The 57871-nt window shown below is 42.9% G+C and overlaps 3 protein-coding genes across 4 annotated transcripts; 2 read left to right on the top strand and 1 right to left on the bottom strand.

The window, feature by feature from the left end:
• Window positions 1-1162: 1162 nt before the first annotated feature.
• hcn5 (hyperpolarization activated cyclic nucleotide-gated potassium channel 5) lies at window positions 1163-9209 on the bottom strand. Its single transcript, XM_056288882.1, has 10 exons — window positions 9025-9209; window positions 7954-8140; window positions 7190-7294; window positions 6661-6798; window positions 5551-5712; window positions 5239-5332; window positions 4975-5102; window positions 3543-3689; window positions 2138-2375; window positions 1163-1335 (listed from the first exon to the last, which is right to left on the bottom strand). The coding sequence occupies exons 1-10, from the start codon at window positions 9207-9209 to the stop codon at window positions 1163-1165; spliced, it is 1557 nt and encodes a 518-aa protein (XP_056144857.1).
• A 33323-nt stretch (window positions 9210-42532) lies between these two features.
• LOC130121190 (cytochrome c oxidase copper chaperone) lies at window positions 42533-44592 on the top strand. Its single transcript, XM_056290059.1, has 4 exons — window positions 42533-42622; window positions 43096-43220; window positions 43343-43464; window positions 44469-44592. Exons 2-3 carry the CDS (start codon window positions 43102-43104, stop codon window positions 43425-43427), a joined length of 204 nt encoding a protein of 67 aa, XP_056146034.1. The 5' UTR covers window positions 42533-42622; window positions 43096-43101; the 3' UTR covers window positions 43428-43464; window positions 44469-44592.
• A 1751-nt stretch (window positions 44593-46343) lies between these two features.
• On the top strand, window positions 46344-53907 carry popdc2 (popeye domain containing 2). Of its 2 annotated transcripts, none has more exons than XR_008811018.1 (4): window positions 46344-46978; window positions 48358-48466; window positions 49414-50015; window positions 53429-53907. XR_008811018.1 is itself a non-coding variant. In XM_056289783.1 (4 exons), the coding sequence occupies exons 1-4, from the start codon at window positions 46482-46484 to the stop codon at window positions 53509-53511; spliced, it is 1149 nt and encodes a 382-aa protein (XP_056145758.1). In that variant the 5' UTR covers window positions 46344-46481; the 3' UTR covers window positions 53512-53907. The 2 variants fall into 2 exon arrangements, 1 of the variants encoding a protein (XP_056145758.1); XM_056289783.1 differs by having other exon boundaries at window positions 49414-49873.
• Window positions 53908-57871: the final 3964 nt, after the last annotated feature.

Below are 57871 nucleotides of genomic sequence, written 5' to 3'. Positions count from 1 at the left end.
GAGAGAGAGAGAGAGAGAGAGAGAGAGAGAGAGAGAGAGAGAGACAGACAAGACAGAGATAGAAAGAGAGAGGGAGGAGAGAGAAGGTGGAGGATGCTGCGACTGTTAACTCGGCTTCTCTGTCCTCAGTCACAGATGGATGTATCCATTCAACTCCCCTATTGTGCCAGAGTTTATAATTCACTGAAACTAGAACATGTCTGTGTTATTTCTATTGCTTCACAGTGGCCTTAACAAATGACCTTGTCTTAAGTAATATCACATCAAAATAAATGTCATTATCGAAAAAGACATTACACATGTTTGAGTGTTTTGCCTGCTTTATGGGCTTAATGAAACAACACATTTTGACATCAGATCTCTCCAAACGGCTATCCGATTAAGATGAGAAAGAATCAAGTTACATAGAATAATTTATGCTTGGTAGCATAACATTTTCGACAGCCTTTGCTCAACAGAAATGACAGCGGTTTTTTCCAAAGACAACAGAAAGGTTGCTAGATGCTTTTCTTCAATGCAGCACATCTCGAGAACTTTGTTGTGTCGGCTCTGTCATAGACCGTTGGCAGTTCGAATGGGAATTCCCAGTTGGGAAGGCCAAGGTAGGAACGCTGAATAGCCAGATGTAACCAGTTAAAACATGGCGTCCTGTTACCATAGAGACAAAGCACAAATGCTGGATTTTGCTCAAAACCTTTACTTCGGTCGAGTGACCCGGAATGATCAACTTGAACACCTTGGAGGAAGCTGCGAGGGAATTATTGACTTGTCGGTACTGTTAAGATGTTAGTTTTGCTAATATCAGCGGCAACAAGATGAAGAAATGACACAATAATGCCTGATCAGTCAATAGCGTTAATTATTATAACTGTCCATTTCATGCATATGCTGTATATAAATGTCCAATCAGTTCCCAGATATTGCCAAATGGTTTCTACACAAGTCAGTGTATACAAGTCAGTTTGTGTTGTAGTGCAAAAGTACTATGTAAAGTGTCCTGGAAATGTCCCTTTAGTATCCATGGCCTCCCTGTAACAGCGCTGTCCGTCTCATCCAGGTACAACAGAAAATCTCTAAGGTAATGCCCACAGTCTCATACGAAGTCACCACTGTCCATCTCCTACTGTACAACAGACGACTTTCTGCAATCACAGCAGTGTTTTTACACAACGTTATCATCAGAGTTGAGCTGAACCATCTTTTCTAAGTCCTTCCTGACATCTGGGAAGTCCCCCAGGGCCTTGTGAAAGCTGTCCCAGGAAAGAGAAAAGCACTGGCAGTCGGTCAGCGCCCGCGCCGTGGCCAGATGTTTCCCCTTGGTCAGCATGCATGTTTCTGGAGGGGAAACCAATTAAAACGGACAGCAGGAACCACAAGAGCGCAATTAATGAAGCTGTAAAGCGGAATGAAGGGGATGAAAACCAACAATTAATCCTAAATTAAATACTGTGGAGTTGCTTTGGAGCTGGATCTAGAAGCCTGCTTGGCATCAACCAATGCTACGCAGGCTGCCAAATTGATTTGAGCACAACTCAGAAATGATAATGATAGGAAAGACAGACTTTAGTGAAGTAATGTTCCTTATTTGGTATATATGGTATGGGAACGATTTGTAAATGCCTCTGCCGCTCCTGTGCATACACTTGAAAAAGCAGTGTGTGTGCGTGTGTGTGTGTGTGTGTTAAAGGAGCTGACGAAAACAGAAAATGCCTTAGTGGTGAAACCAAAAATAGTGAATAATGAATTCCTGTTAAACTCAAAATCACACCAGCTGACCAGCCAGAGAGCAACGGTTGGATTAATTGCATGGATACATAAAATCATAAATTTGTTGATTTATCAAAAAACAATTTCTCCCCAACAATTACTACAACATCAATGCCTAAACCTCAGGTTCAACTATGATTTTTATCTGGTGGTCTGGAAGGTGCTGACTCAGGAGCACCGGTAACCCTGTTTCATTTCAAATGGATCTCTGGGATTTGGATTGCCCAAACACCAATGTAACTACCTGTATCACCATCAGTATCAGTACATTATACAAAAACAATCATCTTTAGGATTGTCGCTTTAAAAATAGCAAGGGCCCCTTATAAATGTAACAATCACGGTGGGGGTGGGGGTGGGGCAAACCTACCTCCAAAGTAGTCTCCATCACACAGCTCCCTCTCGAAGGAGTCAGTCTCCACCATGACCTGGCCGTGGTCGATGAGGAACATGCGGTCTCCAGGCGCATGCTGGCGGACGATGATGTCTCCTTCCTGGTAGACCTCATACTCCAGTTTTAGCAGGACAGCATTGATGAAGTTGATGTCTCTGTCTTGGAACATGGGCACCCTTTTCAGCAACCGGCTGCACATCGCTGTCAGGATTTGCTGAAAAGCAGCAGGCATGCATGCACACACACACAAACACAAGAACTTATAGTTTTAGTTAAGTAAAATTAGTTTAGTTTAGTGTACGGTGTGGTGTAGGGCAGAGTTTAGGTTAGTTTAATTTAGTATCGTTTTATTCCCTTTACTCTAGTTTTGCTGCCTTGTGATAAACTCTTCAATAAAGAAACAATGCAAAATCCAGGATAAATGAAATATTTTCACAGAGAGGACAAAGAAGAATCTGATTGCAAGATAAAAACCTCACTGAGATGTTGATATATAACCTTTCAATCAAACAAACAAAAAATGACTAAAGACCAAATAAAACTGATACAAGCTACTGACGTTGATGGCAAGAATGAAATCAAGCATCAGAATGTGATAGGATAAAACAACGAATCTCAAGACAGAAGAAAAATACGCTTCTTGTCAAAAAACAAAAAGAAGAAAGCATTGGCCCAAATGAAATTAAATCTTTAGGTGACTACATGGACGGTGGTTTTAAAACCATGCTATATGGGTCTCCGGGTAGCATGGCGGTCTAATCCATTGCCTACCAAAATGGGGGATTGCCGCTTCGAATCCCCGTGTTACCTCTGGCTTGGTCGGGCGCCCTACAGACACAAGTGGCCGTGTTTGCGGGTGGGAAGCTGGATGTGGGTATGTGTCCTGGTCGCTGCACTAGCACCTCCTCTGGTCGATCGGGGCGCCTGTTCAGGGGGGGGGGGACTGGGGGGAATAGCATGAACCTCCCACGTGCTATGTCCCCCCAGTGAAACTCCTCACTGTCGGGTGAAAAGAAGTGGCTGGCGACTCCACATGTATCGGAGGAAGCATGTGGTAGTCTGCAGCCCTCCCCGGATTGGCAGAGGGGGTGGAGCAGCGACCGGGACAGCTCGGAAGAGTGGGGTAATTGGCCAAGTACAACTGGGGAGAAAAAGGGGGAGAAAACCCCCCCCACACACAAAAAAAGAAAAACATGCTATACAATTTATATTGTTTTGAAATACTTCGAAGCAGTTTGCACAGTGATTTCAAACAGCTGAGTCATTTTTCTGGGATTCAGTCTCACGATCTCATAAGGCCGCCCAGAATTATTTGCAGAACAACCAAGTGTAGATACGAGATGGATACACGAGACAGAGGTAGGACCTAGATACCATGTACCTCTTTCAGCGCCGAAGAGACTGTGTCCATGACGTCCCTCTCATCAAACCATTTGCCGCCGTAGCGAGCCTGGTAGTAGTTGTTGATACGAAGCTGGAGCTCAGGTGGAAGTTTCATAAATGCCATGTAGTGCTCCAAGCGGCTCATCTGTGGAGAACAACAGGGCTGGTCAAGCTAGAGCCACACAGCTTTTATGGAATTGTGTAACAAATTATGTGTTGGTCGCATTGGCATATGTTGCTGACATAATGGCATTTTTGGTTTTGAAATATGTCTTCAATGTGGATGGACCAAGAGGAAATGAAGCCTCTGTTGATATTGTCCTCTACCCATTGAGCCACACAGGAAAAGGGAACATCTATCACTGTTATGCTGACTCTGTATTCTATCATAAAACACCATTTCAGTTTCCACAATTAACAACCACAGAATAATGACATCAATACTATTAAAACATTTAATTTCATTTAAAACATCTGTGAATAAAATGGTCAGGATTGTTGACATAAAATGCAAAAAGTGAAGTAAAGTGATTTGTTTCTCTCAAGTCATCAAGACTAAAATGTATGTTTAGTAAGTGTGATCATTGTTTCTATGCATCAGAAAAGCTTAGTGGGAGGGAGGTCAGTTTGTTTTGGCTTTGTTAGCAGTCTTACCCTTCACCCCAAATAGGGGAAGAAAGTTTTTTTTTTTACCCTATTGGGAAATGAATTTTATAATATCTTATGAAACATCTAGCAAAACGATCAGGATCATTAATATAGCAAAATCATGCATCCCTATACTTTACCCATTGAGCTACAGAGGGAACCAAACGGCTTTTCAGAGGATCAATTTCACAATTAGCATACCAGATCTTAATCTATTCACATTCATGGTCTAACCCAGGGACCTTAAGACTGAAAACATACCACTGTATGACATCATAATTAATGTTGCTCCAGGACCATCATTGCAACAGACCAGTCACGTGGTTGTGATGTCATGCCTTTGCGACTCGGGGGGGAAAAGACTGGAAAAATACCAAAGCCAATATACCAAGTCTATGAACCAAGTCCAGTTGCACTCGATTCAATTCCTTTGGATACCAAAACTAACCTCAATATAACCTCAACCCAACCCTAACCTTAACCTAACACTTACCTTACCCTAACCTTAACCTAACTGATAGCTAACCCACAACCTCATCCCACAACTATCTTTTTATGAGTCGCAAAGGCACGACAGCACAACAATGTGATTGGTCATCTGCGATGATGGTCCTGGAGCAACATCAGATACACCGCTTAGCACAACAGAGAACATTATGTCAAATTTCCACTCATTAGTTATTTATTTGTTTCCTAATTGGTGTTAACTGAATTGCCAACTGCCAACCCATGAAATATTAACTACTCCTGAGGGATAGCTAAGAAGTGTCTCTCATGAGGACCTTGCTCTTGTACTCCTTGGCCGTGGGTTCCGTGCTGGCTATCATGGTTGTAGCGTTGGCAACCAGGACGGTGTACATCAGACAGCCGGACACCATGCTCACCATAACGATCCACATCTCAACATAATCTAGAGACCAAGCAGAAAGGGTCGTATGGTGTTGGAGCAAACTTGCTTGACAGCTATGAGAGTGCATGACATGTGCCTTTGCTTGGTTGGTGTTACTGAATAGGTTTACCACGAAAAAAAAATGGATGATGCTTACTTGTTGGAGCATCCATGGAGCCGTAGGACAGCGCAATCATCTGGGAAAGGGCTCGGAAAACTCCCCAGGAGTACTTCACGCTCACTGTGGCATTCTGGGAGATATTAGATGCCTTGTTCAACGTCACCTTTTTTTAGACTGTCAGTTGTGTTTTTTTCCTCAATTGTAACGGGCAATTTGCAGCACTACAGCTTCACGGCAATTCATTGACAATAACTTCATAACCTACTTAAGTGTTCCACCAATATCAAACCAAATGTTCATACATACTCAGGATTTGAATTCATTGAAGGATTATGATTTTTGTTTTACCATCAGGTTTTCTTTCCTGACCCAGCAGTCAGATGGAAACTCCTCCAGCATGGGGACAAAGTACTGGATGCAGCCATTCCAGTGACATAAGAGGAAAATCATCATAAATAGAGAGAGGATTCGGAAGAACAAGCGGACTACCTCCAAGTTTGCATTTGACACCTGAGGGGGAATGGAAAATGCATACTATAAAATGACAACATGATATGACTTGAAACAAAGACAAGTCAACTCTGATTCAAAGATATCTTCATGCACATAACATCTATTCAATCCCTTGGCAGGAATCTGTTTTGTCTAACAAAACGGCTCCGGAGTTTTTAACAGTTCACTAGCTGTTTTGACTGTTTGACCAGCCAATTTGATTCCAGTAACAGGAAACGTAAAACAATGGCAGGTAATCTGGCAAAATGAGGGATAGAAAAATGTATCAACCGTTGCAAAAGATTAACCAGCATTTGGCTGGTGGCTTGTTGCAAATTTGAAAGGTAGAGACTCATACTACCGACCCATATTAGTATGTCTGAAGGGTACAGACCAATACCAGTAAATCTGAAAGGTACCGACCCATACTAGTATGTCTGAAAGGTACCATCCCATACTAGTATGTCTGAAAGGTACAGACCCATAATAGTACATCTGGAAAGGTACAGACCCATACTAGTATGTCTGAAAGGTACAGACCCATAATAGTACATTTGGAAAGGTACAGACCCATACTAGTAGGCCTGAAAGGTACAGACCCATTCTAGTATGGGTCTGAAATGTACAGACCAATACTAGTACATCTGAAAGGTAGGTAGAGACCCATGATAGTATGTGTGAAAGGTACAGACCCATACTAGTAAGTCTGAAAGTTACAGACCTGTACTAGTACATCAGAAAGGTACAGCCCCATACAGTAGGTATAGTAGGTTTGAGAGGTACAGAGGTAAGGCACAGGTTCACACTATCATTGACTTTGTAAGTGATCATCGGCCTGATGCCTTAAGGGCCAATTTCAGATGGTCATTTGAGCCATGTCTGGTGAGGTAAATGCAGGACGAAGAGAGGGAGGCTGAATTTCAAAGGCAAGGGCTGACAGGAGTGTGACCCATATGTGAAACTTACTTTCTCCACTTCATTGAAGAACCTGACCAGCCTGGACACCCGCACCAGCCTAATGAGGCTCAGGATCCTGACAAACATGAGTATTCTCATCATCCTGTTGGTCTTCGAGGGGCTGTCGTCATTGTGGTATTGCAAGTCCTTTGAGGGTGAAAAGCATGCAAATGAAAAAAAAAAGCATTCAATGAACAGTTCACATTCATTAAAGATTTTACAGGCTGGCTTAAAACTATTTATTTTTCATTATTATATTTACTCTTTGCAGTTTTATTCATCTGTATCCCTTTTTTATATCTTAATTTCTATCTTAAAAGGTTTGAGTAGTTCATCCTGTATTATTTGAAAGACACTTTGTTAGGCTACCCCCTCTTGAAATACTGCTACATTTTTCTATTATTATAACTACTACTACTACAACAACAGATCCTATTAAATCGAAAATTTATTCAGATTTATTCCATAGGCTATTGCCTAAATGATACTGGAGCCTATAATTGGCTTATTTATGCCTTAATAATGTGTTTATTATTACCGCAAAAAACAGTATGTAGCCAATGGGGAAAGCTGCTATTACATCTGGTATGAACCATGACCTCAGGTAGCTCACACGAATCTGTTTGACATCCAGAATGGCTACCTGGGAAAAAAGTACAGGACAGCATATGAATCAAGATGCTCTGCACAATGTTTTACCGACAAGCATTGAATCATTTAATACTTCAGCTAAACCACAACACTTTGGGAGTCACATCAAGATCGTTAACATCAGCAAGGATCAGAATTGGACTCACAGGCCTGTCATTAGTTTGACAGCATTGTTGAATGGCTGGTCAAATACAGACATTAATATTTCAAACTGCCTATTTCTGTGCTGGAATTGACTGGAAATAAATATGACAAAAACCAGAAGCTTGTGAGGACCTCAGTTAACACCAGATAGGGAATAAAACACTGCATATGGAGACAAAGCCATCCTGTTTATTACTGGCACGAGAAAACCCTCGCAAAGCAGGAAACATTGAAAACAAATAGGCTATAATCTATCTAATGCTTAATTGGAATTTTTTCCCCCTATTTCTGAGTATTTGTAATCTACCCAAAACATCATAATCCCTGTTACAAAATCAAATAACAGGTTCCAACTTTGCCCGTGGCTGCTGATGTGGAGTTAATCTAGCTGGCCCTTCGTATATTGAGTGGATTACAGATGGCGCAGAGATGGATTGTGTGCGTTTGTCTGTGTGGGGATTATAATCTTCCAGATTGTGTCTGAAAATAGAGCACAGCCGCTCTCACCTCGCTGTCCTCTGGTATGATGCCCATCCGAAAATTCAAGGCCACATCTATCAGGAACAGCGTGTCCGAAAACACGTTGAAGCCTTCCCATCCAAGCCCGTTGTCTCCGTCCAAAAATGCTATCTCCATTGGAATCCCGATCAGGTTCAGAAATGTTATGGCCATCATGCACATTATATAGTAACTCCTAAGGGGGGTTGTTACACGACACAAAACAAAGCGTTGAAGACATACTGAAATATTCATGATATACATAGCAAGTGTGGTGGTTTGCATGAGTCTGACATGCCAAAAACTCCTTGAATAGCTTGATGTTTTATGTTTGTACCCCAGCAAGTCACATTACTTGCATATGCATACAAGGTTTGGTTCTCAGAGTTTTGATATAGACGGTTATGCCACAGTGTGATGCATCCAGTAAGTCTACACTAAAGTACACACAAGTACATGCAAGAACACTAAATGCTCTGATCGTAGTCCTATACTTGCACATCTTCAAGACCAGGGTCTTGATCAAATGCCAGTCTCAGATATCTCTACGCTATGATCTCACTTACATCTCTGCTTTCAACTCATTTACCCAACCTACAAGAAAATACTTTTAATAATTCAAGATTGATGGGTTCAACTGTCTGTGAATAAACCCTTAAAAGAAATCTCTCAGGGAAGCTTTTATATTCTATTCCACTGTTTCCCAGCTTTACTGTCAGTGTCCTCAAGCTGCTTAGGTCAAGTTGAGAGTGGCTTAAAATCTGCATCACCATCTGAATCTGCTTGTAAAACTCATTTTCACAGACTTGGTTTTATTTAGTGATGTTTCATGGGATTGTCTCAAAATACCCTACATTTTTTCCCCTGCTTTGTCTCTACGATATGTTTCTTGCTTTGTTTACATTGCTATTTTATTTTCATTGTTTGATTAATTTCTTAATTTTGTAATTCTTTGTAAAATAACTTTTTTTAAATTCATAACCCCTTGGCAAATTCTTTATTCTTTTCAGTGACACCAAAACCTTATTGGTTGGCCCTGCATGGCCCTAAATCCATCAACCTATCAAACGCATCAAATACCTTATGAGGCTGAAGGGGTGAATTACCAAGACGCCGCTCTGCAGCTGCCGCATGCATTCTTTCTCCACGGCCACTTCGCTGCCGTACACGTAGAGGGACTGCCTGTTCAGCTGGGGGAGAAGGAGGGCTCTCCATCCACAGGTGGCTGTGGTGCATCCCCCAACGGGATCTTTGAGTTTCTCCATGCCCGCTACTCGGTCGGTCTACATCTGCTCAGCCGAATGCACAGGCCATCCTGCCCCGGCTCTGCTGCTGCTGCTGCTGCAGCTCTGGATGAGTGGTGTCTGACTTTGCACCGTGCCGCTGCCAGCCCTGACCTCCCCTCTTGGTCACAAGGTAATTTTCCATCCCGGCTCCAAACGCCAGAGCTTATGGAAGCCGTGTAATAAGGGAGGCAAGTGGATACACATCTTTTTGGCTCCCTCCCTCCCTCCCTCTCTCACTTCTCTCTCCTCTCTCTTGCTCTGTCTCGCTCCCTCTCACGCACCCCCACCCACCCCTCCACCCCCTCCCTTTTCTTTTTCTCCCAGCTCATCAACTATTCAATATCCCTGTCTGCCTCGCATGAATTAAGCCGTGTCAAAGGTGTAGGGCCAACTCACGTTGATATGGAGCAGAATTGGGGTGTGTGTGTGTGTGTGTGTGTGTGTGTGTGTGTGTGTAGAGAAAGGTGGGGGTGGGGTGGGGGCTGATTATCTCAATTATTGTCATCTGAACTAGACATCTGGCAGGGTACACGTGGACAGGTTCAGTCAGGGCCATCCATACCGGGGTTTGTAATTAAACCCTGATCTGTGTGAACCTGATACTGTATATAGATATATGCTCAACACTCTGGAAACCCTCCTCAGGGTTATTCCCCAATAAAACACGCGAGAGTGTGTGAGCACTAACATCTCTAAGGGAAAAAACAGCAAAACAAAACAACTTTTGTGCAGACATCCAGTGTGTTGGCTGCCGATGATCCACTAGGATGGTCGGGCATTTAAATTGGGATGAAAAAACACGTTCTATGGCGCTGAAAGGGAAGAGATTCCTTATCTTGAAATACCAATAGGAACTAGAGGGAAAGGGCCGCCGAGTGGCCGAGACTTGGATGCATTCAATGCGCCGTCTCACTTCACAGGTTCAAATACAGTTCATGAACTTTGTTGTTTTGCTCTCGCCTCTCGTCGCCATCTGTCCAGGTCGGCAAAATCTGGCCTTTTGGTGCACTGGTCACAGTGGCTTACAAAAACCAGCTATTTTATAACATATTGTAACGTGCATGGATAAGTAGACACGTTGGTCCTTGACTAACGGGTCGGACCCTTTAGTCGACTGGTTAACGCTGTCGCTTGCGGAGTGGGAAATACGGGTTTGCGTCCCGGCTGTGGTGAAGGTTCCCAGGCTGCCCCCCTAATTCGCTACAATATTTATAAATATTAGATTTAAAAATTTAAAACAAATAAATCAAAAAAATTAATACATTAAATAAGTTAAAAAATAAATGCATAAGAATTTATAAAGTATTTATAAAATACCAGCTGTTTTGCAGTATTTCACCAGGCAAATTGATTTTTCGAATGATTGCGTGTTTTTTTTTTTTGAACACTTGATGGCATTTGGCTGGTGATATTACCCACGGCTGCACTTTTTGGTGAACACAATGAGGAAGATAATACCTTTGAAGATTGAGAGAAGGGAAAAGAAAACTGAGTTCTTTACAACTTACAAAAAAAATAACACTTCCATTTCCATGTTGTGCATATAGTGGCCAGCCTCACAGCACCACTTACAATACATACAATAATATAACAAACTGTAAATCTTACAACACTAACAATGCAAACAATAGAGAAAGAAGTACAATGTTCAGCGCATGTGTCTCAGCAACATCTGTTTATAATGTACCTGGAAAAGTACACCCACTAAGGCCTCACAAATCGCCATCCTGCATTTTCATCAATAATCCTGTTTGTTATAAAAATAGATGGAAATAAAGATAAACTATAACAAAGGCTTTGCAACACTGTCACGGTCCTCCTGTCTATTAAGTAGGTTTTTTTTAAATTGATTTTTTTCCCCCCAGTTGTATCGAGCCAATTACCCCACTCTTCTGAGCTGTCCCGGTCGCTGCCCCACCCCCTGTGCTGATCCGGGGAGGGCTGCAGACTACCACATGCCTCCTTCGATACATGTGGAGTCACCAGCCGCTTCTTTTCACCTGACAGTGAGGAGTTTCGCCAGGGGGACGTAGCGCGTGGGAGGCTCACGCTATTCCCCCCAGTTCCCCCTACCCCCTGAACAGGTGCCATGACTGACCAGAGGCAGCGCTAGTGCAGCGACCAGGACGCATACCCACATCTGGCTTCCCACCCGCAGACATGGCCAATTGTGTCTGTAGGGATGCCCGACCAAGCCAGAGGTAACACAGGGATTCAAACCAGTGATCCCCATGTTGGTAGGCAACGGAATAGACCGCCACGTCACCCAGGCGCTATTAAGTAGTTTATTAATTTATTGGTCTCCTTGTATGTTTGTTGTTGTTGTTGTTGTTTTTTTAACCATTTAAGCTGATAACAAACTAGACAAACCCATTCTTCATGTGTAGATTTTATTGAGAGCAGAAACACAATGATGCAAAAAGCTGAAACCAGTAAGTTATGAATTTATGAACATGCTATTCAGGGAAATAAATGAAATTCCTGGTGAAATGCATTGGACATGGCGAAAAAGGCTGAAAGAGTAGAAAAATGGAATAGACTTCAAAAATTCCAAAGCATCCCTTTATTCCGAGTAAATTTTTGTCTGGGACTGAATAAGCCTGTTTGCTCTACCAGCCGTCACGACACCAAACCTGCGACCATTTGGATATCCTGTCCGCTTCTCTGCAGGACGGGTTGGATGAAGAGCTTACATGTCAGTTCCTCTCGATGCCTGCCGGTGGTCCTCACAGCATTTTCCCTCACATCTGGGAAGTCCTTCAGGATCAGCTGGATGTTTTCTGTAGAAAGCGAGAACAGCTGGCAGACACTCGGGGCTCGTGTCATGGCCATACACCGAGCCTTGTTCAGAGGGCTGATCTCTGCAGGGAACAACAAGAGACAGGAAGACACATTTTAGGTATTCTGAAACTCTCTTCAGTGTCCCTGTTTGTACATTTGGCCTTGCCAGGTTTTTTTTTTTTTTTGAAAATTCATGTGGATTGTCTTCTAATCCTAGAGAAAGCACAGAGATTGCTTTTCAAATGCAGGTGCATATCTATTGAAGCAAGAGATTTCGCAGAGCGCAGGGGGGAAAAATAACATGCTTACTTGCTTATTTATCTAGCACACAGCTGCCGTGAAATAAGTGAGTCAGCTATTCTGCATGTGTGCTGAGTCAGCATAGGTCAGCTTGTGCGTGCGCACGCATGCACGCGCACACACACACACACACGGCAAGACCAACCAACTTTTTGCATCTCGAATCCTTCCCACTTATGTGACTGCTCTACTTGCCAACAAGATTTTTTTTAAAACGACTTCAACTATAAGAACAACAATAATAACAGCAAAGTCTAAGCTATATATTTAGGGCAGTTAAAAGCACATTTTAGGACTGGTATTTGCCAGTAGTGTGGAGAGAATCACAGTCAGAATAATATATTTGGCTGTTAGCTAGGGGACATTTCTCACACTGCACAAAATAGGCTTCTTTATTTATTCTAACAGCAATATTTACATAATAAACAAGCACATGGAAATTCTTGCATTTTAAGGAAAAACGATTTGTTTTACAATGCCCTTATTCCAATTTTCAAAGTTTAACCATGTGTGTCACATGGAGATACAAAATGACACGATAGCTGATATGTTAGTACTTTATGTAAAGCTCCTGATGAATTAACTGCCTAAGTAAATAAGTAAATAATGTATTCGTCATTTACTGCTACTACTGCTTTTACTACTACTACTACTACTACTACTGCTGCTGCTGCTGCTGCTACTACTACTACTACTACTACTACTGCTTCTACTACTACTACTACTATTACTGCTGCTACTACTACTACTACTGCTGCTGCTGCTGCTGCTGCTACTACTACTACTACTGCTACTACAACTACTACCACCACCACCACCACTACTACTACTACTAATGCTACTACTACAACTGCTTATAGTACTACTACTGCTTTTACTACTACTACTACTACTACTACTGCTGCTACTACTACTACTCCTACCACCACTACTACCAACACCACTACTACTACTGCTACTATCACTACTACTACTACTGCCATGTTACTAAGCTTGTCCAATCCTGTTTTCTTCAGCTAAGAAATATTGCAAAAATCAGAAATACTTTGTCTTTTAAAGATACTGAACTATTACTTCATACTTTCATTTTCTCCCGTCTAGATTACTGTAACTCCCTCTACTCTTGCCTCAACCAAGCTACTTTAAATGATCTACAGTTGGTTCAGAATGCAGCTGATAGACTACTAACTGGGACTAGCTGTAGGTCCCATATTACCCCTATTCTTGCATCCCCCCATTAGTTTCCTGTAAAATTCAGAATAATCTATGAATTCTTATTGATAACATTTAAAGCACTGCATGATCTTGCCCCCAGTTACATTTCTGATCTTCTTATTCCTCATTCCACTCCCCGACCACTCCAATCCTCAAGTCAAGTCAAGTCAAGTCAAGTCAAGTCAAGTCAAGTCAAGTCAAGTCAATTTTATTTGTATAGCCTAATATCACAAATTACAAATTTGCCTCAGTGGGCTTTACAGCAACACAACTTCCTGCCCTGAGACCTGCTCATCAGATAAGGAATAACGCCCTATAAAATAAAAAAGAACAACCTTTAACAGGGAGAAAAAATAGGAAGAAACCTCAGGGAGAGAAACAGAGGAGGGATCTCTCTCCCAAGATGGACAATGTGCAATGGATGTTGTGTTTACACAATTTACAGAATACAACACGGAAAGAGGATAACTCCAACTGCAAAACAAAAGGTGACCACGTCTTTGCAGTTTTAGCCCCAAGGCTCTAGAATATTCTTCCCCAATCCATTAGATTTGCTGAATCATTGGACTGTTTTAAGCGGCTTCTAAAAACCCATCTTTTCAGGCAAGCCCTTTTATAGATCCCCATCACTGCCTTCTGTTTTGGTTCGTTTTTAGCTTGACATGTTACTCCCTATGCCATGTTTTATATTCACTCAATTTATGTATTTACTTGTATTTTTCTGACTGCGTATAAATCACTTTGTAACTATGTGTTTTTAAAAGTGCTATATAAATAAAATTTTCCTTGCTTGCTACTACTACTACTACTACTACTAATAATAATAATAATAACAATAACAATAGTGATAATAATAGATATAAAGTTTGGAACATTTTTATTCTTTCCTTTTGAATATATGGGTGTATATGTGATGTATTTTATTGTGGTTTTACAGCAGCTAAGAGGGTTTTTACTCTGCTTTGCTTGTGCAGATAAAAACCTCTATGCAATTTTAAAATGTTGTAGCAGAGCATCTAATGGCCCCTCATTACATTCGGTACAGTGGAGTTAGTTAGGTCTTTGTAAAGTGAGGTGATGTTGGTTAGACAGCCCCACCTCCAAAGTAGTCTCTGTCACACAGTTCTGTCTGGAAGTTCTGGCCTCCACCATGACCTGGCCATAGTCAATGAAAAACATCCAGTGCGGTCTACTGGCGTATTCTGGCCAACGATGACCTCTCCCTTTTGGTAGACCTCGTACTTCAGCCTAAGAAGGATGATCACAGAAAGGTGAATCAGTTCATCTGGACACAACGCTTAGTGGGAGAAACTTTTCCTCACTCATCCAAGTGACTTCGTCAGTCTCAGCTGATTGCAGGTATCCCCACCCTTATAAACAGCACAGTTGCTGTTTATAATGACTGAAACCGACGATTGATTTCATATGCAAATAGGCATTACAATTGTTGTGTATGAAACACTAATACTGTTCTAAAACTGTTTAAGTAGATAACTGGAAAGTGCACACGGCAGACTTATGACAGTAACGTAGTATATTTATTATTACGCTGTAACAACCTAGCTATCCCGAGTAGAGCGGAGTACCAAGAGAGCGCCCTGGTGGCGATTCTGCCTTATATACTCTTCAGGAACAACCAATAGCTGACCTCCACCTCATTCAGCACCAATCACATTGGTCTGTGCACATTCAAAACCAACCAACCCACACTGGTTAATATTCTGTGTTGGGAACACCACAGCTCCTCCCCTGTAAATTCAAACTTCTTTTTTTTTTTTTAGGATTCTAACATATCCTTTTTGCTCTTAAGCTCATAACCATGTACAGTATTTCTTCAACAGTAACCATACATTACATTACAGATTTCGTTTCTTTTTTTTTTTAACAACCAATCTGCATGTCAGTCACAAGTTCAGTCTATCAGGAGGACGTCTGTCTCTCACAGGACGAGTGTTCCTTTCCACAACTGGCGGTGGTGGTTCTACAGGTCGTTCTTCCACAACCTGTGGTTCAGGATGTTCTGACACATCAGTGTCTGCATTGAAATCATCAATCTTCCAAGAAGCTCTATCACAAGAGTCCACTTGAGTCTGATTTGGATTTCCCTTGACACCCAACATCTGGTTCACATGTCTTTTCACACAATTTCCATTTACTTCAACACTGTATGTGACAGGACCCAACACTTCACTTATAACTCCATTCAACCATTTCTCCCCTCCCCTGTAATTTTTTACCAACACGTGTTGACCGACCTTAAAAGACCTAACACGGGGAAGATTTGGTTCAGATTCGGTCTGCATTCTCTGAGAGAACTTTGGTTTGATAAGACACAACCTGGTTCGCACCTGTCTTCTCAGAAATAGCTCAGCTGGGGTCTTTCCTGTCTTAGTATGGGGTGTGTTTCTGTACCCAATCAGAAAATTTGCTACACAGTGCTCAAACGTCATACCACCAATGGCTCTATTCTTTGCAAGGGATTTCTTAAGATTTTGGACCAATCTTTCAGCTAAACCATTACTTGCAGGATGGTATGCAGGTGACTTGATGTGTTTTACTCCATTTTTAGTCAAAAATGACTCAAACTCTTGCGATACGAACTGAGGTCCATTATCAGTTACAACCTCTTTAGGCAACCCATAAGCTGCAAATAAATTTCTCATTGCTTCAATTGTCTTACATGAAGTAGTAGTGGTCATGGGAACTATCTCTGGCCATCTAGCATAGGCATCCATCACTACTAAAAACATCTGCTTGTGGTCCTCAGCAAAATCAAGATGTACTCTTTCCCATGGACTCGAAGACCATTTCCATGTATGTATCGGTGCGGTAGCAGGCATACTACGCTGCTGCTGACAAATAGTACACTGATTCACTTCACGTTCAATACTGTCATCTAATGTAGGCCACCAGAATAAACTTCTGGTGAGGGGCTTCATTTTAACTATTCCCCAGTGGTGCTCATGTAATTCCGACAATAGCCTGTCTCTTAGTTTATCAGGCACTACCACACGGTAACTCCATAATAAACAATCATCCTCAATGCTAAGCTCTAATTTTCTCTGAAAATAAGGCTTCAGTGACTCATCCTGTACATGTTTAGGCCATCCAGTTAACACCAACTGTTTAACCACTCTTAACACAGGATCTCTGTCTGTTTCTTTGGCTATTTCTCTAGCAGTAAGAGGTAAGTCTTCCAGGTAAGACACTCTGTAAATTGGGTTTGACACCACATCTACATCAGGCTTTACAGGTAATCTTGATAAAGCATCAGCATTGCTATGCTGCTCTGACTTCTTGTACTGGATTCCGTATGTATACGCTGCCAAAATTAGAGCCCACCTTTGTAATCTAGCGGTGGCCAGTGTTGGCATACCTGTTTTAGGCCCCAGAATTTTCAACAGTGGCTTGTGGTCTGTCAATAACAAGAATTTCCTTCCATAAAGATACTCATGGAATTTCATAACTCCAAAAACAAGACCCAGTGCCTCTTTTTCCAGTTGAGAGTAATTCTGTTCTGTTTTAGTTAACATTCTGGATGCAAATGCGATAGGTCTCTCACTTCCATCTTTCATTTTGTGGCTGATTACAGCACCAACTCCATAAGGAGAAGCATCACATGCTAGTATGATATGTAACTCTGCATCAAAATATACTAACAATTTATCTGACTGAAGAGACTTCTTTGCACTATCAAATGCACTTTGACATTTCTCTGACCATTCCCAGGTTGCATCTTTATGCAGCAATGCTGTCATTGGATGAATCAGAGTAGATAGATTAGGGATAAACTTCCCATAGTAGTTTAACAGAGCTAAGAATGACCTGAGTTCAGTTACATTTTTCGGAACTGGAGCCCTCTGAATAGCATCTGTCTTTTCCTTCATTGGCTGTATGCCCATGGCATCAATGACATGCCCTAAGTATGAAACGCTGTTCTGCATGAATGCACACTTCTCTCTTTTAACCCTGAGATTGTAAGTTTCAAGTCTACTAAGCACCTCTTCCAAGTTAGTCAGGTGCCTTTCTGTATCTTTTCCAGTAATTAAGATGTCATCTAAATAACAGATGACCCCTTCCATGCCCTGAAGAACCTGATCCATAATCTTTTGAAAAATAGCAGGGGCGCTAGCAACACCGTAGGGTAACCTATTGTAGTGATACAACCCTCTGTGTGTGTTGATAGTTAGGTAATGTCTTGAATTGTCCTCTAACAGAACTTGCTGATAAGCCTGCGACAAGTCTAATTTGGTAAACTGCTGACCTCCTGCTAGTTTAGCAAATAAATCTTGGGTTTTGGGTAGTGGATACTGTTCCACATTCAACCATGGATTGATGGTGACCTTGTAGTCTCCACATATTCTCACACTGTCATCCTTTTTAGGCACACAAACTATTGGAGCTGCCCACTCACTGTACTTAATGGGTGAGATGACACCTTCAGCTTCCAATTTTGCCAGTTCTCTCTCTACGGCTTCTCTTAATGCATAAGGCACGTTTCTAGGCTTACAGAACTTGGGCACTGCATCTGGAACTACATGTAGTCTGGCTTCAATACCTTTTAACTTGCCTAGCTCAGGTTTGAACACTGATGCATGTCTGGCACACACATCATCCACTGTATCATGAGCCACTCTGTTGACTCTTGACCAGTCTAGCTTTAATTGACTTATCCAGTCTCTGCCCATTAATGCAGGACCTCTTCCTTTCACGACTAGTAGTTCTAGCTTTTCTGAGCGTTCTTTGCATTTCACCTTTGCTGCGAATTTTCCTATCAACGGCAATGATTCCTCACTGTAGGTTTTCAGCACACAATTTGCAGGACTAAGTTTCACATCTTTAAACCTGCGTTTAAGTAGAGTTTCAGATATCACTGACACGGCTGCGCCAGTGTCTACCTCCATTTTAACCCTTGTACCATTTACACTGACATACACATAGTAGGGTTTCACAATGTCACCTTTACCCGTGTTCATTGCAAAAAGTTCGGCCCCTCCACTGTCCAATGTCTGACCAGTGTCAATGTTCTGCACAGCATCCACCATGCACCTTGTCGGCACACAGCAGTCGTCTCTGGCACTGCAGAGCTGAGGCTGGATAGGATCTCCATCTGCCCGAAGACTGTGAGTGTTGCTCTGGTCCACGTGCTTGAGAACGTGGCAACATTCCAAATGCCTGGTCTCTTTCGATGCCTTGCCATAGCTTCCTTCTTTAGGTGAACGGCATGCTTTTGCGATATGTCCCTTTTTCTTGCACTGGTGACACTCTGCGTCCTTGAACCTGCATTCATCCGGTCTGTGGCCTTTCCCATTGCAGCGATAGCAGAGCTTTCCATTAGCTGTAGACTTTATCGTAGCCTCTCTGTGCTTTAGGTTAGCCTTATTTTCTACCACATTAGCTTTATAGCCTTTCTGTGCAAACTGTTGCGCACTGTTGCCTTTTGTTACCTCAAAAGAAAGCGCCATTTCAACTGCGAGCTGTAACGTTAAGTCTTTTGTGTGAGCAGCATTGAGTAACCGATCTCTTAGCTCACTGCTCTTAACTCCACAGACAAACCTATCACGCAGTGCTTCATCTAAAAATGTTCCAAATTTGCATGTGGCTGCTAACTTTCTCAAACTTGCAATGTACTCACTTATTGTTTCGTTTTCCTTTTGCTTTCTTCCGTTAAACTTGCATCTCTCGGCAATAAAGTTGGTTTTCAGGATGTAGTGCTTTTCTAGCATTCCAACCAGTACTTCATATGTTTTACCCGATGACTTATCTGGTGCACACAAATCCATCAGCAAGCTATGCGCCCGTTTTCCTATCACCGTAAGAAATACTGCTTTGGTTTTCTCATCTCGAGTGTCCAATGCATTTGCTGCGAAGTACTGCTCTAACCGCTGGCGATAACTATCAAAACTTTCCTCACTTTCCTCGAAGTGGAAATCTTCTGGCTTACCGAATGCCATCTTCTGTTCGACGGTCCTTTCACTCACCGAACGTCTCTCTCTGGTTGTTCGTCGTTTACTTCTGCCTCGCTGGAGCTGCTTGACATGCTAACTCTGTGACTTCCAACTTAAACATCCCATCCTCGTCGCCAAACTGTGGTGTATGAAACACTAATACTGTTCAAAAACTGTTTAAGTAGATAACTGGAAAGTGCACACGGCAGACTTATGACAGTAATGTAGTATATTTATTATTACGCTGTAACAACCTAGCTATCCCGAGTAGAGCGGAGTACCAAGAGAGCGCCCTGGTGGCGATTCTGCCTTATATACTCTTCAGGAACAACCAATAGCTGACCTCCACCTCATTCAGCACCAATCACATTGGTCTGTGCACATTCAAAACCAACCAACCCACACTGGTTAATATTCTGTGTTGGGAACACCACAACAATTAACTAAAGTTTCATTGGCTATGTGTACTACTCACAGAGGATTGGGGAATGGTTGCAATCACAGCATTGTAAGATGGCGACAGATATACTCTTAGGCCCCCCTCAGTTCAGGGATGGTCGTTCCCTCTTCACAAAGCTGGCCTCTTTGACTCCCCATTCAAACCAGCGTTCCTCACTATCAAGGATGTGCACATCCTCGTCCTTGAAAAAGTAGCCACTGGCCTGTAGATGGGTGCAGACTGCGGGGTCCTGGCCTGATGTGTTAGCTCTTCTGTGTTGTGCCATCCTCTTGGCCAGCATCTATTTGGTTCCCCCAATATACAATTCATGGCAATCCTACTGACACTTAACAGCGTACACTATATTGCTCTGTTTGTGCCGGAGGACCCAATCCTTAGGGTGGACCAATTTCTGGCACAGCGTGTTTTGTGGTTTGAAAGCAACTGAGATGTGGTGTTTGGAAAATATACACCTTAACTTTTCCGACATTCCCACCACCACTGGTTTACGCTTAGGCAGCTGTTGTCCTTCTCCTCTCTTCGATCGGCTGGTGCACTGTTTGGGTATCTTCCTGGCTTTGACAAACGTCCAGTTAGGATAACCACTGTTAACAAGGGCCTGTTTAATGTGGGCTTTCTCCCCTTCCCTGGCCACTGTGTTGGCGGGGATGTTGTCAGCTTGGTGGTACAGCATCCTGATGACTATTTTGTGCTCCAGTTGATGATTAACGTTGTGTCCAGATGAACTGATTCACTGTTCTGTGATTTCCTTACCTGGATTATTTAGCATGCATAAAGACACTATGGAGGATGATGTTGATGAAGATGACATCTTGATTTTGGAACAACTCAGCAGGCTGCCACACATCACTGTCAATTTGTAGCCCAATTTACAGCACAGTTTCAGAAACCATGCAGGTCATGATGACCAGATCTCAATTTAATCTTTAGAGGGACAAAGGACAATCCATCCATTCATTAAAGTTGTCTTTTAAAGTGTGATACCAAATTGTCTGGGTGCCAAACACAGACAAAATGTGGGGGAAAAAGGAGGGGTTGTCTGTGACATGGAAACAAAGATGGCCCCCTCTTGTGTCACTGATTTGAGGTTCTACTTGTTAGTCAATAGATCCATTGAGACGCTAATCCTATGGAAGAGAGCTCAGGAAACACCAAAGAAATACATCTCTGTTGGTGTCATGTTCTGTAAAAACTACAAACAGGATTTCCGGTTATGTGATGTAGGTAGAGGACGCATGACTGAGGGCTCCCAGTCTACTTTTTGACAAAACTTGTTTTACCTAGCTTTTCCTTTGAGACTTTGACAAACACGGCCTAGTAAGACTTACTTTAGAGACATTTTGCAAGATGAGCCACTGTAAACTTGCCAAACCAGCAAGTAGCGTTGACAAAACTCAGCTAGTGCTAACCATGCATATGCTAATGTTTCCAAGAACGCAGCCGAGAAGCTAGCAGTGTTTGCTAACAACCCTTTGACAACGATAGAAACCGGAGACACCACAGCCTTCCATGGATCAACTGTCTGCAGAATTCGAAAAGCAGAGGAGGTCACTTAGGGATGATGTTTCTTCCCTGATCCAAGAGTCCACTAAACCCCTACAAGCCTCATTGGACTCCTTGCAGGTGACAATGAACTCGTTCCAAAAGCATGTTACCTTTGTGGAATCTGTAACCAGTGACAACTTTGAACGTTTAACTGCAGCCGAGTCCACCATCAAAACACTCCGAACCCAAAACCTGTCTCTGCAGGACCGGATTGACAACCTCGAGAACCGATCGTGGAGGGCCAGTCTCCGTGTACTGAACATTCCTGAAGGCAGTGAGGACGGTAAAGATCCGGTCACGTTCAAGTTGGAGATGCTGATGCAAATGATGGGTCCTGGTGTCTTTTCTGTACCGCCCGAGCTGGAGAGAACACACCAGACCCCGACCTTCAATTCCGGCCGAGGAACATCCCCCCGCATGTTCCTGGTTTGCTTTTCCAGATTCAAGCAGAAGGAAGTTGCACTGCACTGGGCCAGGGACCACGAGCTGAAATACCAAGGAGCCATTATAAGGGTCTATCAAGACCTCAGCGCAGCACTCACCAAAAAGCGGGCCGCATTTAACGGCATCAAACAAGCTCTGTACGAAAAAAACGCACGGTTCCACCTACTGCACCCGGCCCAGCTGTGCGTGATGTATGGAGATGACTCGCACATCTTTGACTCCCCTGATGAAGCTCAGAAGTTTCACGATCAGAAGATAGCTAAAAAGTAGGCTAGCAAAATGGCTATTTTGAACTACACTTGTTGGAGACTGTTGATTACCTGGACTGATTTGAAAATGGGGGCTATGTTTACCATTTGAACTCACCCTCTCAACAGTCCTGAGACTAAAGGTATGGTCACTCTGGCTGTATTATTGCTGGGCTACATTAACTCATTTGTGTTCATCTTACTCATTATATAGACGTCGCCTACTTTTTTTTTTTTAATTGCCATCATAGGCTGTGCTTTCATACGTATATTCGGCTCTTAAGCACGACGTCACGACGCACGACGCGACGTCACGTGTGGGCGGAGTTATACTTCCGGTGCCTTGGGGAATCTCACTGCATTATTTTCCACTCAAAACAATATGTCTGAACCCATAAATATATTTACATTAATGTCTTTTTTTAAAGACGAACCTCTCAGGGTGAAAAAGGGTCTCAATGCTTTCAATTCAGATAGAGTTGTGAACGTAAATGTTTCAGGGGGCATTATAAAAGGCAAGGTACAGGCTTCCATGAAACAGAAAGTTTATCAGGTTGAGGTGAGTGAGCTAACAGGGTTAGCTAGCGTTAGCTTGGTAATGTTGGGTATTCTGGCTTCTGATGTTATATCCCACGTTTACTGGCGATTCATAAGCCTTGGATAAAGACTGCCAGTGCTTTATTTTGTCGGTAGATAATTGTTTTCCGACGTTTGACTTGTTAAAATAACTCTGACGTTCTTGGATCCAAGGCTAGCTTTTCATGTGTCTAGCTCCAGAATGGCTATGATCGTACATACTGTAACGCTGTAAAGGTTTAATGAATTTAAAATACATATTAGGAATTAATGAAATATAGACTTACATGTAAGATCACAGCCATTTTAGGGCTACCATGTGTGCTACGATCTGTTTCTTATTAACGTTATAGGCCACGTTGGATACAGGTCAGCTGGGCACCAGGAAATCTCTGGGCACCTTGATGTAAAATGTTCTATTTTGTCCAAAATGTTTGGAAACATGTAATATTAGAAGAACGGTCTTAACCACATGAACCCCAGCATTCATTTAGTCATCCTCAGACGAGTTTGCCAAGGGTTTTAATTAAATTTAATTAATCAAATTAATCAAATTTAAACCTTTGTGCGTATTTAAGGACTGTGGGGCACAACTCCTCACAGCTCTTGAACCATTCTTAGTCTGTTCCCTCCTAGACCAGTTTGCCATGTGTGACCCTACAGTAGCGCAAGGCTACAGACAACATAGCTCTCGGGATTCATGGGGTCACTCAAACCTCTCCACCACGTTAAGGTGATGGTTCGAGGAGAGCATAACATAATAACATAAAACACAAGACACTTAGTTAGAGCCCTGAAGGACTCTGTCCAACCATATGGGTTGGATAAGTGGTTAAGTAATGTAAAGTATACATGATGTGAACATGCACGGTACATAATTATCATTTAATTATGCAAATTTGCATATTTAAATGTTGTATTCCTCATATGGTGATCCTCTTCTTTACGTTGACAGTAGTTTTTGCACTATACATTTTGTTACCAATGTTGATGTTTTGCACTTTATACTTTTTACAGTGACATTAGTTTTTGCACTATGCATTTTGTTACAAATGTGTTCTGATTAAAAAAAATCAAGCAGTGTTCTTAATTCAGTATTACTTTATTAAAAGTATAAATACATGAATCTGATTCTGCTTACATTTATTCAAGTCATTTCATGCTATTTCCCGAAGAATTGGTGTTTGTAGGTTGGTAAGACACACGCACACTTTCAGTATTTTGTTTATGTTTTTAGTGAACTGATATGGGATATTGTCCAAAATGTTGAACAATTTCTGAATGGAGCGCTCCACATGGATCCTAGCACTGGATATGAGTTTGTTTTTCTTAACTTCTTCTTGTGTGAACTGTCCATTAACAAGGAAAGACGGGATGTTGAGTGAAACCCCTTCTGGCAAGATGTCCCGGATTGTGAAGCTTTTATCTGCCATCACCATGTCTCCTGGGCGTAGATGATTGAGAACTCCAGAATCTAATGTAATAGCCTTGTCTGAGGCACTTCCACCATAATAGTCACTGACAAATGTTATCACTCCATTAGGAGCCACACCTATTAAGGCTTTGTGTGTGGTCCGTTTTTTGTACTGGCTCCATAAATGATTCTGTTTGTCAAGCCTCTCTGTCCTGGAGACTGCTAACTCTGTGCAATCGAGCACAATCCTACAGTTAGGAAACGGACGGAAACACTCTGGCAACGATGCCTGGTTCTTCTCTATGGAGGGGATGTTGTTCTCAAGCATACCAACATATAAAATGTCATACAGGGCACTGACAATGGTGATAAAAATGTTGGTAACTGTGGCTGTACTGCAATTAAACCTGGTTGCAAGGTCTTCATGACCAGAATTAAGTTTGAGCTTCATCAAAGTCAGTAGCAACTGATCGACTAGTGGCATAGACTGGACTGTCCAATTCGAATGATATTGTAGCTCAAACTTAGATAAGAGTGCTTCCAAAACCAGGACGGTAGCAACATCTGGTAAGCCAGTGAAATATTTTACTTTGACACGATTGGAAGATATTTGGCTGAAGGAAAAGGTCTGTTTTTGTTTCTCCAATTCTCTTTTCAATTTTTCATTCTCTCTTCTCAACATGTCAACCTCTATCTCTAGCAGCGCAACACTGTTAAAAGGGTTGTCTGAAGTACGAGGGGTGTCTGCGGTTGGGTTGTCTGAAGTACTAGGGGTGTCTGCGGTTGGGTTGTCTGAAGTACCAGGGGTGTCTGCGGTTGGGTTGTCTGAAGTATTAGGGGTGTCTGCGGTTGGGTTGTCTGAAGTACTAGGGGTGTCTGCGGTTGGGTTGTCTGAAGTACCAGGGGTGTCTGCGGTTGGGTTGTCTGAAGTATTAGGGGTGTCTGCGGTTGGGTTGTCTGAAGTACTAGGGGTGTCTGCGGTTGGGTTGTCTGAAGTACTAGGGGTGTCTGCGGTTGGGTTGTCTGAAGTACTAGGGGTCTCTGCGGTTGGGTTGTCTGAAGTACTAGGGGGCTCTGCGGTTGCAATGTCAGAATTTTGTAATTCAAGTTCATTTGTCCCTTCTTCACCACTGGGAGGGAGTGGTACTGTTTTTCTCTTCTTGTGTGGAAGGCTGAGGTGGCCTGGGAAAGTCTTCCCCTCGTTCCAAGCAAAACGTGATGGGCCAGCAGCTTTGCCATTTGGAAAATGCCAACTGCACACCCTTGAGCAGGGGCTTGGTGTAAAGCCATCACGCCTGTAAAAAAAAAAAAGAATGAGAGATTTAGAAATGATTGGCAATGAAAACTTGAAGCTGCATTGTCACTTATCGTCTGCCCTGGATTTGAACAATTAAAGTGGCATTCTTTAACTTTTTTCGATAAAAAATAAAGTTGATTTTGGTCAAGATTTACCACTATCTTTCACTGAAGGAGGTAACACTGTACTAATTCAGCCTATTTCCCATTCATGAAATCTTCAACATCTGCTACAACGCCCATTTTTGTGTCTGTGTCTGGTTAGACACAGTCACAAACATGGGCATTGTAACAGATGGTGAAGGATTTGTGAATGGGAAATAGGCTAAATCAGTCCTCTGTTACCTCCTTCAGTGAAAGATAGTGGTAAATTGTGACCAAAATCAACTTTATTTTTTATCAAAAAAAGTTAAAGAATGCCACTTTAACCATCAATTATTTAAAACACAATTTCTATTGTGTTAACATACTCTACTGTAAAGATTGTATAATGATATTATACAAACAGTCTACCATACAGATTGGGCAAGTTATATTGTATTCACATACTATACAATACAGATTTTTTTTGGGGGGGGGGCAAATATTATAGCCTTTTCATAGCCTTTTCATAAAGGAAAGGTTACATAGTAAGGCTTTAGAATTAGATGTCAGTCTCCCTACAGAAACATTATTTTTTGTAGATATGAAGTTTCATTGTTTGATTTATATGGGAAAAGTCAGAAGTGAAACTACTGTAACATAACAGGCAGAAACAGCACATTCACCTGGACTATCTAACGTTATGTACCCCTGCTTATTCATGCATTTACTCCAAGTCTCTTTAATGATAATCCCCTTGAGATGCATCATCTCGTTTTAGATAATCATGGGCTAACAATGCATAGAATAATGCAGTTTTCCGAGTGTGTAGCTGACATAATGCTTGCTTACAGTAACTGTATGTCTTCACAGACAGGGTTGTAGTAGTAACAACATAAGTGGCTAACCGATGCTTGTTTACCCTCCACTACACTCTGATTAAAGCCTTATTGAGCAGAAAAACATATGGAAAAGCACATATATTGATCCTCGCTTGTTGAATTAGCTAAAAATCTAAATACCTGTCTAGTATGTAACGTGGATTTCGGTAACAAGAGGGTAGCTACCGGTAGTAGCTAGTCTGCAGTGCAGGGTAGCTAGTCTGCACTTAGCACAAAAGTCGGCGCCAAACTTCGATTTTCAATGCATTTCTTCAATAGCAACTTACCGTATTAACTGCAGCCACCTCTTCTTATCTTTGTCTTTCGGAGGAAAGCGATAGAAAGACAGTTTGGTCTTAGTTTTACTCTCTGATCGATTTAAACAAAGGGGGACACAGCAGTGAGGCATATTGTCAACAAGTCGATGGAGCCGGAAGCAAATTCGCGCGCGCGCGCCTACGCAACAGGGACGTGCCTACGTCATAGCTTAAGACGCGAATTGATTGTTCACCTGGCCTACAGACGTTATGCTGTTCTATTTTTCATTTTATTTTTTCCTTGAGTATGATAGGCACTTAATATTTCATTGCTGGGAGCCTTCTTTGTTGAAAGAGTCAGGTTGTATTACCGGAAGGTCTTGGGAATAGGGCTATTTATCCTGCAGCTTGCCTCAGAGAGAGGAACAAGTATAGGCTCAGCTTTAGTTTCGTTCATGTTTGGGATGTGGGGCAGGGTTATGGGAAGGGGTACCCCTAGTTTTTTACAATGTGTATTCTCTTTTGTTCTCCTTAGAGAGGTTATTCATGAGGCTGTGCATTCTATTACAACCACTTATTTATCTTGTCACTGTCATCACTGTTACTCTACCATTCCTGGCTAAATATAGAAATAGAACTAGTAAGGCTGGTGTACGATTCATCAGCTGGAATATAAAAGGTTTAAACGGGCATGTAAAAAGAGCTAGAATATTCAATAACCTTAAATATTTACATCGTGAAATTGCATTTCTTCAAGAAACTCACCTGTTGGTTAAAGATCAAGTCAGACTAAGAAAAGGTTGGGTAGGCCATGTGTTTCACCCGAATTTAACAGCTATATTGATACATAAAAAAATTCAGTTCAGTGCATCCACTGTTATTTCAGATCCACAGGGATGCTATGTTATGGTGTCTGGGCTCCTTTTCCACAAACCTTTCGTTTTGGTTAATGTTTATGCCCCAAATTGGGATGATGATAAATTTATAGAAAGAGTCACTTCATTAATAGCAGATTTGAACTCACAACAACTTATCTTTGGTGGCGATCTGAACTGTGTTATTAATCCAGTATTAGACTGTTTTAATCCTAAATACACAACCCCTTCAAAAGTGGCCAAATCACTGTCACCCTTTATGGAACAGATAGGAGGTGTTGACCCTTGGCGTTCCTTATTTCCACAAAATCAGTCCTTCTTCTTTTCCCTTGTTCATCATTCGTATAGTAGAATAGACTATTTCTTCACTGATAGAACGTTTCTCCCCTATGTCATGAAAACTGAATATTTGACTATAACTGAATCAGATCACCCTGATTAGGATAAGCAGCTTGGAAAATGGATGGATGGATGGATCATGCCCATGTGTTACTAGATATCACATTTCCTCTTAACAATTTGGAACGTTCTCCTTGGAAATTAGACAAAACTTTATTGGCTGATAAAGCCTTTTGTGTATTGATATCTAAAAAATTTTTTCATGACTTTATCGAATTCCAATAAAAAAGATAATATTTCCCCATCATTGCTTTGGGAAACATTGAAAGCTGTAATCAGGGGTGCAATTATGTCATATTCAGCTAGATTCAATAAGATGCAAAGACTTGAACAGGACCAGCTCATTAAATCTATAGATACAGTGGATGCTCTGTACTCTACCTACCCTCCCCCTGAGCTCAACAGGAAGCTCGACCTCCAAACCCAATACAACTTATCAACTAGAAAGACAGAACGACTCTTACTGAAATCACGTGGATATGTCTATGAGCATGGTGAAAAGGGTGGTCGTCTCTTAGCACACCAGCTTAAGTGCCAAGCAGTTGCTTGACAGATCCCACATATTAGGAAACCAAATGGGAAGTTAACTAGTGACCCAGGAGAAATTAATGAAACATTCACCTCATTTTACTCAAACCTATATACGTAAGAAGAACAAGTGACAGTATTGAAATTGATTTTTTTTTTGATAATCTCCAGGCTCCTATCCACACAATTCATAGGACGGAGACTGAACTCCCACTACAACAGACAGAAATCATTATCACAATAATGGTGATGCAAAGTGGTAAAACACCTGGCCCGGATGGGTACCCAACAGAAATCTTTAAAACATTTTCTAACAAATTGTCTATAATATTAGAATGGAGGACTTGGATGCACCTCCCCAAAAAGAAACACTTACTGTGGTGCTAAACCCCAAAAAACATATACTTCAAAGAACCATATCCAAGGAGGTAGGGTAGCACTCACCAATTTCAAAAAGGACAGGGACAGTGCCTCATTTCCACCAATTTATTTTGGCCAGCAAAACATGCTAACGTTTCGGCCTACTGCTACAGGCCTTCATCAGAGCATAGATGGATGTGGTTCTTTGTCTGTAATTTTACTCGATATGTTTAATGATTCTCTGTCTCGTGGGTCGCAAACACTGACTGAAGCATCAATTACCCTCCTACTTAAGCCAGGAATGTGGTTCATATCGACCCATCTCTCTCCTAAACTGTGATGTGAAGACCCTAGCCAAAGCTCCTGCCTTACGCCTAGAAACCACAATGCATGATGTGATATCTGTTGACCAAACCGGCTTCATTTCGGGACAACATTCATTTACAAATATCTGTCGGCTTTTGAATATTATTCACTCTCCTGTGTCCAGCGAGGTACCAGAGGTGGTCATCTCAAAATGGAAATAGTCTAAGTACATGCCTGTTGTATTTTGTGCTTGTTAACATTTCCAAATAAAAAGATTATTAAAAAAACAACAACAACAAACAGTCAGTGAGAACATCCTACGTGATCTGAGTTTAAGTATCTTGTTATGAATAGGGAAGAGGGCATATGTCATTTGAGTCTGTGTGTTGTCGATTTCTGTTTCAAAGAAACCATGCAGTTGCCAGATAGATCACAACCAGTAAACCTAATTTTGAGACAGTGCAGATGGTTAATCTGTCAGCATCAAAAAACACGTTCATATACTTGCATTCCTCAAAGCCCACACTGATTCTGATCCAGCCACTAATCATCACACAACTTCCCATTGTTCCTTTACTTTAAAACATTTAAACATCTGGTGAGCCGATGGGTGTTTCCAGTTGGATTTTTGTATAAATGTGAAGGGTTTGGGGATAACTCTGCCTCTGAGACCCAGATTCTCTGCTGAGCCCATTTCTGGAGCAACACCAGTAGGTGTTGCAGCATGATAATAGTGTTTATTTTGGTAATTATGTCATGAAATGTGGCCTGTTGTGCTGGTGAAATTGTGACTTCACTTTTTTGAGTAGAGCAAGTTGAGTGAAAAGGCCAGATGAACTGTTATTGCGCTAAGTTTTTAGTAAATGTGTATAGATGTAAAGAAGGAACCAGGCTTGGTTACGTCAGGTTTTTTTTTTGTGTATTTTTTTACCTCTGCCCTACCATTAAATGGTCTGTCCTCAGGAAAGTCCTGTAGCAGAGGGACAAAATACTACAAGCAGTCGTTCCAGTAGCACATACAAAACTGAACAAAGCATCAGAAAACTAAACTGGGGGCATCTGGGTAGCGTAGCAGTCTATTACATTGTCTACCAACACGGGGATCGCTAGTTCAAATCCCCATGTTACTTGCGGCTTGGTTGGTCGTGTCTGTGGGTGGGAAGCCAGATGTGGGTACGTGTTCTGGTCGCTGCACTAGTGCCTCCTCTGGTCAGTCATGGCGCCTGTTCGGGGGGGGGGGGGGTTAGGGGGAATAGCGTGAGCCTCCCACGCGCTATGTCCCCCTGGCGAAACTTCTCACTATCAGATGAAAAGAAGCGGCTGGCGACTCCATATGTATTGGAGGAGGCATGTGGTAGTCTGCAGCCCTCCCCGGATCAGCACAGGGGGTGGAGCAGCGACCGGGACAGCTCGGAAGAGTGGGGTAATTGGCTGGGGTACAATTGGGGAGAGAATGGGGGGGAAGAAAACTAAACTGAACTCTCAGACATAGATGAGGCCAGAGAGTTCAACTCCTGCACCACTGCCTCATGCTTGGGTAGCCAGTGCCATGGTGTCTTTTTGTCCAGTAGCCACGGCACTCTTTTTGCATCAGTTGGGTTTGGCATGTCAAGGATTGCCTTCACTTTTCAGGGTCCGGCTTCAGGCCAGTGGCTGAGAGAATATGGTAATGGAAGTGAACATATCTCACCTTGAACTGCAGCTTCTTTAGGCCAAGGTGCAGCTTGATCACTCAGCAGTGCTCCATCAGTGCCACAAGCTTTACATCATGGTCATGTTCCTTGAGCCCAGCCAGTAACTCGTGCTGCTTGCGCTGGTAGACTTCAGGTGGCACGTATATGCCAAACAGGAGCTTAAGCCAGTGTTTTCGACCCCAGCGGGTCCAGAAGGTGGTCATGAGGCTTGTAACTGCACCCAAAGTTTTTCTTCTGGTACAGACAAAACTACGCTCCGACTGATGTTTGACAAGTGGTTTATCATCTTCTTTCACAACTTCAAACACTGTGAAAAACTGAAATGATCCAATTACATTCACATTAACTTATGAAACAATAAATGAATTACACAAAGGTAGAATGATTAACAAACAAAACACACACCATGTGCACCTTCTGACCAGAGATTAGGAATTATCGCTTTCTTTTAATGTCGCACTGATTCTCTTCTTTTGCAACAACACCTTCCTCACTCTGTCTGCAACTTGAGATGGTTCCAGCAATCTACGTATTTCCTCTTAAATTCAACTGATCACATGACCAGTATCTTGCCTATTCAGTGTAGCTCACTTATCTGAACAGTAGGTGTCATTACTACCTAAAACATTGTGAAACCAAAAATCATATTTACAAATATTTTTTAAAATATGATTACACAACAACACTTATTATACTAAACAAACTATTTCCTTTGGAAAGGTTTTTTAAGACATTAAGAAAGAAACATTTTCCTGCTACAGCTACAAGGCTGCTTTCTTCATCCAGCTTGCATTGCAAGAACGCATCTCGAGCATCCACCCGGGTGAAGATCCTGGCCTTGGGAAGCTTGTAGAGGACATCCTCCAGTGTCGGCATGATATAGTGAGAGCGTTTCAGTGCCTGGTTCAGATGCTTTGGGTCTATGCAGACCCTCAGTTTCTCTGGCTTTTTTACAATGACCATATTACTGATCCAGTCAGTTGGACCAGTCACAGATGTCATGTGGCCATTTTCCTCATACTTGTCTAGCTGCGCCTTCACAGCCGCTTTCATTGCAATGGGCACATTGTGAGGAACGCACTGGACTGGAGTGACGCTCTTATCCAGCTCGAAGTGCACCTCCCCAGGTACTGATTCGACAGGCCCGTTGAATACGTCATCATACCTGCTAAGCAGTTGTTCTTTGGACAAGGGTCTACACTGGACATGCTCCATGGCATGCAGGTAATTTGGTATTGTGAAATGAATCAGTCCCAGGTGTTCACATGTGGGACCTGAGAGGAGGGGATATTGACTGGCGTTCACTATTTCAAACTCTAGCTTGTGCTTTTGTCCTCTAATAGCACATTTAGTCTCGAAAATTGCCAAAGAGCTCATAAGCTCTCCTGAGTATAACTTTAGTCTAGTATTACTGGGCAAGAGCTGTGTGTCAGGTGCCAGCTTAATTTTATCTTTGTAGCTCATCACGTTGCACGTAGCACCCAAATCCAGTTGGCATTGTTGCAGCTTGTTGAGTATTCGCAGAGACACGGACCATTTCTTACCTCTTGACTGTACAGCTCCTATGGTTTCATACATGTAGATGTCATCCTCACTGTTCTGCTCTGAATTGACATCGAGTATGGCCTTTGCGTCACCTTGTTGTTGCGCCTGGAGAATGAGATTGTGCAAATACCTGCATTCGCTGCCCATTAAACTTCTCAAAGTCGCCACTTGGACTTCCTTGGGTTTCTCGAGCAGTCCAATCGGCAGCGCATAGTCCTTGTATTCATCTCTAAAATTATCCCAATTAGCATGCCAGTAACCCATAAGATTCATACGTATCGGAGGGGGGATGTTCGTCGCCAGTCATGGAATGTGAGGTCTCGTCTGCAGACATGTTAGCGTTGGCTGGCTAACAACTTAGCCACTTGATCTAACTTAGCTAATTTACCACACAATGGTGTTTGTTCGCATATGGAACGTATTTCGCCTATGACGTTACTTTTCTTTGTTACAAAAACAACAAAAATGTAGTTTCCGAGCCACTTCTGACACTATGTTTCAGTATAATGAACGAAGACAGACGCGTGGACGTGGTGTCAAGTTCAGTAGCCATTTTAGAACAGATACAAGTCCCTGTGTGCGGGGTTGATAGCTTCCAAACTGCTTCCGGCGTATGACAGCCTGGTTAGTTGATTACCTATCATCTAGACCCTGTAACAGCAATGCTGATGAGGTGTTTCCCCCCAAAACTCATCATCTAATCCTGTGTGGTGAAATCTCTGTCTCAAGCTGTTGTAAACTGATTCTGCATCTGTGCCGTGTCAATTTTGCAATGTCTAAAAATACATTGTCTACATCTCCTTTCCCACTCACATCACATCTCACGTATATAATGAGATAAGCACGTACGTGTATTGTGCTTTCATCAGTGGTGATGCTGATTTTTGAATTGATTTCTTTAATATTTGAAACAAACTTCTTCCGCATTTGCTGTGGAATATGGCATACAATTTCAGCACACGAGTGATCTGACATGCGTACAGTGCTTACTTTTGCGCCATTGAGCTCTGGAAGCTTCATCAAAGGAGGGAGCTTTTTATAAGCCAGCCTTTCCTTAGCCACCATATAGGCGGATCTGAATGAAGTTGCTGTTTCTTCCATTAACTTGGAATTGATCTCGAGTACCTTGTTTGGCAGAATCTCTTTTTGCTTGGTTGCTGCGACTTCAGCAGCATCAGCGTCAGCTGTAGAAGACGCCTCTTGCTCTGGTTGTTCTTCGATTGGCCTAGATTTTTTAGCAAATCCGAAATTTGCGACTAAGCTCCCTTGTTTTCTTTTTGACATAGCTATCTGTATGCTGACTACAAAAGAAGTAAGTAATGGCAATTTGGCGCACGGACTAAGTGGGACTAGACAGTTTGTTTTGTTTTGTTTGTTTTTTCCGTAAAGTTTTTTTTTCTGATTGCGCCGCCACGCTTCGATGGTGATGGCAAAAATTGCATGCATGCCGGTATCTTTATTAAAAGTGAATTCGTGATCCTCATGTATGAATATTGCATCAATAATAGCCTAATTTTACACATGATCCATGATGATGAAGACAGAAAAATAGAAATGCATAGAATATTGTCAATATTTTAGAGACCCCCCCACCCCAAAATTTCACAAATCACGTCTTCAGATCATGTGCTCATCATCAAATCAAGTGCTCATGTCAAATCATGCACAAATCATGTGCTCATGTCTTATTAAGGAGAGCCAAGCTCCCCCTGACTCCTCCGTAGTTCACACCCTGCTTTCTATAACAAATATGACTCCAGTTTGCAGAAAATGCAGGCATGTCATCTACTTTACAATCTCACTGATGACACCATAAAGATACATATTTACATGTTGCCCTTTCAAGCTTAACCTCTCTGGTTCACTGAAAATCACAGGGCTGGAGACAAGGAGCGGGCGGATCATACTAACAATTCACACAGATCTGAATGATCTTATCTGCAATCAGCTGAGTTGGGTCAACAACCTGATTACAGGGCAAAAATTAGTCCTGTTTCATTTCTTGCCTGACAAAATGTCGTTTGTGTTGTATACTCCTATTTCTAATTGAGTATAACTTCTAATAAAGAGGCAGGAGACAGAGGAGTATTTTATGTGGTAGTTTGGGGTTGAAATGAGCGAGGGCCTCTCATTCAGAGAGGGCCAACTTGACTTCTCTGAGAGCTGCCTCACATTTGTCTGTCCACTTCCATATCTTGCTTTTGTTTAAAAGCTCATGCAGTGGCTCCAGCTTATTGGCTCAGTTAGGCACGAACTTTGCATAGTATGTTAGCAGGCCAAGGAATGACCTCAGTTGACTCACATTCTTCAGGGATGGTGCATCCACAATAGCCTTCACTTTTGATGGTGCCTTGTGGAGTCCATTACTGTCAATTATGTGGCCCAGGTACTCAACAGAAGATCTGAAAAACTCACATTTATTCTTCCTTACTCTCAGACCATAATCCTCCAGTCTTTGTAGTGTTGCATCCAGGTTCTTTAAGTGGGACTCCTCATCTGGACCCGTGATAAGGAGGTCATCCAGATAGCACTGGACCCCTGGTAGCCCACTCAAAATTTGGTCCATTGCTCTTTGGAACAGTGTAGGAGCAGAAGTAATCCCAAAAGGGAGCCTATGGTACCTGTACAGCCCTTTGTGTGTCACTATGGTCAACAGTTCCCGTGACTCTGGATCCACATGCATCTGCAGATATGCCTGACATAAGTCTATCTTACTAAACTTCTGTCCTCCAGACAAACCTGAAAAGAGGTCATCGATGGGGGGTAAAGGATACTGTCCTGCAGTCAAGACAGGGTTCACAGTGACTTTAAAATCACCGCAAATCCTTAGAGACCTGTCCTTTTTCATGACTGGTACAATTGGTGTAGCCCATTCGCTTGTTCTCACTGGTTGCAATACTCCACTCTTCTCTAATTTGTCTAATTCTGCCTCTACCTTGGGTCTGATGGCATACGGGACAGGTCTAGCTTTTAGACACTTTGGTGTGCTTCCTGGACTGACTGTCAGCTTAACTGTAATGTCTTTCATGCTGCCGAGTTCTCCATCAAAAACCTTGGAGTGTTTCTCCAAGATCTCCTGTAGCGGGCACGTGTCTCTGTCATTAACCAGGAACACACCCTGCCAGTTCAGTCTGAGCTTTTCCAGCCATCTGCGGCCTAGCAGAGCTGGACAGTTTCCTTTAATGACGTAGAGTGAAAGAATCCTTTTCTGTTTGTTGTGTTCCACTGTCACGTCCACAATGCCTAACACTGGAACAGCCTCACCCATGTACGTCCTTAATCTAGACTTTGTCATTCGTAGAGCAAGGTACTGCAGCTTCTCCTTATAGACAGCTTCTGATACCATGGATACACGTGTACCGGTGTCTACTTGCATCTGCACTGCTTGGTTCTCCAACAGTGGTGTGATCCAGTATCCATCATCACTGTCCCTCACAGATAGAACACAAACTTTGTCATCGTCAGACTCACAGCTGCTCTGCTCATCCAGGTCATGCTCCATCTTATTCACGTGTTTCGTTTTGTTTTGGTGGAAGCCGCTTTCCTTCTTTTCAATGTGCTGTTTGTATGTTTGGGTCTTTTTTGTTTTACAGGCACATTCAATATGGCCTTTCTTACCACAGTGTCTGCAGTCTAAGTCTGTACACCAGTACTTTGATTCCTGGTGCCCTGTTTTACCACAACGGTAGCATGACTTGCCAGCTGCTGCCTTGTTCTTGGACTCATAAGACAACTGATGCACTTGTGTTGATGCCCTTAGTTGCTGTGCTTCACTAGCAGCCATCTCCATGGACGTGCTTATCGTTACGGCCTTTTTTTTAGTGTCAAATCAGCCACAGAAAGTAGTTGTTTCTGGATGGACTAACAACGTAGGCCACACACCAATCTGTCACGTATGGTGTCATTGAGCACATGTCCAAATTCACAATGTTCAGATAACCGTTTCAGTGCAGCTACGAACTGTGAAACAGATCCCCCCTCTTCCTGGTTCCTTTTGTGGAATCTGAACCGCTCTGCGATGATCAGTGGCTTAGGAGAGTAGTGCTTTCCCAGTATTTGGACTATCTCATCATATGATTTGTCCCCTGGCTTGTCAGGTTGCTCTAAACTGCGCAGTAGGTTGAATGATTTTCAACACTCAAGAATGTTGGCACTACAACCTCTCCATTAATCTTGTTAGCAAGTATAAAATACTCAAAACCTTTCAATGTATGCGCGCCACTGCTCTGTGTTTTCTTCAAATGGTCCTATGTTTCCTATTAGTGCCGCCATTTTCATACAATATCTGTTGTTTTCCACTAATTTCAGCAATTAGCCTAAAACTTAAGCTAATTTTCCTTTTTGTTTGTGTTTCGTGTGACTTACTGCCCTTCTTTTCTCCCTTTTCTTACCGTCTCCTTTCCACCGCGGAGATTCCGCCTCCTCACGCAGCAGTGCTGTCCTCTGTTCGAGTGCCGTCTTCCCCACAATATGGTAGCTAGCTTGCTAGCTTGTAGCAAAGTTAGCCGCAACCTCGCGCTGTACATCCACGGGATAAACTTGTATAAGTCGGACTTTCTACCGAAAATAATAAACACAACGTGGGAAAGTATTACCTCGTCGCCAGTTTTGTTGTATACTCATATTTCTATTTGAGTATAACGTCTAATAAAGAGGCAAGAGACGGACGAGTATTTTATGTGGTCAGACACGTTCTTGTCGGAACCCCGGAATCCGCATGGCCATAACACAGAAAGTACACAGGGAAGCGTGACGGTATCTCAGAAGGGACAAACATAAATGGCCAATACATAACAGTTTGCTGGCGTTATTTTGATACAGTTGCATATCTGTTGTGTTGCTAAGGGACCACTCGAAGACAGGTTTGTTAGCATACGCTTCTTTACTTGAACAACCGACGTCACACTCCTCCCCTCTTACAGTCACTTACATCCTATCTTGTCCTCTAGCTCTCCCTACTGTCCTCCAACTGCATCAACTCAAGACATCACGTATCCCCTTTGCAAAAGATAACATTTCCGTCACCAACTATACAATCAATGCGGTGCTTATGCTGAACTGTATAAGCTATGAACAGTCTTACAATAATAACAGAATGCCTTGACCATAAAAAAATAACAGTTTCGATAACAGTCTCATGCAGACACTACTAGTTCATTAAAAATAACAGTTTTTAAATAACAGTTTCATACAGACAGTTCTAGGTCTACAAGAAATAACAGTCTCGAAATAACAGTTTCGTATCAACAATAGGCTACTCTTGTTTTAGTTTACCGTCCTCACATAACATAGTCCTGCGCCCAAGCAGGCGGCCTCCTGACCCTGACTTCTCGCAGAGGGGGCTGAGCATGTAGTGGGTCAGGCTGGACTCGGCTATGTCAGGCCCCTCGGGAGGAAGGGCCTGCCCAGGGTCCGCGTGACCCTGAAGGGGTAGGGCTGACGTGAGATAGGATGCATTCCAGGTGCGCCCATCAGAAAGTCTGTAAGTGTACTGGCCTCTTTGCTCATGCACCTGAAGAGGGCGAGAGTACGTTGACTGTCTCTTGTGTAGTATACCTGGTCTCGTAACTCTGACCCAAGACCCAGGAGGAAAGTGCACTGCTTTTGCCCTTCTCTTCTTGTCTGCATACTCCTTCATCTTCCTCTGCTTCTCTTTCACTGTTTGTGCTGTATTTTGTGCTTGTAGGGATGTGACAGGCTGTGGTTTGTGGAGGCCTGTCACATGGAGTTTGGTGTGCATCTGACGTCCGTGCAACAACTCTGCAGGGGAGCATTGAGTGGTGGCATGCCTGGTTGCCCTGTAGGCCTGGAGAAAGTCTCTGGTTGATGCTGTCCACCCCTTTCCTTCTATTTTCGCAGTCAGTAGACTATCCTTCAGACATCGATTAAATCTCTCAATTTCCCCATTGGCCTGGGGGTAGTAGAGTGAGGAGCATTTGTGTGCAATTCCCCTGTCCTAGAGAAAAGATTCCATTACTTGTGAAATCAGTTGACTACCATTGTCTGAGATAAACTCTTTTGGGTTTCCTTCCCTGCTGAACACTGTAGACAGGAAGTGGATCACTGATGCAGAAATAACTTGAGACATGAATGCAACCTCAGGCCACTTGCTAAAGTAATCAATGAGGGTAATAGCAAAACGGCAACCAGGGGCTGTGGACTCAAAAGGGACTACAATGTCTACTGCTACTTTTTCCCATGCAGCATCTGGGAATGGAACAGGTTGCATAGGCATAGTATGTGTAACAGCTATCTTGTCATGCTGCTGACATGTGAGGCAAGATTTGATTGTGGCTTCGACTTGTGCATCCATCCCAGGCCACCAGTAGAGGTCCCTGAGACGTTGTTTCGTTCTGACAATGCCCTGATGTGTCTCGTGAGCCAGTCGTATCAGTGGTGGCTGCAGTTGCTTTGGCAGCAGTAGACGGTGGTCTCCCCGCAGGACACATCCATCCACTACGGACAGTTCTGCTCTCAGTCTGTAGTAGGGTGTCAGTGTTGGATCCAGACCTGAGTGTGGCAATCTTGTGGCGATGAACTTGCGCAGCTGGGACTGAACAGGGCATGCTTGACAGGCCTCCTTGAATTCATCTGCAGACACAGCTGAGAAGCTGCCGATGAGTGCCACCACCTCCAGCTCGTGCTCCTGTCCCTGATCAGTAGTTAGCAACGGGAGCTTGGACAGACAGTCAGCTGTGATATTTTCTGTGCCAGGTCTGTACTGCATGTCATAATTAAACGACAGCAACCTAGCCGACCACCGAGCTATATGCATACCAGCTCTGTATAGCCCCTTAGAGGAGAGTAGTGTAGTGAGGGGGCTGTGGTCTGTACGTAATGTGAAGTGTCTGCCCCAAAGGTAGGTCCTCCATTTCTCTGTAGCCCAGACACACCCCAAAGCTTCTTTCTCCACCGTGGAGTACTTCTGCTCTGCTGATGAAAGCGTGCGTGACGCGAATGCCACTGTTCTCTCAGAGTTGTCTGGGTGTATTTGAGTCAGCACAGCCCCAACCCCATAATCTGAAGCGCCAGTGGTTACGATGGTGGGCAGATCAGGGTCAAACAAGGTCAGCACGGGACTGTGTACAATCAACTGCTTCAATGTTTCAAAGCTCTGCTGTGCACTTGCGGTCCAGACATATGCAGCATCTCCTCGCAACAGGCTGCGCATAGGCTCCACCACTGAGGAGTAGTTGGGAATGAACTTTGCATATCATGAAGTGAGCCCCAGAAAGAAGCGGAGGCCAGAGGCATCCTTGGGGGCAGGTGCCTGCAACACTGCCTCCACATGACAGGGGTCTGGCTGTATCCCCTGGGCTGACACCCTGTGGCCCAGGAAAACCAAGCTCTTCCTGCCTGAATTTGCACTTTGCCATGTTCAGTTTCAGTCCTGATGCATTGATGGCCTGGAGTACTGCTTGGAGATGGGCATCATGTTGTTCCCTGGTTTTCCCATGGATGATCACATCATCCAAGTAGCATTGGCACCCAGGTAAGTCTTTCAGTATGGTCATCATCATCCACTGGAAGCAGCTAGGCCCCGAAGCCAGTCCATATGGGACACGTTTAAACCTGAAGAGACCCTCGTGTGTGATGAAAGCTGTGAAATTTCTGCTGTCCTCATGGAGCAGCACCTGATGATATGCACTCTGCAGGTCCAGTGGGGAGAAAACAGTTCCTCCTCTGAGCTCTGAAAACATTTCCTCCATGTGTGGGAGAGGGTAGCTGTCCACCACTATAGCCTTATTAGGCTCCCTTAAGTCCACACATAACCTAATAGCTCCCTCTTTCTTTGCGGTCACTACAATAGGGGAAACCCACTCTGATGACTCGATAGACTCCACTATAATGTCCTGTCTTTGAAGCTTCTCAAGCTTCTGCGTAACTGCACCTCTCACTGCAAAAGGTAGGCGGCGCAGTCTTTGCTGAATTGGGGTCACATCTGTGCGCACTTTGATTTTGTGAACAAATCCTTTTGCATAGCTCAGTGTCTCCCCATTGCCCTGTTCTGAAATGGATGAAACAGCATCTGAGTGACGTGTGACTGGGGAGCAGGTCGGATTTGCAACCTGACCATTCACTAACTGCATATCAAGTCCAGCAAACAAGTATCTGCCTAGAATAGCCGTGCCCAAGTGTGTAACATATATCTCACTCCTTATACTTTTACTGGCCTATGACACAGTGGCATGTAAGAGTTCCACTCACAGGAATAGGATTGCCTCCGTAACTCACAAGTTTCAGTGTCGGTGTACTCAGTGGGGCATTTGGGAAAAGTTGCATTAACATTGCATTGGGAAGGATTGAAACGGCAGAGCCCGTGTCCAGCATAAGTTCCACATTTTGTGTTGTCTGCCCCTCAACAGCCATCTCTAATGTGCACATTATTTTATTCCCAGTGCGAGCTACAGTGTCTACATTTAATATAGTCACTTCAGGCACAGCGCTCTCCACTTGTTCCATATCATCTGCAATTTCACTTACTCTCTTTGGCCCCCTACACACCTTTGCAAAATGCCCGTTTCCTGCAGTTATTACAGCGGGCCGTCCTGGCGGGGCAAGATGGGTAGGAAGCTTTATGGTCGCGTGCTCCACATCTGAAGCATGTTAGCCCTTGTCGCTTGGCGTTGTCTCTCGTGGACGCTGGCGGTCCCCTGGTTGTGTTCTTTGTTTGCACACCCACAGCTGCCGCGGGCGGAGCTGCAGCCGCAGTTCCCCCGTCCATGATTTTAGAATTAGATGTGACGGATTCAATTAGTCCGGCAATAGTCACAGCCTTTTCCAGAGTTAGGGGCACCTCCAGCAGCAAACGCTCTCTTATCCGATTGGAGTTAGTCTTTTCCACCAACTGGTCCCGTAGCATGTCATCCTCAAACGTTTTAAAGTCGCACGGAGCAGCGAGTTCTCTCAGCGCGGACACGTACTGTGCCACTGATTCTCCGTGATACTGACTCCGTTGTCTAAACTTGCATCTTTCAGCCAGCACGTTAACAGCAGGAACGAAAAACTTCGTCAGTGCAGCTACCGTTGCATCATAAGATTCATCTTCGCAAGTCAGTGTGTAAAATAATCTCTGCCCCTCAGTACCGAGGCTATGGATGAGAAGCGCGCGCATTCTAGCTTCTGACATTTTCTCCACGGAAGCTAGCAGATAATTTTCAAAAGCCCGTAGCCAGCTTGAAAAGCTTATCGAAGGCTCTCCCGGAGACATGAGGAAAGGTGGCATTGGGTTCACATTCACAGCCATCGTCGCCAATATGTTGTGTTGCTAAGGGACCACTCGGAGACACATGTCTGTTAGTATACGCTTTTTTACTTGAACGAATCATCACACTCCTTTTCCCCTCTTACAGTCACTTACATCCGATCTTGTCCTGTAGCTCCCCCTACTGTCCTCCAACTGCATAAACTCAAGACGTCACAATATCGGAACCCAAATTCACCGTGACGAGGATAGTATCGATGGCAGCGTTGATTAGGTAAAGATATTGTAACGTACACGAATAAATAGACACGTCCCAGAATTCTCTACTCATGTCCAATTAACGCTTAAAGACATAAGGACGGGCACACTTGTCAAGAATATGGACTTGTTGCAGTTTGTATGGGAGGCAGAAGATATGGGAAGGACAACTGCAAAGTGGAGGAGTGTAAAGTTGAGAAGGAGCAAGCACAGTGCCTGCACTGCAAGGGAAATCATGATATGGGGTCAGTACAGTGTCCCAAAAGAATTAAGGAAAAGAAAGTGAATAACATGAGAGCAAAAATGGGATTGTTGTATGCTGAAGCTGCTATGACAATGGAGAGAAAAGATGAGATGACCAGGAAAGAGTTATGAAATTCATTGCCATAATCATAAATTGCGCTGCTGAAGAAAAAAAAGGGAAGTTGGAAAGAATCAAGATGGTGCTGGACGATGCCAGGAGACATTTGAATGTTTCTGACATATCTGTATAAGATGTAGATGTTACACTGCGGGAAAGATTTGCATCAACTGAGACTGGGTCTGGGTTATAGAATGGACAATGTTGTGAATTGGATCATTGGGTGTACAACGTATTAGTACTGTGAAGTTCTTGCATTTCAGTAGGTGGCGGTAATGCAACATTTGGATGCCAACCACCAATTGAAAAAAAAACAGGAGGAAGAAGAAGCAGCAAGAAGAGCGCATGTGTCGCAGTCAGCGTGCTTGAGCTTTAACTCGGCGCAGTAAGCTACGTAAGCGTGCCAGCCTTCAGGGTAAGTTACACAACGCTTTTACATTAATTTTGCTGTGTTTTGTTTTTAAATAACTCACATGTTACACAAATGATAAGATTCGTTATGTCTTCTTTTTTTTTCCACCGAAACTGCTGACTGAACACAAACGTCAGTTGTAGAGAAGTTACTGTAGTTGTTTTTAGGATTACCAAGCGGTGTCTAATGCTAAGGAAGCTAACCGATGCAACACAACTGTTTACGGACGAGTGCGGGTAACATTAGGTAACATAAGAGGCATATACGCATCGTTGACTTTTATTTGACTAGATCTTGTCATTGACACGGGATATTAGCAGTACAGCCCACGGCACGACGTAACGTTTATCGTAGATATTGGTCGCGTGTATGCTTTAAATTGGTGTCGGGTAAATGATGGTGTTTGAAGTGTCTTTCCTTTCGACGAATATCGGGGCCAGTCTTATACATCCATGTTTGTTGTGCTTCACTTTCAGTTTTAAATGTCAACCCTATCTGCTGCCAGCGTGGAGCATGCTCCCGCTACTCAGTGCACCGAGGAGAAGAAGCCCCTGAAACCGTGTTGTGCTTGTCCTGAAACGAAGAAAGTCAGAGATGCTTGGTAAGGAAGCTAACTGAGGAGAGGGCAAACGTCAAGGACACGGGCATGTTTGAAGTTGTCATAACCTCAGACAGTAGCATGTCCACGCTCTGTTTCGATGACTTTCTCTTCTTTCTTTCCAGCATCATTGAAAAAGGAGAGGAAAACTGCTCCGACTTAATTGAGGCACATAAAGAATGTATGCGAGCACTTGGATTCAAGATTTAATCACTCCTGTGTGTGTTTGTGTGCGTGTGTGTGGCTGGTAAGTACTGCTTGAAAACTGTCCACATCATGCATGCACACCTGATCACGATTGGTGTCACCTTATTTAAAAAAAAAGAAGAAGAAAGAATGGTTTTTCTATATTTAAAAAAATAGACTTTTATTCAGTAGGCACGTATGTATCCTTAACTATTACTATTACAACCATTCCTCTTTTATATTGTGCTGACTCCACTTCCTGATCAGGACACCATGATTATGGAGACAATTGAGATGGGAGGGGCTCTAGAGAGGAAAAGCACATGTTTTGTGCTTGCCTGATTGTGTATGAAATGTGCTGTCGCCCATGTTGCTCCCCGGAGCTACAGTACAGCTGCTATCTTTTCACAGGCACAAACATGTTCTATGTCGTCGTTTAGCACTATTAAAGCTGAAATCTGCAGCTCTCAATTATTATTTTTTTCTCTATTTATCCATTCTGGACCATGAAGTTCAGTTGCATAGTGCTAACTGGCATCTATACCATTGTTGATGTGTTCTCTATACTAGTTCATATATATATATACTGGGTTGTGCAAACATTGTTGCAGTGGCCGACATGTATGTGTTGGGGGGGGGGGCAACTTCAGCAGTAAAAGAAGCTTGATGTAATGAAGCCAGTGTAGGGATGCTTCATTTGGACAAACAGTCTTTGTCCCTGAATGCAAGTTGCATTGAAAGCAAAGGGTCTAAACATGTTGGTCATGTGACTATGAATTTTAGACTATTAAAGTGTACCATAGAGAATTAATGTTCAGTTGGACATAATGGCTGTGTGCCAAGATTGCTAATTTTCTTTTCAACTAATCACATTATGTGGTTTCACTTTTTTTGTACACCTTCAACCAAAGAGGACAACCTAAGCAATGAAATCACCTAGTATTGTTGGTTGGAAGGAAAACCTGCATACTCTGTCCCCATGGCACATGGTTGCCTGTGTCTGGCTCTGTTTCCGTGAGTGTATAAATAGGTGCAAGTCTGATTTGTAATGTTCTTCTCTTACAGTGTGTTGCTGCCTGAATGGAAAGGGACCCAGATACTGTCTTTATACCTCTATCCTAAAAAGATGTTTGATGCTGCTTCTGAGTATAAAAATTTGCTTGTTTATTAAAGTCTACAAACTGAGAAATGTCTGTCTTCTGTGCTGATTTGAAATAAAATGTTCTATGAAATAATTGAGCATTGTGTGGTGCAGCTCTCTCAAAGGTGTATGAAACTATCCTTGGAGCAAGCAAAGTCTCCCTTTTCAACCCTATTTTAAAAACAAAGTTGCTTGCAGCAGTTGCTGTGCCTATTATGCCCTAAGGCTTAAAATAACTCCTGCCCTTGCTACAGTTGGGGCTTCACATATCTACATTCCTTTCTTAACTCAAGCTTCTTTTTTTTCTTTTCTTGATGAATGCCTGGTAGTCTACAGCTATTGGATAATGCCAAAGAGCCTTACCCCGAGTGTTTTGCTGAACAAGACTTCATAAAATGAAAAGACTGACGATGCCTTTTTCAATGCGCTAGAGTGTTTTCCCAAGTTTAAGATCAATGCTGTTAATGCCCAAGCCATTGCTTATTTGAAGTAAACATTTGGGTTAGAAATATTTATGAACAGAGGTGTCATGACACATCAAGAAGGTGGGTTATTGTGGCCTAGTTCTTTGTTTGGTTTGAACTGTCAGAAGGTCAACCTGTGTGACCTTTTCCTGAGTATCAGCTCTGCTATACACAGGTCTGGAAATGAGAGTTTAGAAAGGAAATTTTATTTCAAGGGTTGCACACTTGGTACCGGTAGTTTAGTGCCACATCAACAAGTGCCAATCCTTTTTAAATGTTGTAAATATTTCCACTTCCAACAACGGAGAAAAAGAGTATATTGTTTAATGTGAAATGGACAAACATAGGTCCCCAGCAAGAAGTAATTCCCATTACTTATGCATATATGCCTACACTGTAAAGACGAGGCAGGCCTGGTGGTGGCACCTGGCAGGGAGGTGCAATTGAGATGCCTTTGTGATTGATTGATTGATTTGTTGAGTTGAAAAAAATCGGTGGGTATTGCAGGAAAGGGAAATGTGTAATGGAGTGGGCCAGAGTCATGCACTACCCCCTGGGCGCCACTACTTGGCAGGGCAGCTGGCTATGTGAGGTATGGTGGTAGGGGTTTCACTTCTGAAATCTGACCTGCACTGCCGTCTACCCCATTTCAGTGTCTTACTACACACAGCCGCAAGCTCTCTGCTGGCTACACACGCACGCCTCTTGGGCCAGCACAGCTTAGGTGTTTGTTTTGTTCAGGAGGCTCAGAGTTGAGACGCTCCCGCACAATGGAGAGGGATCTTAGTGACTTTTCACAAGGGGTAATCAGTCATAGCTTCTCTTGCTTGCCCCCTGCCCCCCTCCCCGTTATGTTAAGTAGCAGGTCTGCTTTCTGTCTGTGGCTCTCTCTCCTCCTTGGGTTTCAATTCCAAACATGGTTATCCTTCTCAGGGCTTTATCGTCCCCCCTTCTCCCTTTCTGTTCCCTATCTCTCTTTCTCTGCGGGTTGCCAGCTGTTCGCTCTCTGGCGCTGGCGAGTGGGTGAGAAGAGAGGAGGGAAATCAACAGAAAAGAAAAGGATAGGCAACAGCAAGACGTAGAGGCAAAAGAAGGGGTGAAAAGCTGAAGGAGAGAGCAAGGGGGACATCATGACACAACTCCGTTTCCACTTGTGTGTGAAGTTCAGTGAGTAACGAGACGCTCCTCACACTAAAGAATTCACCACTCTGCTAAAGGAGCAAACATTTTGCTGGATATTTTTTTTAGTGGGGGTTGGTATCGTTTGCTCGATTATACAAAACTTGATAAAAAAAAAAAGATTAGCCGTAACATTTTGGATGGGGCAACTAAAAATCCGAATACAGCAATCATTTTAAGATTTTGCAGCAGTGTTGGACCATCAGGCTCCTTTTGGCCTCCTATTCATTGTATACCAAAAGCTTCTTTTGAGTCACTTGGATAAATAAACTGTTTTTTTTAAGCGTTTCCAACATGAGTGTGGATAACACGACTCTGACTGAGACCATATTCTACGGCCACGTGCCCTGCGATGGCTGGAGCAACAACACCGAGGGGGCCATCTATCACTTGGGCAACACCATCCTGGTCCTGGGGTACATGGGTGGCAGCGGGGCGTATGGATGCTTGTTCATTTTTGGGTTCCTGTTCCCCTCCTTCCTGTGCCTGGCCCTGTGGGGCTGGCTGACCATGTGTGGGTTGGATGTCTTCACTTGGAACGTGCTTCTGCTCTCAGCCAGCCTGGCTCAGATCTGCCACCTCATCTACCGGCTTCATGAGGATGGCCTGCCCAGCGAGGAGCTCACCACCCTGTACCAGGCTGTGTATCTGCCCCTGGGGGTGCCCATCTGCGTATTCAAGGAGATTGCGGGTGCCTTTGAGAACACAGTGGTGGAGCTCAAGGCGGGAGAGACGTATGCTGTTGAAGGCAAGACACCCATTGACCAGCTCTCCTTTCTACTGTCTGGGAGGTGGGTACTGTGTGCGTGCGTGCGTTTCTTTCAAGTTCTTTGAATAGGGCCTTATGGGATCATGTTCTTGTTAGCAGTGAGAGAGGGAGGTAGCTGCTGCTCTTTCTGCTCTGATGTGTATTTTATTGTTTTGATATGGTTTCTTGTCTATAGACATCCCAGGCTGTTGAAGATATGGTGCTGTAAAATATAATTCTGGTCACTTTGTATGCAGTGACTGTTGTGATAAGTACTGTAACTTGAGCAGATCCCAGCGTCCACTCGTAAAGATGTTGATGGACAGAATATTTTTGTCCATGACTCACCAGTGTGTGGTCCCTGTCTGGTGGCAGCGGGTAAGTGATATCTTTATAACATCAGGACGGAGATGGAGGGCAAAGTCACTGTAGCTGTTTTAACGTACCTTTTTATTTTCAAATAAGTTATCATTCACTCTTACCACAGCACTGTCCTTAAACAACAAATGCATTAGTGTTGATCTGATTGTTGTTTTTGTTGTTGTTTTTATTGGTGGTGGTTCAGTGATAATCAGCCCCCACGTTTACCCATCATTACATGCTGAGACGGGAGTTTGTATAGCAAACTGCTCGTCTCCATCCTAAATTGAAAGTCTTGAACATGGCATTGGCAACTGATAGCGCACAAACCAAATTTAGAAGGAAAAAAAGTTTGTCTGATCATGCCCCCCCCCCCCCCCGTGTTTGTTTTTACTGGATTCTAGTTGGTTCTTATGTAACTCGCCATGACAGACTACCCAAAGTAAATTGTTCCAAGTACACAGATTAGCATATGACTGTTATGTAATCCCTTCAACATGGGTTTCATGTTTAACTTCAGTCAAACGGAGAGAAACAAACAAAATTCAATAATATTAAGTGTAATAAGTAATAAAGTAATGTGTCATTTGTTGGGGACTCTTTTCCAAATTGTCCTACAGGAACATGAGTGCATATATTTTTATCAAAGGTGAACCCAATGGCACAAAAAACACAGCTGACCATGGGTGTGTTAGTGCCACACTTTAGCCACTGACCTTTACAAGGAATGGTTCCCATGTGTGTGTGTGTGTGTGTGTGTGTGTGTGTGTGTGTGTGTGTGTGTGTGTGTGTGTGTGTGTGTGTACAGTATACAGGCTTCTACTACAAAGGCATTTAATAGTTAGTGTTGGCAGTGGTCTGTACAAATATTTATGCTAATGTGTCTGGAGGTTCTGGACTGGCATTACAAAGTGATCTCTTTCTCTATCTCTTTCTCTTTTCTCTGTCTCTGTCTCTCCTCTCTCTGTCTCTCCCTCTCTCCCCTTCTCTCCCCCTATTATTATCCCTTCCTAATCCCTCTCTCTACCGCTCTCTCTCTTTGACCTTGTGGCTTTCGTGTAGGATCAATGTGTCTCTGGAAGGCCAGTTCCTACATTACATCCACTGCCACCAGTTTTTGGACTCTCCTGAGTGGGAGTCTCTCAGGCCAAACGAGGAAGGAAACTTTCAGGTACAAGACCTGACGTGCACGTGCAGCCTTTTAGTTTGCTTGTGTAGATTGTCATACATTTTCTGTTGCTCTTTGTCGAATTATATCTGATGACTCGTCACAGTTTAAAGATTCGGGATAAGAAATTCCGGATGGAAATCAAGTTTCCTTTACTTGCTTCTACCCTACCACTGATAAGATGCTGACCAATGAGCTACTGTTGTGGTCAAAGCAAACCGTACAATTTTGTACACAAATGGACATAGAAAGTGGCATTTTGTGTGGCAGCAAAGTGTGAGTGAATTCAAAGTGTCACAGTTGGAGGATTTTGAATAAGAAATCAAGGATAGATATCGAGTTTCCTTATGTTATTTATAGTCTGCTGCTCGGTATCCGACCTATATTCAGAACAGAGGACAGGAGTTGTCCCGTTTTCATTCATCCATTCAGCTTCTTAAGATTTGCTCTCCTGACATAGACATAAGAGCTGGAGGCTTTGTTGGATTTGAGGGTTCAGTCATGACCAGGGCCATCATGGGATACAAACAACTACTGCACCACAATTTGGGCCCAAGAGAGCCAAAATTGACCCATAGAGAATGACGAATTTATGGATAAAGTAATTTTTCAAGGCAAATTTTGTAGTGAATTTGTCCCAAGCCCTAAAAATTCATACATTAATGCTGTAAACAATCACTTTTGACGTTTGACTTTTCTTTACAATACAATACTATGGTGTACAATACAATGCAGTACAAACTTTCTTTTGTCCATATACAAAAATTTACATTTGGCTTCACTGTTATAAAGCTAAAAACAATCTGAATGCATTGAAAATATTTCAGTATTGGGCACAAGGTTGGCATGAATTATCTTCCAAAAAATATTCTAATTCAAATTTGAATTTATTAGAAAGTGGCAAAAATGGTGTTTCCCAATTTTTTTGTTCTTTCCTCCATGACCTCCAGGTGACCCTGACGGCAGAGGAGGACTCGCGCTATGTCTCGTGGCGTCGCCAGCGGCTCTACATCCTGCTGTCGAAGGAGCGCTACATTGCCCGCCTCTTCTCTGTCATGCTAGGCTACGACATTGCCGAAAAACTCTACACCCTCAATAACAAACTATTCATCAAGAGCGGCGTACGCCTGGACATCCGCCTGCCCAGCCTGTACCATGTGTTGGCCCCCACCTCACAGGGCAGTGAGGGTGCTAGTAGTAATTATAAGGATCACGCCACGCCGGGGGAGGGTCCAAATCAGCAGCAGGGGTCGGCTGGGGAAGATCCAACCTCGGCTGGCCAGCATTCGGCCCCGCCCCAGCCTCTTCAACCCCACCAGCAGGGACCAAAGAAAGTAGCCAAAGCCGATCCGCAGGCCCCCCAGCCAAACCACCGCCCACCCTGGGCCTCAGATATAGAGTTCCCCTCCGGTGAGGACTCCACCAGCCTGGTCCTGGAGGACTTTGCTGATGTGGCGGGCTCCTTAATGGATTATGGGAGTGAGAGGGATTATTTGAGGTAGAGGGAGCAGGGGGCCGGAGCTAACACACTGGGTCAGCACTTAAGCTATGTGTAAGTACACCTGTTAGGATTGTGGAGGGTGGTGTGAGGGCTGTGTGTGCATGTCGAGGTTTGCTGTGTTCACAATTCTTACTAACCCAGTTTTAGAGGATGAGGTGTTTGTGGTGATAAAGAAGGGAGAGTGGTTCTGTTTGTAAATTTGAAGTGGGCTGGTCAAGATGTCTTACTACACACTCCTGCTGCTTGCTCTTGCCCTCAGAGTTGCCCTGATTATCCGCTGTGTTAGTTCAGTTTGTGTTTCAAGTGCATTGCTTTTACTGCACCAGCAGTGTATATGTCACAATTTAAATTCAGAATCATTGACATTCAAATGAGTTTGCAAATAACATGGGATTTGTCACAGGATGCTCAACAAAAAGACACAAGGATGTGAACTCAACACATAAAATTAGAAAAAAGTTTGAACATCTGACATTATCTATAAAAATAGTATCTCCATTTCCTAAGATTACTGAAATGTCTGAACATCTAATAGGTGTACAAGTAAAAAAAAATGTTCAGGTGATGGGTGTATTTCTGTACACATGATGCAAAAAAGTAAGTATTAACTATCACAAATGGTAATTTGCATATATCAGTACTCTACTGTACATTATTCACATTTCTCTCTGATAGCCTACTCGGCCACAGCAATCTCCAGATTATTATCGTATTGCCAATCCATATTTTCTATATTATGATTAGACTATTCTCCCGGCTTAGTTTTCTGTATTAGTCGCTTGCCTCTGCCTGATGTTGGGTATCGTACATCATGTGCTGTGTCGGGCCTCTACAGATGAAAGACAGTCAACTCAATGAAATTAGTATTTCAGTGAATGTTTTGGTACATCCTGATTCCAGGAAGCTGAATGGATTCTGTGCATGTGCGTGTGTCCATGTACATTGTGTTTGTCTTTACAGTGTGAGCACTGTGAGAGCTGCACTACGGTCAGATGGGCTGCAACTGTGTGTTTGTGTCTGATGGAGATTAGCGCTTGGAAACATCAGGGTTATCACAAAAAAAAAAAAACACCCAATGCCAGGTCATTAATCCAGCATGTCCACCCCTCTGTTCTCTGTGTGGTCCATCTGTCCATCTTCTCCCACCCCTTCCCACCTCACAACCTGCTCCTCGCCAACCCAGAGGCACCCCTCGCCCAATCATGGCCAACAGATTGCATTTCTGGGTGGGGACAAATGGGAGACATGGAGGGAAAGAAGAGGGCTGGTGGTGGTGGTAGGTGGGGGGGTTCCCAGGACACTCTGTATAGACTGACCTTCAGAGTTCAGACCTCCTCAGCAACTGAGGCTGGCTGCCCGAGAAGTGCCAACAGCTGGGGGGAGGGGCCGTGATGAACGGGAAGATAGACGAGCTTAGGTCATGTTTAGGCAATCAGAGATTTGCGCGACACGTCAACAATTTGCCCCAATCTCTATGACATGGGGTGGTGGTGGTGGTGGGGGGGGGGTAATCAACATTTTCCCCAATCAGTCACGACAGCAGGCTCCAATGTGAAAGGTTGTGATGCGGGTTTGGAGTGCTTTTACAAGTGCTGTTGTGACTTCAAACCAGACTTGGGATTATAAAGCAACTATGCTAAATAGGGTTGGGATTTCTGACTTAATGCATTGGATTATATATTCTTTTATCATAACAGAGTCTTCTACAAACCCTGACCAGATAATTTCCCCATATTTTATCTGACAGCTGATCATCATCTGTCATATATAGAAAGGTTTTCATGACCATTTAAAAAAAAAAAAACTTCATGGTTCATCGTAAAAGATTTCACTAAAATACACAGAAATGTTTTATTCACTTCTAGCAAACAGGTTTAGTTTTTGGAAATGTCAGATTTCTTTTGCCAACATTGCATCCATGTTGCACTCTTCTTCTTTCGGTTCCTTGTTTGTTCCTTGTGTGACCGATCCGGTATGGTCTTGTCAATCCACATAATGATTTGACAAAATTTTACATTGGATGCCCTTCCTGACACACCCACTAACCCTATGGACCATCCACATACATATACATACACACACACACACACACACACACACACACACACACACACACACACACACACATACATACATACATACATACATACATACATACATACATACATACATACATACATACATACATACATACACACACACATTATATATATATATATATATATATATATATATATATATATATATATATATATAAACACACACACACATATATATAGTACATATACATATACGTACAGTTAGTACATCCATGTTGCACTAACCTTCAAAAAAAGTCCTTTTGGAATTGTTGCAAAAATACAGCCGCAGTGCAGCAGTTGTTTAAAAATTTGACTTCCATGTTATCTATGTCTGTTCACATAGCAAAAATCTTAACTTGCATTGCAGGTGATTTGACTGTAATCAGGCAGAACAAAATTCCATCAAATCTTTGGGTGTCCAGTTGGCATGGCGGTCTATTCCATTGCTACTAACATGGTAATCGCCAGATCGAATCCCCGTATTACCTCTGGCTTGGTTGGGCATCCCTACAGACACAACTGGCCATGTCTGTGGGTGGGAGGCCAAATGTGGGTATGTGTCCTGGTTGCTGCACTAGCGCCTCCTCTGGTCGGTCAGTTGGGGCGCCTGTTTGTGGTGGTGGTGGGGGACAGGGGGGTGATCCTCCCATGCGTTACGTCCCCCTGGTGAAATTCCTCACTGTCAGGTGAAAAGAGGTGGCTGGTGACTCCACATGTATCGGAGGAGGCATGTGGTAGTAGTCTGCAGCCCTCCCCAGATCAGCATAGGGGATGGAGCAGTGACTGGGACAGCTCGGAAGAGTTGGGTAATTCACCAAGTACAATTGGGGAGAAAAAAGGGGAAAATAAAAAAAAACACATTTTTTTTACATCAAATTCATGTGTAAATACACCCAAAACAGCTCGCCAAAACAACCTCTGGAAGTGATCAAAGCGAAAATGCGATGCTTCTTCAATCCAAATATAGCAGCTGATTAAAAGGGCATGTGCATCTGTAGCATGTGAATCTTAAGTGGCAGTCCATGCATTAAAAACAAGTGACATGCAGACAGTAACGTTTTTCAAGAATAAATCATGACACTGTAGGGAAGGGAATGTGCAAGACCATGTAATTTTTAAGTCAAACGCATGGCATTTTGACAAGGGGCAATTTGAATGCCATGTTTGTACCAAAAAGACACATGACAAGTGTTTGTTTAATCCAGACACGCTACTGTTAGTAGGAGGCCTTAGATATGCTCCTATCTGATGTAGGGCACCTCACATCCTCAGTGCTCAGCTTGAAAAACTGAACATCTCAATTAAAGCAATTGTGGGTGTGCTAAAATTGTTGTTTACTCAAGCCTCATCCAGTTATTTAAGATTTCTATCCTGATTCCACAGGAGGTGATAACAATGGGAGTGTACCACCCCGATTCCAGAGGGGCAGGGCTCCGCTTGCACCTACGGACACCCCCAGGCTGTGAGAATGGTCTCCTCTGAAGCGCTCCCTTTGTTTGGAATGAACCCACAGCAGGTCCACCTATTGGACTCCTAAACTCACACATCCTTGCCCCTAAATCCTCCCCCCCTAAAAAAAAAAGCCTAGGAGGAAGAGAACGGAGGAGACAACATAAAATCACTGCTGGACAGGGAGAATTCAGGAAAAAGCATGTTAGTGTTATGTCCTGCCTGTATGGCATTTGCACTGTGGGCCTACAGGAGAAGTCCTCTTGGGGCTGCGTTCAATGTGCTCACCTCTTCTCCTGACTGGCAGTGATGGCATTGCCACTTCCTCCCTTTTGATTATTTCCAGTTGTTGGTATTTACAGGTATGCTCTGCCTGTCCTTCCTGGGTGTTTAGATCCTAATCAATTTTACTCGCATGCAAAAATATACAGGCGATGGAAACCTCATTCATGTCCTCTGACGTAGTATCCCTTTACTGTAAATAACTATGCCAGTACTGATCTGAACATTTCATTTCTGTTCTAATGAAGGGTTCTCTGGTCCAGACCAGGTTACCTACTTTGTCTTGGTCACTAATTTTTGATGCTGGAATTATGGTCACATCATCTGGACTCGTTCTCATGAGTCAGTGTTAAACCATGCTAACTTTAATTTTAGCAACTGTTTTTCATGCAGGTAGCTTGGTCCAAGGTTCCCTACACTTTTTCCATTTCAAAATTACATACGTTTTCTGAATGCCTTTACTAGTCTTAGGGAATTTTGTTGGATCTTAACATGGTGTATGCTGATTGTGAAAGGATGATATGACTGCCGACTGTGTTTATGGAAAGCAACAGTGTATATACAACTTAATAATGAGGGCATTGGTGTACCAGGACTAAACAACCACAGATGTTTCCATACACACCCAGAAATTTAGTGTAAATCCCAAACTTTTCAAGACCTGGAAACACAAGTATTTGTCCATACTTTCCAGATTGATGTAGGAAATCTTTGTCTGTTTCACTCTTATTCTATGTATGAGCATGTTTATCTCGTTTGTCTTTCTGAATGCTTCACAGTTTGCCATAATTGACTGTAAATGCCTTCATCTACCTGCTGGTTATTCCCCTTTATTGTCACAGTGATTTTTAGCGCACAACTCCAAATTCAGCAGGTGGACTACCTCTCACTTCACCCCTTTTTTGCAATGCATATGTGACACTTTAAAAAAAACTAATCAGTAAAGGATCCACAACTGTAAACTGTGAATTGTGTGCCTCATTCTGTTGATCTCCAAAAAAAGAGGTAGAACTGCAATGTTGAAAAAGTGTATTTAAAAATGTGTTTTCATGGGGCCAAGATTTCTCCATAAAGATGTTTGTGTGCAGTGAAAATGTAGTTTTTTTTAAATGTCTGTGTTGTTTTCCTTCATGTCAAACATATTGAAATGATTAGACTATCAAACTCAAGGCAAGGCAGGCAAGGCAAGTTTATTTGTATAGCACCTTATCATCGCAGAGGTCATTCAAAGTGCTTTACAGGCAAAAGATAAGAAGGAAAAAAGCATTATAAAAGCATAAAATAAGATAGATAAATGTACAGAAAATTTTACAAACGTGCAGACAAGTTTAAAACCGAGTTAGTAAAATAAACTCAAGTGCCATAAAAACCAATTAATTAAAAGTAGCAACAACGGGGGCGTCCGGGTAGTGTAGCGGTCTATTCTGTTGCCTACCAACACGGGGATCGCCGATTCAAATCCCCGTGTTACCTCCGGCTTGGTTGGGCGTCCCTACAGACACAATTGGCTGTCTGCAAGTGGGAAGCCGGATGTGGGTATGTGTCCTGGTCGCTGCACTAGCGCCTCCTCTGGTCGGTTGTGGTGCCTGTTTGGGGGGGAGGGGGAACTGGGGAAAATAGTGTGATCCTTCCACGCACTACATCCCCCTGGTGAAACTCCTCACTGTCAGGTGAAAAGAAGCGGCTGGCGACTCCACTTGTATTGGAGGAGACATGTTGTAGTCTACAGCCCTCCCCGGATTGGCAGAGGGGGTGGAGCAGCGACCGGGACGGCTCGGAAGAATGGGGTAATGCGCTACATGCACTAGGCTATGTGACGTATTTCCGCTTGGAAATAGTACTGCTTGTACATTTCTGCTCCCTTTGTTTGCATCACGCTGGCGCTGAGCTAGCTAAGCTAGCTAGCTAGCATGACAGTTTGCTCATCATCATGAGTCTACCCAGAAAAAAGTTCAAGACTGAACATTTTCAAAAACAATGAAATAAATAATCTGAGTATTGCTGTGTCCCACTTTGTTTGGCTAGCTCCAAGTTTAACGGCATATTAAGTTTCCATGGCTTTCCAATCCATCCTGACCTGAGAAGACAGTGGCTGGTCTGTAGCAAACACTTCTCCACTGATCAACTCATACAGCCAACAACCCTTGATGTTTAATGGGATTTTGTTTATTTATTTATTGCTTAACATGTTAAGGGTCATTCCAGAATTGGAGGACAATTTAGGCATCAACACTTTTGAAAAATGAACCCTTTATATTATAATTTTCTGTTATGTATTTAAGAAAAACAGGTAACAAACCATCAAAAAAATTGATTCGTCCAGCTCAGGCATCAAAGGTAAATTTTTATGAGATGTTTTACTTGTCGTATGCCATGCTTTACGCAACCCTGTTACGAATATTCAGGAAGCTGAAAAAGTATATTTTAAAATATTGTTCAATAAAATCCTTTGCCATTAAGTAAAGAAAGTCACATTCACGTTGAATACTCATTTAATTTCAGAGAAGATTTGTTTTATGTTCATTTAAGCATCTTTTTAAATCTATCTTACCCAACTTTTCGATAGTCACAAGTGTAAACTACTAATAACACACGTTAGTCCCTAGCTAATGGATCTGACCCTTTAGCCGAGCGGTTAGTGATGTCGCCTTGTAGTGCAGTACACCCGTTCGAATCCCGCACCGGGCAAGAAAACAACCGGTTGCAGTGGTGGGATCCGGAAGTGTGCAGGTCCTCAGAGGTCTCTTCAGAGCGCGGAATGACAAAGCGCGAGGGCGCGCTTCCGGGGAGGGTGACGACTGTAAACTACCAATAAGACACGTTAGACCCCTGCTGCTTAGTGATGTCGCCTTGTGGTGCAGTACACTCTGTATCGAATCCCGCACCGGGCAAAAATATAACAGGTTACATATGTTTCTTTTTACTAATTTCAGTATTTATTTTCAAATATTTGCTCAAATACATTATGCATATAATCACTAAAGCTATTAAAAGGACAATAGCTTAAACCCTTGTGACCCGAGAAAATAATTTTAGGTTATTTTAATAAAAATGATATGGGAACAGGGTTGAAATTAGAGTAACAGCATTGCAAATCAATGCTAATGACAGCTTTTACATCAGGAATAGATGCTAGCTGTGGAATGTAATGCTACTTTCAAGGCAAGGACAAACTTAGATATAAAACTAAAATTAATTTGTCTCATTCTGATAATATGAGTAACAGAGTTGCGTTGGTTAGAGTGCCACATTCGATCAAGGCTGAAAAGATTGGAAAAATTCGAAAACTAGAAGAGAGACCTTACCTTTGCTCTACCCATGGCATTAGCATATGACTTGATGATGTAATTTCCTCTGTGTCATGTGACTTACAGCTTTAACTCTTCCTCTGCCAAGCTAAATAGGTTTCGGTAACGGTTGCACACATGTTGTGGGACACACCTTCAGTGGATAATTACTATTATTTAAAATATATAGATGATTTGAAAAATTGTTTTAACCATTACAGGAGACATATATAAACAGAATAATACCAAAAAAGTAGATAAAAAGCCTATTTTAAATGTTATATTTGACATGCAAGTTGGACATCAAGAAGGTAGGACAAGAGAAAAATGTCATATTAGGGGGTGCTAGAGAGCTTTTGAGATATTAAATACGTTTTTTGAACCACTTTTTCTACAGCTTTATTTACATTTTGTCTCAGGACAAGTATATTTAACACAACAAGTGCATGTTTCAGTATTTTAGGCATGGATTATTTCAAATTTCATAGGTGGGACAGAAAATGCCCTCAAATTCTGGAATGTCCCTTAAATAAAACTGATTGATTAAAAAAATGTTCATTATATGGCAAAACATCATTTTTTTCCTATGGTAAAAACTTATATTTGTACAGTAAAATATGGAATCAAACTCCAACCTTAACCGTAAAATCAGCAGTAGTAATATCCCTTTACTGTAATAGTAGAAAGAGTTCTACCGTATTTATTATGGTAAAAACTGGCAACCTCAGCTGCCAGCTGCACCGTAACAACAGATTTTTTGTTTTGTTTTAGTGAGCCTGTTAGGATGAAATTGGATGGGAACATAAAC

Source organism: Lampris incognitus, chromosome 11 (assembly GCF_029633865.1).
Source record: "Lampris incognitus isolate fLamInc1 chromosome 11, fLamInc1.hap2, whole genome shotgun sequence".
Lineage (NCBI taxonomy): Eukaryota > Metazoa > Chordata > Actinopteri > Lampriformes > Lampridae > Lampris > Lampris incognitus.
The sequence above is the reverse complement of the archived record's forward strand: the minus strand, read 5'-3'. Positions and strand labels throughout refer to the sequence as shown.

Bases quoted from the DNA above. Each gene is read 5' to 3' on its own strand.
- hcn5 (XM_056288882.1), bottom strand. From the start codon at position 9,209: ATGGAGAAACTCAAAGATCCCGTTGGGGGATGCACCACAGCCACCTGT. The intron at 8,141-9,024 runs GTATTTGATGCG...AACCCCCCTTAG, and splicing joins CACCCCTTCAGCCTCATAAG to GAGTTACTATATAATGTGCA. The intron at 6,799-7,189 runs GTAATAATAAAC...TCACCCTCAAAG, and splicing joins GCTACATACTGTTTTTTGCG to GACTTGCAATACCACAATGA.
- LOC130121190 (XM_056290059.1), top strand. From the start codon at position 43,102: ATGTCAACCCTATCTGCTGCCAGCGTGGAGCATGCTCCCGCTACTCAG. The intron at 43,221-43,342 runs GTAAGGAAGCTA...CTTTCTTTCCAG, and splicing joins AAGAAAGTCAGAGATGCTTG to CATCATTGAAAAAGGAGAGG.
- popdc2 (XM_056289783.1), top strand. From the start codon at position 46,482: ATGAGTGTGGATAACACGACTCTGACTGAGACCATATTCTACGGCCAC. The intron at 48,467-49,413 runs GTACAAGACCTG...CATGACCTCCAG, and splicing joins ACGAGGAAGGAAACTTTCAG to GTGACCCTGACGGCAGAGGA. The intron at 49,874-53,428 runs GTGAGGACTCCA...CTGATTCCACAG, and splicing joins AGATATAGAGTTCCCCTCCG to GAGGTGATAACAATGGGAGT.